Here is a 69,216-nt window from a genome sequence, read left to right on the forward strand (position 1 = left end):
AAAATGAAATGCTGAAGTTTAAACGAAATAATAGTGTATCATTTAAAAAACATGCCGTTTCTTAAAAAACATATACCTTATCCCGTTTGATAAGATCAAAGAATGAAGGATCGAGTTTTACTAACAATAAAGAAAAACGAAAAAGAAAAAGTAAGAAATGTATTTCATGAAAGTTATTGAAAAATATATTAGTGTTGGTATCATCGCTAAAGAAGAAAACGGCATGATATCAATCAGTGACTTCCAATAAAGCATTCTAAATTATATTTGATTTGTTCAGCCAATTATACTACTTTATTCCTATAGCTAAAGTGGCTATTCGTTTACCATTATTTTAAACTATATCTTAACCTTATATAACTTTAGCCCAGAGATAGGGAAAATAAGATATAGTTGAAATGTTCAATACATTTTCAAATAAAAATAATAATTAACATGAAAGTGGGGAATGCTTACCGTGGGTTGTGTCATGAAATGGGCCTTTAATTATGAGAATTATCGGCAACAAGCCAACTTACACGTTAATTAAAAGCAAGTGGGTGGTTGTGGTTACATATTTTACCTTTTCTTTTAGTCAAAGCCATCTTTCAATTAACAAATCTATTAAAACGAAAGTAAGTTACACATGCAAAACAAACTTCACTTTTTTTCCTCATTCTTATTACTGTAACATTCCTGATGAGTGACGAAGAGATTGTACTTAATTTGCTCGTGTTTCTCATTCATTGGCCATACTATATATTATATTGTAAAAAAAAAAAAAAAGAGTAAGGTAATTAAACCAACGTATCACTTGCGATATATATCCACATTTCTAAGTTAAAGTGACATAAAATTCCCAAGAATAAATGCTATTCTTCCAACCTTGCCGGTGAAGGGCAATAACTATCAAAATTAAGCACGAGAAAAACATTTGTTGAGGGAAGTTTTAGTGATGATCAAATATATTCATATGGTTCTTATATAATATAAATAACAATGTTCATGAGATTATGCCAGAACAAAATTAATCTTCATCCATTATGTCCTAACTCCCAAGTCCTCACTCTTCCTCAAAGATAACTAGCCAATACGGTGATACCTACAAAACTTTACATTATTATCATTTGATCATGTCTTCTTTGAAATCAGTTATGTCTCTTTACTCTAAGTCCAACTTTGATGAGCTTCAATGGGTCATCCAAATCCGTAGAACCCTTGAAGAAGAGGTTGATGAAGATGGTGAATTCCCTGTATCCATCTTCAGCGTTCCGAAGCTCCTCATGGTTTGTGATCAAGATTCTTATATTCCTCAGCATGTTGCACTTGGTCCTTACCATTATTGGCGTCCAGAACTGTATGAGATGCAGAGATACAAGCTTGCAGCAGCAAAAAGGTTCCAGAAACAGTTACAAAGCCTCAAGTTGGATAATCTTGTTGACCAGTTGACCATGTTGGAGCAAAGGGTTCGAGCATGCTACCACAAGTTCTTGGATTTCAACGGGGAAACATTGGTGTGGATGATGGCAATTGATGCCTCATTCTTGGTTGAGTTTCTCCAAGTTTTTGTGCCATGCAAGATGGAACAAAATTACCATGTATCTCATGATGCAATTTTGAGGGATGTTGTAATGCTTGAGAATCAAATCCCATTATTTGTGTTGAGAAAGATGCTTGAGTTCAAATTCTCATCACTAGAAGCTACTGATGAGATCCTGATCTTGAAGTTCATAAGCCTATTCAAAGAGATTTCTCCTTTCAAGATGGTGGAGGAGGAATATCCACACAATATTCAAGTCTCCAAGAGTGCACATCTTCTAGATTTCCTGTATCACATGATTGTACCTAATGTATTAGAACAAGAGCAAGGTACAATTGATCAAGTTGAGTTTCAACAAGAAAAGGAAGAAGGAAATGAAAAACCAAGTGGTGACTCAAGCCAAGTTAAACAACTCTATAGTGAACTATGGAAGCAGCTTTCAAAACTAAACAAAGGGCCTGTGAAAATAATGAAAAAGGTAATTGCATCTAAACCCATGAAAGTCTTTGTTAAGCTACCATGGAAAATCATAACCAAACTTCCAGGGGCTAAAATTCTTAAACAACCTCTTGAATACTTATTCTTCTCTCAAAATGAAGGAGAAAGTATGAGTTCAAGCTTGAATATGAACAAACCACCCTTGGTGGAAGAAATCACTATTCCTTCAGTTTCAGAACTCTTGAATTGTGGTGTTAATTTCTTACCAACCAAGGGAAGCATATCAAACATTAGCTTTGATGTGAAAACATGCACGTTGTACCTTCCCACAATTGGTTTGGACGATAACACTAAAGTTTTCCTGAAAAATTTGGTTGCATATGAAGCTTCAGTTGCATGGGGGCCATTGGTTATAACCCGTTACACTGAGTTGATGAACGGGATTATAGACTCGGAGGAAGATGCAAAGATTCTGAGGGGAAAAGGGATCATTGTGAACCACTTGAAGAGTGATGAAGAAGTGGCTAACATGTGGAATGGGATGAGCAAGTCGTTGAGATTGTCGAGGGAACCATTGTTGGATAAGGTGATTGAAGATGTTAACAAGTATTATAACGGAAGAATGAAGGTTAAAGTTATGAAGTTCATGAAGGCTTACGTGTTTGGTTCATGGCAGATTTTGACGTTCCTAGCTACCATATTGCTCTTGCTCTTGATGACCTTGCAAGCTTTCTGCTCTGTCTATACTTGTAAATATACTTTTAGTGACACTTCCGAGTGATTATTTTGATTTGCACCTTTTTTTTTTCTTAGAATAATAATAAGTATAAATACTTCATTGGATTTTTTTTTAAAAAAATTTATCGGATCATATTATTTATTATGTATTTCTCACTTCTCTATCTATTTCTCTATGTTTATAGATGATCATTAAGGATCCTAGGATATTTTTGTTCTTTTTATAATTTTATTTCATCATATGATCATATCAGTTAAATTTCTTGGGAAAAAAACTAGAAGTGGGCTTTATTTTTGAACTATAAAAATGAATTGGAGATAAAAATAAAAAATGATAAATATTTTTAAGAAAGTGAGTTAATAGAATCAAATTTAATTTTATAAAATTAATTTATAAAATGAAGATTATCCCCTACATATAAATTAATATGACTATCTTATTAATTTATATGAAATCTTTAATATATTTTTCTCACATCGAAGATCGACCATATCAAAATTTATAAGACTGGGCATTTTGAAGTCTAATTAGTTGTAATTACTTTACTTAATATAAATCAAAATAAATTTATCATAATTATTTTAGTTAATATAATTATGTATTTTTATGAATTACAAAAATAATAATAATAATAATAAATCAGTTGCATATTGAGAGGATATTAATTAACATATGTTGACTGTAGTTTTCGTAATTAATATAATTATGTATTTTTTTTTGTAAAAATAATATATAGGTTTAAATATATTTTATTTTTATCTTGATAATTTTTTTTTAAAAAATCCATGATATTATAGTTAATTACCATTGTTCATTTTAAAATGGTCGTTTTTTTTAAACTATTTTAAAAATTATTATACCTGAAAACTAAATAAAATAAGAAAAAAAAATTACAATCAAGATAAAATTATTTTGGAAAGCTAAAATTGCATTTTTAGTCTCACTGATCTGTAATTTTGGTGATTTTCTTTTCTAATTACAAAAATTTGGCCTTATGTCTGAATTGTTAGTTGGCATGGCTGCATTGATATAAACCTGGTGATTTCAAGATGGTTAGAACTCGTAACTTTCATCATCAAATTCGTTATAAATTAATAAACTAATTAATTCTATAATAATTAAAGATAACCAAAAACACACACAAAGTCCGTTAATATTTGGCAGATATAAATATAAAAAATAAAAAAAATAAAAAATAGTTGCTCTGGAGCAATATTATAGAAGAGAAAGATGAAGAGCTAGATGTGAAAATATATACATATAAGAGAGAGAGAGAGAGATGATGGAACAAATTGACTTAATCTTATAGAGTACCTTCCACGTTAACTTTGAGAAGACCCTCCATGGTGAGGCTTGGAGAAGAGGAAAGAAGAAAGAAGGTGAAAGTGCAATACCATGTAAAAGGAAAGGGTGAAGATATGAGAATATATATATATATATATATATATAGAGAGAGAGAAAATCAAATTTGAGTTATTTTAATATATGCTGTTTTACTAAGTCAAACCAATTTAAGTTGTAACTCAAATTCAAGTGGATTTTAGAAAATTAAAATACCCAATTGATATTTTTTTCATCAGCAAAGAGAGAAAATTTATAAAACTGGTAAAAGGTACCAAAAACTCGTATACATATCACAATTCGAGTAAAATGCACCAGTCATGTATCTAAATAGTTAGTATAATTGGTTACTTTACACTCCCATAGGTTATAAATAGAAGATAACTAACCAATCCACCCCCTACCTCCTATAGACTAGCACCAGAACTAATACACGCTTAATCGCTTATCTCCTCATTATTAAGGATGTTCAAATTGCTAAATTGAACTAAACTAGAAAAAAATTAAACTGAATTATAATAAATAGTTTATCAAACTAAATTGAATTAAAATAAATATTGATTAAACTAAACTAAATTATTATCTAGTTTAGTGCACTATAGTTCTAGGAGTTTAAACTAAACTATAATATCAATTAAATTAAACTATTATTAATTATAAACTAAATTGAATTACATTAAAAAAAACAAATTTAAAATCAACATTTTTAAATTGAGCTACCAAATCATTGATATTAATTATGAATTAAATTTAAAATAGTTTGAAATGTAAAACAAGTATAACATTGATAATAGTCTACATAATAGATCTTTCATTCATATTTTTTTGAAAATCAATCAAATCTTATTATAATAGTTTAGTTTTTAAACTAAACTTAAAATATAGTTTAGTTTAGTTTTTATAAAAATTAGTTTAATTTTTTATAGTCTAGTTTAGTTTAATTTTTACAATAGTTTAGTTTAATATAGTTTTCTGAACACCCCTACCCATCATGTTAGATAACTAATATTTGGAAAACACAAATCAAATACCAACTATAACAACTTAAGTGCCGAATTGGAACATATGTAGTCAGTCTGCAACATTCATGAGCATTGAAATTACTGTACTCATATTACAATTGGGCCTTTTATAATGAAAAGCAACTCAACTCCCTGTATAGTTCTCAGCCCATAAACAAGCGCCTGGAATGGAAATCCATTGATCAAAGTTATGTTGAAATTGGTCTTTCCTTAAATTGAGCCAAGACCAAGCAGTGAACATGATATCTTGTTTCAATTTCTGCCTATCAAGCTCAACATCATGCAATTGTACTTCTATGTCCTCAAATATTCCCTGTGACTGCATACCATATGACCTGCCACTTGTGCTTTTCTATCTTGGATTGGAATGTGTATGGTGCTTGGCTAAAATGTTGATTTGGACCTTCTGGTAAAACAGTTGCTACAGATATCCACTAGTAGCATTCCTTCCACATTAAGTCAGTTTCTTGGACGTGAAAAAAAAAATGTGGAACTATTTCTTCGTTTGTATGACATAATGGACAGATACATTCTTCCATCCTCAAAATTGCATATGATGAGATTATTAGTTGTATTGGCAGCCCATTATTGATTATCCTCCAAACCAGAATCCCAGCCTTGAGGGGTACTTTCAATTTCTCCAATTTCCACACTTTTGAGGCTATTTTATCTACACAACTTCCAAATTTTGCAATATGTACTGTTATATGCAGAATTTACTAAAAATATCCCCGAGCTCCCATCAAGCCACACCCAACTATCTTTCTTTCCTTTTTGCCTTTTGACATTCAACAGTAATTATTGCAAATTTTGCCAATGAATTGTTTCCCATTCAAAACCACCCTCTCCTCCACTTACAATTCCACACCCAGTCATCCCCTATCCAACTATCCATAGTTAAAATTAAGTCTTGATGTTGGCCTGAATTCAAAAATAGCCTTGGATGCTTATATGTCAAACATTCTTCCCCTTCCCTGTACAATTATCCAACCAAAATCTTATTTGTTCCCCTTATGTAATGACCTAATAGGTCTATACATTTTACAATTCAACATCTAAAAGTGGAAATTATAAATCTATTTTCTTACGATTTATCATGTAAACAGTCTCTAGGTATATATATAATAGTATATATATATATATATATATATATATATATATATATATATATATATATATATATATATATATATATATATATATATATATATATATATATAAATATATATATATATATGATCGAATATAAATATTTCTTAGTGGGATTACAATTGAAAACAATACATATATCAATATACAATAATCCTCACTAAAAACATTAACATAAGTTGTTGATCAAGCAATTACTACAAACTAGCTACACTAAAGCAATCCAAAACAACACTATCATCTCTAGCATAATCCTTAAAACCTACCCATCCTCCAGCCCATTCCAAGAAAATGCAAGGGTAAGATTAAAAACAACAAGGTAACATACAATATAAGAATGAACAACTAAATCGTCATCTCCTCATATCAACACCAACATATGTAACATAATCTCATCATAAAGATGGCCCAATGCCCAACTTGGCAATATATACCAATTTACCACATAAATTAACACAAATACAACTTTACAACACAAAATATGATCAAGACAACTTAAAACAATATTGCAACATAACAACACATCAACTTTCAATACAAATCAACTTAACAACATATCATCACAGCAACATGATGCATGTGTCCTCACATATTTTCAACTAAGAGGTTTCTTACAATATACGTGAGAAATCTAAATGACTTAACCCTACCAAACTAACTTAACAACATGATCTTTTTTGGGCTTGATAGATCAACGATAAATTTAGATATCAATCCACAATACAACATGGTTTCTTGGGTTTCGCCACCTAGACTAGGAAAGTCCAGTATTCTTGTCAGGGATAAAATAACTTGAGTAGAGCCTACTATGACCTTAATATGCATAATTAAGCCTATATAGAATTAGCTCGTCGGTTATCCTCCAAATATTACGTCCCTTCTAATGCTTAGTTACGGATTTTTGGCCTTTGACCTTATACCTTACTCGATTAGTCACTTCTAAACCAATATGGCTCAACCTTTCCCCCCATACAATATCAACTAAAGACCTAGAGGAGACTCAACCACTTCAAAAGACAACTATATTCAAGAAGAACTTTTAAACAATTAGAATCTCAAAGTGCCACAATATAATATCTTTACAATGGAATATTCATTTTTTAAAATAACATATCTCCTCTAATCCTAAGTTAATCAACATGGCACAACTACATGCATCAAACATTCACAATACAACTTCTATTCAATACCACACATCTTATCATTATATCACTTTACTACAATTCAACTTTCATTCATAATCAACTTACAACTTAAGCAACTTAAACATCATTATACATCATCCTAGATCAATGTATAATGAACTTGAATCATAAAATAACGTAAATCATGGGAGTAATGCGATATACTTGCATATGTTCAACAATTAGTAAAACAAATCACAAGTTTTCATTTAGTAATCCACACCGACACCATTCTCCTAGTGTCTAGTGTGGATAAGGCAGAAAACTCCTATGTCAATCATGCTTAGCGTAGCTAGGTTTGTGTTTGGCCTCATCCAAACAGAGAACTATTGACCTAATCACACCTGACACCACTTATCTTTGACATGGTGTCACCAAGTCAAAAGCTCCAAAGGTAATCATGCTTGACACCCCTCAAAGCTACACTGGGCATGATCAAGATAGAGAACCTCTAACTTTTGTTTGACGCTACCAATTTTGTACCTAACATCAATGAGGCAGAAAGCCTCTAATTTGCATCACGCCTGACATCTTGAAGTTGCACCCAACGCGATAATAATTTATGCACTTGGAAAAATCACGTTTTTTGCTCCAAACTGCTTAAAAACCAACATTAACCAACATTCAATGCATCAAATAACATTCAACCCAGAAGATCATCATTTTCATTCAATGAGTGCAAAACACCACAAACTCAAAACTCTTCTACAATCCATATTTCAATTTAACAATACAACTTTAAAATGGTGATCAGGTAGAAATCAACATCAATAACCCGACAATTATGAATCAATAAGTTTTCCTTACCTCTAAATCACCTAGAACAAAGGTAGAAAAGGAAGAATGAGCTCCTCCAAGGAACTCTACACGACAACACCAAGATCTTTGATTCTCTGTTCCATAAGTTTTGAATCTCAATTTAGCTACTCAACTACTCTGGGGAAGGATTCTAGAACACTCTAGTGGAATTAGAAAAGGAAGAAAACTTTATTTTTGGCTCTAGAGCTTCTCTCTCTAATTTCTTTTTAGGTTTTTTAAGAAATGAAATTATGAAATTCAAGTTTTAAAAAAAAATATTATATACTTTTTCTTAAACTTGGTCAACTTTGAAATGTTTTTACTTGATGGTGTAATTTTATTTCAAAATTCCTTAAATGGGTAATTTTTTTTAAAAAAGAATTGAGAATGGGTAAGTCATATTTTTTAAACACAAAAGGTAACATAAAGTTTAAAATCACGACTTCTCTATTTATAATTTTAAGATATTTCTTTAAAATTAAAAAAAATCGTGTTTAATAATACGAATTTTGTAAATAATCGTCTTACAAAGTACAACTTTCTTTATTTTTTATTTATTTTATTTGCAAAAAAAGTGAAGTCATGTTATTAAACATGACATTTTTTTAAAAAAAAAAATAGTAGTTGTCATTGAAAACACGACTCCTCCCTCCCCATTTTTTTTTTATTTCCAATTTATTTAAAGTGCACAATATTTTTAAAAATTAAAATAAATTTTGTAAAAAGTTATTTAATAAATTCTAAAAACATTTATAAATTTATATTAAATATCAAGAATATTAACTTTATTGTTATAAATTAAATTAAATATTATAAAATTAAATTTGCTATTATATATAAATATTTAGATTTTATTAATAGTAATTTTAGAAAATTTGTTTTAATTTCTAAAAAATTATACATTTAGGATTTAGAAAATTTATTAATAGTAAATAAATAACTTTTAAAAAATTTATTTTAATTTTTAAAAATATTATAAAAATAAAATAGAGAATAGAAAAAGGAGAAAGGGGGAATCGTGATTGTAAACATGACTCTCATTTTATTTTATTTTTTACTTTTAAAAATTATGTTATTAAATATGACTTTACTATTTTTTTAAAGAGATTAAAATTAAATAAATATAAAATAATGAAGTATTTATTTAATAACATGACTTTTTTTAAATAAAATAAAATGGGAGTGATATTTACAATCACGACTTTCCCTTTCCTTTTTTATTTTCTTTTTAATTTTCATAATACTTTTAAAAATTGAAATAAATTTTTTAAAAAAATTATTTGTTTTACTATTAATAAACTTTCTAAACCTTAAACATATAATTTTTTTAAAAAAACTCAAATAAATTTTCTAATATTAATATTAATAAAATTTAAATAGTATACATAATAATAAATTTAATTTTATAATATTTAATTAATTCAATTTAATTTAATGACACTAAAGCTAATATTTTTATTTTTAATATAATTTTATATATTTCTTTAAAATAAATTTTAAATACTACAAACATAAATTCAAACCCTCATGAAATAGGACTCTAAAGCAAACTATTTTTTTAATACAAAATTTACCTAAATTTTAAAAAATATTGTGCATTTTAAAAAAATAAAAACGAAACAAAAGATAGGAAAGGAGGAGTCCTGTTTTCAATCACGACTCTTTAAAAAAAAAAAAAAAAAAAAAAAAAAAAAAAGAAAGAAGTTGTGTTTAGTAACACAACTTCACTTTTCACAAAAATAAATAAATAATAAACAAAGTTGTGCTTCATAAGATGACTATTTACCAAATTCATGTTATTAAACACAACTTTTATTTTTAAAATTTTAAAAAATATATCTTAAAATTATAAATAAAAAAGTCATGATTTTAAATATGATTTTTACATTACATTTCGTGCTTAAAAAACACGATTTACCCATTTTTTATTTTTTATAAAAAATTTACCTAATATGAGAATTTTGAAATAAAATTACATCATCAATGCAAAAACATTTAACTTTAATCTCAACTCAAAACGATTCATAAATAACTAAAGTCATAAGGATTTTTTCATCGTAAGAATTTTACAACTAATAAACAACAAATTATATAATCATTTAAATTAATAAAATTTAACAAACATCAATAAATTTTCAGTGTTACACCTTCACGTACTTTCTATTCTACCATTTTATCAAACTATTTTATTTGGTTCAATCCCCCATATGCCTTTTTTAAATTTCTCCACCAAATTAATGTTGTGCCACTAACATTTTCTTCACATAAATTTTGCTATCCACCATATTTAGACTCAAGTTTTTCCCCCATTTGATGGAAATAGCAAAGGAATTTACTATCTGTTGGGCGTTCTGGTTTGGTTAATCATGATATGGGTGTAGTTGCTGGTTTGGATCTTTATTAGTTTGGTGTTGCATGATTTGACTGTGAAGTTGTTGGCTAATATATATGTTGGTTTGCTCCTTGGTTGAAATGATCGATGTTTTGTTGGCTTATCCATGATGGTTGGTGTACCGTCCGGGCCGAATTCCGACCCGCCTCCTTGGTCGGCGGAAGAACGAACAAACCCCATAAGGAGTAATTCTTTCCGGGTTCAATATAGGCCTAGTCGGTCGGTACTCGACTGGACCTGGGGAACTCGACCCCTCTATCGTTCACAAGGGCTGAGAGGGTCACCCGGTAGAGACCCGACCGGTCTTTGGACGTAGACCCAATCCATCAGAGCCCGACTGGGTCCTCGGCATGGACCCGATCAGTCGGGAACCGTGGGTAGTTGTTCCCTTTGTTCCCGCGCCCTCGAGATAATAACGGTTAGGAAAATCCCGCTATCATCGGGGCCCAAGAGGCCCACTAACGACATGCTATAAAACTCAAAACCCTAGAGTTGAGGCGGCAGATTACACTTTTGAATGCTCTAGCTTTGCGGTTTGACCTGGAGGAAACCCTAGTTCATCCCGTGGCTGGAACATTTTGGCGCCCATCGTGGGGCTACGGTAAAACTCTTCCTACGCCCCAAGTCCCAGAGAAGAATCGGCGATCTACCATGGCAAGAGGCGGCAACAACAACAATAGCGCACAACCTCCAACGATGGAGGAGATGATGGCCATGATCAATGGCTTAAGGGAAGAGAATGCGCGTTCTGGGGAGAGAGAGGAAGCCATTCAACGTGAGAATGAGGCGATCAGGAGGCGAGCGGATGAGATGGAGGCCAGGTTAGAAGCTAGCGCCAGGACGGTAGAGGAGGATGTCATGCTGGAAGTCCCCAGGGATTTTCGACCTTTTTCGGAAGCTATAGAGGCTGAGGCCATCCCTAGGGATCATCGCATACCTCAAGTGGAGCCCTTTGACGGAACTCAAGACCCTAATCAGCATTTGATGGACTTTCGTGCTCAAATGCTGATCTGTGGAGGAAGCATGGAGGCGCGATGCAAATTGTACATGGGCACACTCAAGAAGGCAGCGCTTGACTGGTTCAGCGGACTCCCGGACCGATCAATCACAGACTTTGACGTCTTTAGCCGGCTCTTCATGGCACAATTCGCCGCTAACAAGAAGAAACCGCCGATCACGTCAGACCTGTTCGACCTCAGGCAGCAATGCGATGAGTCGCTGAAAGACTTCCTGCAAAGGTTCAACGAGGTTGCGCTGAAGATAGCGTCATTGGACGAGAGGATGGCGGTCATTGCATTTCAGAAAGGTTTGAGATCGGGAGCTTTCGACATCGCACTCGAAAGAGCGAACTGTCAAACGATGTCGGAGGTGAGGGCTTTCGCCTTGAGCCACATCAAAACGGAGGAGAATCAGATTATTAAAAGGGCAGCGGAGGACCGAGAAGCAGGGGGCAGCAATAAGGAGGGAAACAAGCATCTTCGACCGCGCTCAGACTGGAGCAAACGGCGTGACCGATACAACATGAAGGAGGGCAATTACAGGCAGGCCGAACAAAGTGGTCGGGCAAGGGGCGAATGGACACGCAACAATGAGGAAGAGAGGCTCACCCCACTTATTTTTCCCAGGCGACAGATACTCCGCGATGTCAACAGCGCATCGTTGTTCGAATTTCCGGCGGCGACGGAGCGTCAGTTGGGGCCCTCGAAAACCGACTGGTGTGAGTTTCATAGGGCTCATGGACATTCTACGGAAAATTGCTTCATCCTAGGAAGACAGATCGAACGCCTGATCAAGGAGGGACGACTGAGGGAGTTTGTGGCGAGAAAGCAAGAAGGAAGCTCGTCCGATAGGCGGTCTAGGCGCACACATGATGACGCCAGGAGGGATAGGCGTAGAGAGAAAACTCCTCCCAGAGACTCGCCAACAAAGGTCTCGGAAACTCATCAGCAGCCCATCCATGGAGATTTCAACACCATAGCAGGAGGTTTTGCCGGCGGGGAACCTACTTCTGCGGCCCGAAAGAGGTACACTCGGTCGGTGTTGACGGTCTCGGAATTCAGGCGACCGTCTCAGCCTGAGATTTCATTCTCAGATTCGGATTACGAAGGAGTAGCGCCTCATGAGGATGACCCCATCGTCGTGTCGGCGATTGTCATGGGGTACAATGTGAAACGTGTGTTGATTGACCAAGGAATTTCCGCGGACATTTTATTCTGGGAAACCTTTGAGGGGATGAAAATTCCTAACGACCGACTAATTCCGTATGCAGGGGCTCTAGTGGGTTTTGCAGGGGATCAAGTCATTGCAAGGGGATATGCCGATTTGGAGACGACCTTTGGCCAAGGAGCCCAGATGAAGACGGTGGCTGTTCGGTATTTGGTGGTCGATGCTCAGTCGTCGTATAGCATACTGATCGGAAGGCCGACTTTGAACAAGCTAGGAGCAATCGTTTCCACTCCCCATCTGAAGGTAAAGTACCCGTTGCCAAGTGGTGCTGTGGGGGTTCTCAGGGTAGACCAGGAGGTTGCTCGAAAGTGCTACGGGGATAGTTTAAAGACGCGAAGACGACTGTACACTACGCAGGTAGAGAAGGAGATTCATTCTGTCGAACTGGATCCTAGGATGGGACAGTTTGACCACCGACCCGCCCCAGCAGAAGACGTCAAGGAAGTGGAGGTAATGGAAGGAAGAAACGTAAAGATAGGTACTTCGTTGACTCCAGAAGACGAGGAGAAATTGGTGAGGGTTCTAAAGGATAATGTGTTAGCATTCGCGTGGCATTCCAGCGACATGCCTGGGATCGATCCAAATTTCCTGTGTCACAAGTTGTCCATTGACCCTAGCGCAAAGGCAGTAATTCAGAAGAGAAGGAAATTTGGCGAGGAAAAGCGAAGGGCTATCGCAGAAGAGACGCAGAAACTACTGATGGCAGGACACGTTCGAGAAATCCAATACCCGACCTGGTTGGCAAACGTGGTCATGGTGCGCAAGAGCAACGGGAAATGGAGAATGTGTATGGACTTCACTAACCTTAATAAGGCTTGCCCAAAAGACTCGTACCCGTTGCCGAATATAGACTGCCTGGTGGATGGGGCATCGGGATACGAGTTACTAAGCTTCATGGATGCCTATTCGGGGTACAACCAGATCCGAATGCATCCTACAGATGAAGACAAGACCGCCTTCATAGCCGATCAGGCCAATTTATGCTACAGGGTTATGCCGTTCGGTTTGAAGAACGCAGGGGCGACCTACCAGCGACTGATGGACAAAATCCTTGTGAATCAGCTCGTTCGGAATGTGGAGGCTTATGTTGACGACATGGTGGTGAAATCGGAAAGCGTCAGTCGGCACTTTGACGACTTGCAGGAATTGTTCGACACCATCGGCAAATACCAGCTGAAACTGAATCCTGAGAAGTGCTCTTTCGGCGTCCAGGCGGGAAAGTTCCTCGGTTTCCTGCTGACTCACCGCGGCATTGAAGCGAACCCGGACAAGTGCTCGGCGATCATCGACATGAGGAGCCCCTCTACAGTAAAGGAGGTACAACAATTAACGGGAAGGATGGCCTCACTCTCCCGATTTATATCAAGAGCGGCGGACAAAGCCCTGCCTCTTTTTCAATGTTTAAGGAAGAACGACCGGTTCGCTTGGACGACTGAGTGTGAAGAGGCTTTCTCCGAGCTCAAGAAGTCGTTGGCATCTTCGCTGATCCTGACAAGACCACGACTAGACATGCCCTTGTTGGTATACATCTCGGCATCCGATCGTGCTGTCAGTTCAGTTCTGGTGCAAGAGCGTGAAGCTTCCCAAGTTCCTATTTACTTTGTAAGTAGGGTCTTGCAGGGAGCAGAGACAAGGTATCAGAGAATCGAGAAACTGGCCCTCGCGATACTGATCACTGCGAGGAAATTGAGGCACTACTTCCAGAGTTACGAGGTGATAATTCGTACTGATCATCCGATTCGGCAAGTCTTGCAAAAACCCGATCTGGCTGGTAGAATGATGAAATGGTCGGTCGAACTCTCAGAATTCTCCATTAAGTATGAGCCGAGAGGAGCGATCAAAGCCCAGGTATTGGCCGACTTCCTGACGGAGTTAACCCCTCCGGTCGAGGAGGACACGGTCGGTGAAACCCAATGGATTTTATCGGTTGACGGTGCGTCAAACATAGGAGGAAGTGGAGCTGGAATCGTCTTGGAAGGCCCGGGCGGAATCCTGCTAGAACAGTCACTACGATTTGAATTCAGGGCAAGCAACAACCAAGCCGAGTACGAGGCGTTATTGGCAGGGATGAGTTTGGCCAAGGAGATGGGGGCGACGATTTTGTCAGCCAGAAGTGATTCCCAATTAGTCACCGGACAAGTGGCGGGAACTTTCCAAACCAAGGATCCTCAATTGGCCAAGTACTTGGAAAGGGTCAAACTGTTATCGGAAAATTTCCGAACATTCACACTTAGCCACGTGCCGAGGGAGCAAAATTTGAGAGCAGATCTCCTCTCCAAGTTAGCCAGCACGAAGAAGCCAGGAGCCACTCGGTCGGTCATCCAAGAAACTTTAGCTCAGCCGAGTATAAATGAGCCACTGGGGAGTGTTCTTTTCATCCAAGAGGAACTCAACTCTTGGATGGGACCTTATATCGCGTACCTGACACGGGGGAAATTACCAGAGGATAAAAGGGAAGCATCATTGATACAAAGAGAGTCTGCCAGGTTTGTGGTCATTAGCGAGAGACTTTACCGAAGGGGCTACAACTCTCCTCTTCTAAGATGTCTGACCATGCCACAAGCAAAGAGAGTAATGGACGAGATTCACAGTGGAATGTGCAGAAGCCATATCGGAGGCCGAGCTCTAGTGTATAAAGTTGCCCGAGCAGGATATTTCTGGCCATCCCTAAAGAACGATTGCGTCAATTGGGTCCAGAAATGCGACGGATGCCAAAGACATGCCCCTTTGATCCATTCCCCGGCCGAACGACTGCATTCAATTCTGTCTCCATGGCCTTTCCACAAGTGGGGGATTGATATTCTCGGGCCGTTTCCGATTGCGGTAAGGCAACTGAAATTCTTGATAGTGGCGGTCGATTACTTCAGTAAATGGATCAAGGCGGAACCAGTTGCGACCATCTCAGCAGAAAAAGTAAGAAATTTTCTTTGGAAGAAAGTGGTGTGCAGGTACGGAGTCCCTCAAATGCTCGTTTCCGATAATGGGACCCAGTTTGCAAGTACAAGGGTTCGTGATTTCTGCAAAGAGGTTGGTATCCGAATGGTGTTCACGTCCGTCGAGCACCCACAGTCTAATGGCCAGGCAGAGTCGGCCAACAAAGTAATCCTCTCAGGTCTCAAGAAACGTGTACAAGAGTGAGGCGCGTCATGGGTGGAGGAACTTCCCCGAGTACTATGGTCGTACCACACGACTGTCCACTCGACGACTCAAGATACTCCCTTCAATCTGGTATACGGAACCGACGCCATGATCCCGATAGAAATCGTGGAACCATCAGTCCGCACTACGGCTTTTTTGGCGGAGGAGTCTGACCAAGGCAGACGAGTCGATTTAGATTTAATCCAAGAGACCAGAGAAAAAGCAAGAATAAATCAAATAGCGGCCCAGAGAAGAGCAGCCTTCAAGTACAACACAAAGGTGAATCCGAGAGACTTCATTGTAGGCGACCTATTTTTGAGGCGTGCTCAGCCAACGCAAATGAGGAACAAGCTATCAGCCAAGTGGGTGGGCCCTTACAAAGTGGACGATGTGGTCGGCAAAGGTGCGTACCGATTGAGGACCTTGGACGGAGGAATGATACCGAGGACATGGAACGCTGCGAATTTGCGTTTTTATTATAGCTAATCTTTTTGTATTAGGTGCACTCTTTTCCTAACTCAGTATTTTGTCCCCGTAAAAATAAGAAGGGTTTTTGCTGAGAAGGTTTTTAACGAGGCACCATTTTTTCAATTCTAATAATACATATTGTCTCATTCTTTCATACCATGGCTTGTTAACCTTTGTTGTTTTGAAGAACCAAGAACTCGTCACTGATCGGTAAAAGACCGACTGGCGCGAGTATAACTAACTCGAAGAACTCGTCACCGATCGGTAGAAAATCCGACTGGCGCGAGTATAACTAAATCGAAGAACTCGTCACTGATCGGTAGAAAATCCGACTGGCGCGAGTATAACTAAATCAAAGAACTCGTCACTGATCGGTAAAAGACCGACTGGCGCGAGTATAACTAACTCGAAGAACTCCTCACTGATCGGTAGAAAATCCGACTGGCGCGAGTATAACTAACTCGAAGAACTCATCACCGATCGGTAGAAAATCCGACTGGCGCGAGTATAACTAAATCAAAGAACTCGTCACTGATCGGTAAAAGGCCGATTGGCGTGAGTATAACTAAATCGAAGAACTCGTCACTGATCGGTAGAAAATCCGACTGGCGCGAGTATAACTAAATCAAAGAACTCGTCACTGATCGGTAAAAGGCCGACTGGCGCGAGTATAACTAAATCGAAGAACTCGTCATTGATCGGTAGAAAATCCGACTGGCGCGAGTATAACTAAATCAAAGAACTCGTCACTGATCGGTAAAAGACCGACTGGCGCGAGTATAACTAACTCGAAGAACTCGTCACTGATCGGTAGAAAATCCGACTGGCGCGAGTATAACTAAATCGAAGAACTCGTGATTGTCGGCGAAAGTCCGGCTGGGCGAATATAAATAACTCTTAAAACTCGTAATTGTCGGCGAAAGTCCGGCTGGGCGAGTATATCACTCCCAAGGTGAAAAGTTGGAGTTAAAGATGCTTCATTATATTCTAACCGAGATTCAGACGAACTGACGCTTCTAAACGTTAGATATTTTCTTAATGATTAAGCTAAAAATTTACTATCATCCCTATCGGCGATCAAATGACCAGTCGTACCAAGGTCAACTTTGTAACTTAGAAATTTTATTGCTCAAACTTTATTCGGAAATGAGCCGATCACGTGGTTCCTTATATTTTTACTTAGAAATTTTATTGCTCAATCTTCATTCGGAATAGAACCGATCACGTGGTTCCTTATATTTTTACTTAGAAATTTTATTGTTTAATCTTCAATCGGAATAGAGCCGATCACGTGGTTCCTTATATTTTAACTTAGAAATTTTATTGCTCAATCTTCATTCGGAATAGAGCCGATCACGTGGTTCCTTATGTTTCTACTTAGAAATTTTCTTGTTTAATCTTCATTCGGAATAGAGCCGATCACGTGGTTCCTTATATTTTTACTTTGAAATTTTCTTGTTTAATCTTCATTCGAAATTGGGCCGATCACGTGGTTCCTTATATTTTAACTTAGAAATTTTCTTGCTCATTCTTCATTCGGAATGGGGTCGATCACGTGGTTCCTTATATTTTTATTTTGCAATTTTATTGCTCATTCTTCATTCGGAATGGGGCCGATCACGTGGTTCCTTATATTTTTACTTAGAAATTTTCTTGCTCATTCTTTATTCGGAAATGAGCCGATCACGTGGTTCCTTATATTTTTATTTAGAAATTTTCTTGCTCATTCGTTATTCGGAATGGAGCCGATCACGTGGTTCCTTATATTTTAACTTAGAAATTTTATTGTTCATTCTTCATTCGCAATGAGGCCGATCACGTGGTTCCTTATATTTTAACTTAGAAATTTTATTGTTTAATCTTCAATCGGAATTGGGCCGATCTCGTGGTTCCTTATATTTTAACTTAGAAATTTTCTTGCTCATTCTTTATTCGGAATGGATCCGATCACGTGGTTCCTTATATTTTAACTTTGAAATTTTATTGCTCATTCTTCATTCGGAATGGGGCCGATCACGTGGTTCCTTATATTTTAACTTAGAAATTTTATTGTTTAATCTTCAATCGGAATTGGGCCGATCACGTGGTTCCTTATATTTTAACTTAGAAATTTTCTTGCTCATTCTTTATTCGGAATGGAGCCGATCACGTGGTTCCTTATATTTTTTAACTTAGAAATTTTATTGTTTAATCTTCATTCAGAAATGAGCCGATCACGTGGTTCCTTATATTTTTACTTAAAAATTTTCTTGTTCAATGATGTTCGTGTTCAGATTGCATTCGGAATTGGGACGATCATGTGATTCATTTATTTTTAACTTAGAAAATTTTCTTGTGCAAACAAGGTTCACTTCCATGATAAACAGAAAAGAGGCGCATTCCATAAAGTACTATAAAGTCGAAAGAGCAAAATAATAAAGGGACAAGCTCGCAACTTGCAAGCAACATCAATCTTCTTCGGGAGGGTCCACAAGTTTCCCGTTGACGATCTCCTTAAAATAACCCACCCCCTCGATATTAAAATCGGGGTGGAGAAACTTGACTTGTGTAGTCGCAGCATCAAAACCTTGAACGAACTTGCCAAGTGAGTCTATCCTGGCGGCTTCAAGATCTTTCTGGAGTTGCTCCACTTCATCCTTTGACAGGGACAGGTCGTTCTCGAAGACCTTAGCAGCGTCAGAGTACTTGTCCCGGGCCAGACGAGTCTCGACCAGCTCTTCCTCCATCGCCTTCTTCTCTACCAACCAAGCCTCTCGTTCTGCCTCAAAGGTGCGGCGACCCTCTAATAACTTATCACGCTCAGTGGATACCCACCTAAGGTCCGACTTGCTTTTGCCGAGGCTCTCCTCGAGAGACAAAATCCGCTTCCCCTGTAACTTTGTCTCCTTCACAAGTTCACGGATTTTGTCTTCATTTATAAGTGAGAGCGCCGAGAGGCGATTGGTCAGCGACTCGACCCCCTTAGCGATGGAGAAAGCACTCATCTTCTCCAAGTCAACACGGTCCCCCTCAAGCAGATCGGTCCCACGAATATGGGCGCTATGGTTGAATTTCTTGTCCCAAAACGAAGCTACCTCGCCGCGCCCAAGGCTGTGAGCCACCGGATCCCAGTTATCTCCAAGGCATGCGCTGATAGTCCTCTCGACCGACTGGACCTCCGTATCGCCCTTATCTCCTTCGGAAGCCACAACTGTGTCCAAGTTCACCACCGAGATTGGCTTGTCGGATTCGCGGCGACGTTTGTGCGAGGACTCGCCCACGTTTCTCACCAACCCCACAGGGTTCTCGGCCACCACGACCCTCCCGGCTGCCGATTCATCAACACCAACAGTTTGGGACGCCTTTTGTTGCTTCCAAAGCTTCATCATTTCACGAGTCCCCATACTTGCCATTCTCTCTACAAAAAATGTAACCAACAATTAGCGGTCAAAATTAGCGCAAATACAAGAAAAACGGCGTAAACAGTTAAAAACAAACGCAATACCTATATATATTTTCAACTCTTGAGGCCTATTCTCTAGATCTAGAAGTTTCGCGGTATTGAAAAGTGTTTTCAAGTCTTCAAGTTTTTTTACGTCCTTTCGGTCATCCTCCGGGAGTGACTCGGGACTAGGGATGGCAAATATACCCGTACCCGCGGGTAATACCCGAACCCGTCCCGACTTTGACGGGGAATACCCGGTTTGACCAGGTACGGGTACGGGTACGTGTAAAACCCGATATATTAAATCGGGTACGGGTACGGGTACGGGTATGTACTTACCCGCCCCGTACCCGTACCCGTACCCGTCCCCGTTTCCATTTTTAATTTAATACTCACTTTTAATTTAATTATATTAAAAAAAATTTAATATTTTTTATGTGTGATTATTTATTATAATATGAGATAGAAAAATAACTTAATTATAATTATAATATAATAAAAAAAATAATTTAAAAATATTATTTTTTTTACAAAAAATAAAAAATAAAAAATTGACGGGTACGGGTACGGGTACGGGTACGGGTATACCCGATACCCGACGGGGACGGGGATGGGAATGAAAACCACATACCCGGCGGGTACGGGGACGGGGACGGGGATGGATTTGACTTGTGGGGACGGGGACGGGTATCATAAAACCTGTACCCGCCCCGCCCCGTTGCCATCCCTACTCGGGACTCAGCCCACCAAAGGAGGTCGGTCGCTTGTTCCAAAACAGAGGGTATCCCTCAAGTAAATTCTCGTGCCCTGGTAGACACCGAATGCGAAAAAAGGACTTCTTAAAGTCCTTATAAGACGACTGAAACAAGGATAACAACCCACGACCGGACACGCTACCCACTGACACCCAACTGCTCCGTTTACTGATACGGGCCTCAAAGAAATAAAAGAATTTATTTGGGGTCGGGGTGAGGCCGAGAGCAGAACATAAAATTTCAAACCCCCTAACAAAGGCCCAACTATTTGGATGGAATTGGGTTGGGGCTACATTCAAGGCCCTTAACACCCCCTTCTCGCAATCACTAAGGGGCCACCTAACTCTCAATTTGGCTATTAGGGTAACATAACAGAAGGTGAAGCGTTCAGAGGCTGAGCTTACGCAAACAGGTTCTTTATCCACGCAAGGCTCACAAACTAAGATGTTTTCAGAAACCCCACTCACTACATGCTCACTGTTGAAACTCTCCATCGCCGCCCAAGAATTGATACAAGATTCACATTTTAATACATCTTCCTTAACCCAGATATAAACCTCCTTATAATTTACGAGCTCCATAGTTCAAGGCTTATATGGTGAAGGAACTACAACGACAGACAAAGAAACTACTAAACACAATAAATATTGGGGCATACCTACAAAGATCTCAAAATAAAACGCCTCAGAACCACCGCAAACCACCGTGAAGAAGCGGAGGAAAAGAGAAAGCGTTGGCCGGAGCAGGACAAAAAGAGAGAAAACGGAGGAGCAAAAGGGTAAAAATGAATAACGGGGGAGGAATATTTATAGAGAAGAAGGGTCGCGCGGGGGAAACGACGCACGCGAAACGATACGACCCCTGTCCCGTGGGACCCCCAACACTCACGCCCCTAGTGACACGTGGCGTCATAATAATGTCTTTTTTCGCGAAACGGCGCCATAATAAATGCACCCCTCTGCAAAGGTAAGGTGAAGGGACAGTCCCTCAAAACGTACCGCACCTGACATCTTCAAGCGTCACCTGTGAAGGGTCCCAACCCTATTCAAAACTCTTTCGCCTAATCGGCTCCGCGCCGATAGGGAAACCTAACCCCACAACAAAACCCTAATTGGATCCGAAAGAGCGTTTCATTCAGCCTTTTCCCCTAATTGGGCTCAAGGCTGGAAGGCAAGTGTACCGTCCGGGCGAGAATCCGACTAGACTTCCTATTCGGAAAATATCCGACTTGATTATCCTACCACAAGCCTCTTCGCCTTACAGGCTCAGGCTGGAAGGCAAGTGTACCGTCCGGGCGAGAATCCGACTAGACTTCCTATTCAGAAAATATCCGACTTGAGTATCCTACCACAAGCCTCTTCGCCTTACAGGCTCAAGGCTGGAAGGCAAGTGTACCGTCCGGGCGAGAATCTGACTAGACTTCCTATTCAGAAAATATCCGATTTGAGTATCCGACCACAAGCCTCTTCGCCTTACAGGCTCAAGGCTGGGAGGCAAGTGTACCGTCCGGGCCGAATTCCAACCCGCCTCCCTGGTCGGCGGAAGAACGAACAAACCCCATAAGGAGTAATTCTTCCCGGGCTCAATATAGGCCTAGTCGGTCGGTACCCGACTGGACCTGGGGAACTCGACCCCTCTATCGTTCACAAGGGCTGAGAGGGTCACCCGGTAGAGACCCGACCGGTCTTTGGACGTAGACCCAATCCATCAGAGCCCGACTGGGTCCTCGGCATGGACCCGATCAGTCGGGAACCGTGGGTAGTTGTTCCCTTTGTTCCCGCGCCCTCGAGATAATAACGGTTAGGAAAATCCCGCTATCATCGGGGCCCAAGAGGCCCACTAACGACATGCTATAAAACTCAAAACCCTAGAGTTGAGGCGGCAGATTACACTTTTGAATGCTCTAGCTTTGCAGTTTGACCTGGAGGAAACCCTAGTTCATCCCGTGGCTGGAACAGTTGGAGATATTGGATGGACACTTATTGAAACTTGATTTTGATTCGGATTCTTGTTTATAATTTTGGTTCAATTGTGCTTGGTGCTTTCTGAGTTGTTTTGGGCAGTGATATATGGTTGGTTACTATGGTAGGCAGGTCTGGTTCTAGTCTTGGTGTTGACTTGATTTGCTGGTTGGTTTTGGATAATGCAATAAATCTCGATGACTTCTAATTAGTAATTAGGACTTGCTTTATCTTTGCTCTTTGTTCAAGTATTTTTTATTTTGCAACTAGACATTTTGTACCTTTGTACGTTTTCTTTTACTTTTAATTTTCTGTACTTCTTTTGTGGGTTAGATCTGGTCCCCTCACTGCTTAATAAATGGCATGTTGTCTTTCCAAAAAAAAAAATAGCCAAAAAAGAATCATTAAAACATTGTATATCTTTGATTCCCAATTTCCCATTATTTTTGGGCAACAATTTTTTTTTTTCATTTCATCTATGATATTTTCTTTCTCCCTTCTTCCAACCCCCACAAGAATCTTCTTTAAATGGTCTCTATCTTCCTTACCTAACTCTAGGCATTTTAAAAAATGATAGAAAGAACAATGGTGTAGCACAAATAACAGAGTTGATCAAACATATTCTACCAGTCATAAAGGTTATTTCATACTTCCTAGATGATAACTTCTTATTGAATTTGGCAATAAATGACCTCCATGTTTATTCCTTTCTTAGGTTGGCTCCAACTAGGATTCCCAAATATGTGAATGGTAGGGACATTAATTTGCTGTTTAGCAAAGCAGCATACCTTTCTAAGACAATTTTTTCCACCCTAATTACCCCAAAATGACTCTTGAAAAAATTCACTGTCTATCCCGAACACAATTCAAAGCATCACAAAATACACTTAATACACTTAATAGTGGTAACATTACTTAGTGTTGCCTCACCCATAAACACTATAGCATTAGCATATTGCAATAAACTAACCTCGACCTGTTCTATTCCAACTACATAACCAATATATAAGCCCTTATCCACCGCTGCTTTCATCATACCACTAAGTCCTTCTAAAACAAAATTATATTGAAGAGAAAAAGGGTTAGGGGATCCCTTTGTCTCAACCTCTTTTATAGTTTGAATTCTTTTGTCAGGTTAATTACCATTAACCAATACTAATACATAACCTATAACTAAACACTCATAAATCCAAAAAGGTATACGAAGGACAGTTTGGAAAGCTCTGACATGAAGATTATTGGCCTACTTACATTGGTCCAACTTTGTGGCCAAATCCAGAACTCAAGCGAATTTTCAAGGGTCGGCCAAAGTCCAGCAGGATTAAAACAGAAATGAACATTAAAGAACAACATAATCAGTTTCTGCCACCATTGATCTTTATTGTTGTATTGAATTTTAATAAATTTATTTAAATATATTTATAATGTTAATATTCAATAAATTTAGTTATTTGATGTTAGTTTCGAAGTTTTGGTATTTGATAAGTGAAAATCGAAAAAAAAATTATTTGTAGGTCAGAACGGCCGTTCTGGTTCTACTTTTTATGTGCTAATTTTGATTTTGGAACGGCCCGTTCTGATTTGTTTTTCATGTGTTATTTTTTAATTCGGAATGGCCCTTTCTAATTTCAGAATGGCCCGTTTCGAAACGTGAACAGTAAATGGTGCTAGTTGGATAAATAAATTTGCACAGTTACTATTTGGGTAAAAAAATTTAAAAGTATTATTTGAGTAAAAAAAACTCGAAAAATGAGACAAGGATGACGTTATTCGACTCTACAGTAATACATCATAACTTCGCTAACTTAGGTCAGTTTCTAAAACATTTTACCAAAATAAAGTTGTTTTAAAACAACTTCTCACTGTAAGATAGTTAACACAATCTCATCCGTATTATGTATTTTTTCATAAAAGTGAATTGTTTCATTCCATGGTTTATAGCATCAAACACTTGATGTCAGATCTTGTTGCATCTCTTACATGGAAGTTGTCAGATCTTGTTGCATCTCTTACATGGAAGTTGCATATAGGGGTGGGTAAACGGACAAGTCCGACCCGTTTAAGGTCTGGTCCGTAAAACTCGCATTTTATACGGGCCAGATAAGTTCGGTCCGTAAAATAAATGGACTTATTTTTTAAGTTCGTATCTAGCCCGCCAAAATTCGCAGATAACAAACCGGTCCACCGGCCTAAATAATGGTTCAAAAAAATAAAATTTTAAAAAATAAAAATACATAAAATTAGAAGAAAAAAATATTTTTTTTATTTATATAAGCTAAATTTTATCATACTAAAATTTATCAATAGTTAAAATGGTTTAAAATACTAAATATTAAAATATTAAAATAAAAATAATTATAAATATTTAAATATTAGTACCAAACTTTCAATAATAAAAGCATTAAAATGTCATAAAAATAATTCAAATGACAAATACATACCAACTAAACATAATTTTAATGTCATAATAATTTAAAAAATTAAATACACAACTTAATATTAAAATCACAATATTTAAAAATATTAATTAGTGAAGTCCGCAGACTAGCCCGCGAACCCGCAGATTAAATCCATCAAGTCCGCAGACTTCACGGGCCGGGCTAAAAAATTAAACATAGTCATACGAATTTGAAAGAAACAGGTCCGTTATCCACGAAATTCGCGGGCTTACAACTGGTCCGCGGACCCGAGTCCATCTACCCACCCCTAGTTGCATACAACACCACAACTTCAAAAAAAAGAAAATATATATATATATATATATATATATATATATATATATATATATATAAGTTATGAACCACAAATAATGATGTCAATTGAATGAGGATGTATATATGAGTATAGTAGTCCTGCTACCCACCCCACTAGATAAATATTTGCTCTATATATACCCATAGACAGAAAATAGGAGCAAACAAAAAAATGGAATGAAAGTATATTGCTTTCTTATTCTTATTATTTATAGATGCAATTCTAACTGATTTCACTCCTAAATGTGTGGTCTAATTATGATAGAGATATGTTATATATAATATTTGATTCTATCATACTGGGATTGCCTCATTTACGAGATTGTTGCCACATTTACAAATATATTGCACCATTTATGGTTCTAAATCAATTAAGGATTCCTTATCCTTTAACTCCCCTTCCTCTTAAACTTAGGGGTGTTGCAATCACTCTATTTTTGTCTCAAAGTCGATTAAATTGAGTATGAGTGAGAAGCTTAGTAAGACAATCAACAATTTGATTTGTTGATGGAACATAGACAGCTATAATCTGGTTCTTCAGTACCTTATCTCGAATAAAGTGTACATCCACCTCAATATGTGTTGATCTTGCATGTGCATTATTGGGTTGGAAGCAAGTGCTTTGGCACTTAAGTTGTCACATCACAATGTTGAGTTCTTGGTATGGACAATTTAATCTCTTGCAATAATGATTTTATCCAAGAGATTTCTACTACTAAGTCATCCAGTGCCAGTACTCTGATTTGGTGCTAGACCTTGACACTATACCTTTTGCTTTCTAGATGACCAAGAGATTAGTGTTTCCCCCAAGTAGACACAAAAATTGGCTATTAATTTTCTATCATCAAGACTGGTTGCCCAATCAACATTTGAGAATCCAGTGAGGTCAAGATCAATAGTTGGTTTGATGTGCAAGCAAAAGTTTTGAGTGCCTTACAAGTATCTAAGTACTTTTTTTACACCTTGCCAATGTAATATTGTGGGAGAGCTCAATTAGTAGTTCAAATTTTATGAGTTAAGTTAAATTAATTGAAAACTGAAATTTTAGTTATAAATTGTCAATTGAAAGTTAAAGTCATTAATTTAGTTTATTGGGTTCCAAGTGTTAAGTTACATTAAATTAATTAATTGTTAATTTAAAAAAAATGAAATGCACATATGAATTATATTTTAATATCTTTTAAAATTATTATTTACTAATTTGAATATAATTATTATATATAAGTATAATCTTAAATCAATTAAAATGTTTTTCATAGATCGTTATTGGTTATATGTTGTAAATAAATTTTACCTTTAATTTCCAACAAACAAATAATTTTCTTTTAACGTGTAATGATCCTCCCTCACAAATTTTAAAGCAATGGTACGATAATTAGATTAGAAACCATATATGGTAACCAAAACTGTGTCCGTGGATTGGACTTGTCGTTTACTAAACTTAAGACATTATCAGATTTTCAATTTTAGATACTAATTATATCTAAATATAGTTGAGTCGTTTAAAAAAAAAAGAAAAGAAAAAAAAGGGGGTGTTTCTCATGTTTTCTTCTTCAGTTTTCCTCAACACAATATTCCTTCTTCCCGTTGGGAAACATCTTTAACCTCATATGCATTAGACATCAATTTGAATAGGCCCTCTGAAGTATTGTCATTTCACGACACACTTAACATTCATATGCATATTAAGCATCCCAATCACAATTGCACCACCAATATTGTGATTGGGAAGCTACCATCATCATCACGTTTGGCCATAATTTTGAAATTGACATAATGATCCGTCTCAACGTTAAACTCCTTTCATCTCTTCTTTTAACTTTTGTTGTTGTTTCATGGACCTTGTTTTCTCCCTGCCATGCAAATAATTACGCGTTTATGGAAGGTTTGATTTTATTAAGAGAGAAATTACGTACTTTCTAATTTTATATTTTGTTCTTTAAAAGGGATTTTGATTCATTATTATTTGAGAGATTGAATCTTAATTACTTTCTCTTTCCTCTTATGTAACATTCTAGGTGTTTTCTAAATGATGACTATGGTTAATTAATATGAGAAATGTTTTGTTTATTATAGGATTCACAAAGAGATCACCAAGCAATGCAAATATTTCAATATTAACATTAGCAGCAGAAAGAACGCGCAGGATGGACCCTAGTAATGATTTCAAGTACTATGATGGTGGATGGGATATAACCAATTCGCATTATATTCTGGTATGAACCTCTTGTTTTTAAAACCACATGTATTTTGATTTCCCCATACATTGATGTTTTTGACAAGCATAGAACATGTACATTTCTGCATAATATATATATTAAGAATCTTCATATATATAACAAAAGTACTTTTAAGACTTTAGATAAATAATCAATAAATAAATAGGCAAACGTACATATATAGATTAGATTTCTCACACGTTGTAAAACTTTTATATATGTTATTACATTTAGTCTTCCCATAATTTTTTTCTCCTTGATGAAGTTATAAATCTTATAATTCACTTCTTACAAAATTGGTTGGGGTGTAGTCTGTTGCTTTTTCTGGTGCTCCTTTCGTGGCCATTGGTGTCCTATGGTTTGTGATTGTGGCATTATGCTTCACCATCATAATTTGTGTGTGTTGCTGTTGTTGCCGCAAGAGAAAGTCTAGGACAGATTACTCTCGAAAGACTTACACAATATCATTCATATTCCTCTCACTCTTCTTGATCATGACAATGTAAGTCATCTTTTCCTTCCCATTATAAGTGTGAATCCATGCATGATAGTGTTGACTTCTACAATGCAGGATTGGAGGGACTTTTCTTTACAATGGACTGGAGAAATTCCAGGTTACTGCAAGGGATGTATCAGATATTCTGGTCTCAAGAGCAAATACAGTAGTTGATGTTATTCATAAGGTATTGGTCGATCTTGCAGCGGCTAAGAACATACAAGTGTCTAGTTTTGCTCTTCCATACGAGATCAAGCAAGGCATTGAAACGGCCGAACAATTTACCAATCAAACTGATTTTATTAAAAGTCAAGCAGAGGAAACGGCTAGAATCTCAATTGAACTCTTGGATGCTGTGTGAGTGAATCCTACTTTTTGTTGAGAAATGTTAGTAATATATATACACTTATGGAAGTCGATCAAGTGCCTCAAAGATATATTTTTGTTAGGGTCAAAATAATGTTTATTAGCAAAAATTATATTCTACAAATATAAATTAATCATTAATTGTTAACTTAAAAACACTATATGAATTATGTCTGTGGACCAAAAAAATAATACCCTATTTGACATATTCTTATGAACAAATCTTCTATTATTAGTTGAAATTAGAAGTTACACATATTTGAGGATTCCTTTTCTTATTTAATGAGTTTCCATTTCGGTGTTTGCGAAAATTTTTAGAAAAAGTGTTTTAAAGATGTGTCGCTAGCATTTGTTTATTGTGAAGCTTGGGTTAAGGAATTGGATTCATCTCACTAAACTAATGTTTTGTCAACTCCAGAAGTTACAGTCTTATCATTGTTGGCACTATGATGCTTTTCTTGACAACAATTGGCTTTAGTAAGTATAAAAAGTCCTACATGATTATTTCCTCCGGTAAAAGAATGCATTTGACTCACAACGTACTGTCTCAATTGCAGTAATCTCAATATTTGGCTGGAGAGTGATCGTTTATATGTAGGTGACTTGGTTCCATCTATTCTTAATTTTGTTCTTGAATTAATTGTCTGATTTTTTAAATTCTCAATTTCCCCCTAGTTTTCTCCTTTGCTTTTGTGATTTTTTTTTTAATTCTTTTCCAAATAATTTCTGCAGGTTGCTTTTCATTGGGTGGATCCTTGTTACATGCACTTATATATTGAGCGGCGTAACTTTGATTGTTCACAAGTAAGTTCCATCGATTAATATCATTGCACAAAAGCATGCTTTATCTTAATTTGTATGCTTCCAAGTGTAGGGCTACAAGGTAACATTACTTTTCAAAATCACTTGATGTTCTTGAAAATTTTTATGCAGCTATATATTGACAAACACTTTGATTAAAGCCGTTAACCATATTATGACATGATGTTGTTTATTGTCGATTTAAATTGTATACTTACCAAAATGTTAAATGAGCATTAGTAGATAAGTTAGTTTTAGATGTTCGAACTTTAAATCAATTTGGATTAGTATAAATGACGACAAATTCATATTACTTAATTAATTCACTAGGGTTCAAGTCCTTGTTTTTTAGAACGTAAAAATATCAAGTAGGAAAAGGATGTTCACCTATATGATATGTGTAAAACTCTTGAGTTCCCGGATAATGAAAAAAAAATGATGAAACTTAACTAAATTTCTATAAAACTTGAAGAAGTGTAGTTGATTGGTTTCATTTTACCTTCCAGTGGAGTAGCTGACACATGTGTTGCAATGGAAGAATGGGTTGAACACCCACTAAATCATACAGCTCTAGGCAAACTTCTCCCATGCATGGATGAGAACGCAGCACAAAAAACCTTGGACATAACCAAAAACACCTCATCTCAAGTGGTCACTTTGGTTAATGCATTTCTAACTAATGTGGCCAACAAAGATATGCGTCCTCAACAAGATAGGGATATATACTACAATCAATCGGGTCCATCTATACCCCTCCTGTGCAATCCATTTTACCCTAACATGACTGAACGGCCATGTGCTGCATTAGAAGTAGACTTAAAGGGTGCACAAACAGTAAGTTTATACTTCATTATTAACCTTTACATGTTTTTTGTTTTAGTATCATGCAAGAGGATTTGACTCCTTTTTTATTTTAAAAAATAAAATATAATTATAATTATTAATTAAAAAATTAAAAAATTAACGATAGATACTATAATTAATTTTAAATTTTATTATACATAAATTTGATTTTATTATAATATATTTCATCATCGATTTTTCAATTAACAATATTATTATCACACTTCATCATCTAAAATTCACATTTTATTTGAGGGGTCAAATCTCATGTAAGATTTAGAAAATATATAAAGTATTACTTTATATATACTTATTAAAACTTTCGGTGCATTGTTGATTCATCTCACATATCAAATTTTTGCACAAACTGTTTTTTGGATTGTTACAAAAAGAGTAAATATAGCACAAGTTGTGTCTCGTAAAGAATTTTCACATCATCCTCCAATCACAATATGTTATATACAATAAGTTTGTTAGTGTACTTTTATAATATATATATAGGGAGCGTATCAAGTGAGAAGTTTTTATTGTGAGAAGGTGAGAAGGTAGAAATATAACCCTTAGATTAATTTTCTCTCACTTGATTAAATCTCAAATTTTCTCTCACTTGATTAATCTAAGGGTTATATTTCCACCTTCTTACCTTCTCACAATAAAAACTTCTCACTTGATACGCTCCTTATATATATATATATATATATTTAATGTCAATGATAGTTTTTAATAAATTGATTGACAAATGATATAACATATAAATTAGAATATATTATATTAATATCTTATCAAATTACATGAAATTGTATTGACACTCTTGATTTTCAACGGTTATAGTAACTTTCTTTATAATGAGTCACAATGCAATAGCTATTGTTAGAGCAAAAAAGTAGGAATCTTTATCCATTCTCAAGAAACTTCATCAGCGTAATTTACTCTAGAAATTATATTCAACAAATTCCTCCCTTCTCTTCATCTGCTAAACAATATTTATGTTTAATTCGAGTATGATATAGGTAACTATGATGGTTTTTAATTAATTGGCAGGCCTATGAAAATTTTATATGTGATACATCTCCAACTGGTGTTTGCATGAGCATGGGGAGATTGACTCCTTCCCTCTACTCAAAGGTTATGGTGGCTACCAACTTAAGTGACACACTACGTCTAAATGGTCCACTCTTGGCTCGTTTAGTGGATTGTTCCTTTGTTGTGGACACATTTGATGAAATAAGTAAGACAGATTGTCCACCATTTAGGCGATACAGCAATCAAGTCTTCATTTGCTTGGTGTTGGTTTCAGTTGCAGTTATGTTTTCTGTGATTTTGTGGGTAATTTTTGTCAGAGAAAGAAGACTTCAAATATCTTCAAAGAGTTTGAAGAGAACACACGTTCATGGGATGTAGTTTTTCCAATATGCAATTCTAGGTTTTTTTTCCTCATAAACATAATTTACATAATATTTTAAAACTAATAATTAAGAATTATCCTGCAACATGGCATGACTTTAACGAGTAAAGTGTATGAATCTTTTTAAGTATTGGGAAGAATATAAGTGATAAATTTACTATGATTACAAATCATTCCAATTATGATGTGATGACTCCTCCAAAGGCATTTTATACTTTCTTTATAAAGTGTACTAATTAATTTTAACAGTTATAATTGATATGTATTACAATTACAAATCATTTAAAAAGAAAGGCAACCGGGAAGTTGAAAAAAAATAATAAAAAAATTCCCACTTCCAGTTGCATGTTCTCTTTCTCTCCTTTGTGATTTGCTACATACATACATCCATCTTAATTTGTTGCACGCTTCAATATCTTCTTCAGAAACAACACAAGTAATCATTGAAGTTAACATTCTCATGTAAATTCAGAAATTTCAAATCAAATAGAAACACACTAAAAAAGCAATGGCTTGACACAATTTAACTCATAATTATATTCTTACAATATAGTAAAAAAGATGATTAAGGTTCTTTACGGTATTTTCAAACTCTAAAGATTCCTTGCAACTAAATTTTATTCTACTTAATTAGCACGTATTGAAAACAAATATGGTGTAAAAAAGGTTTGGAATGTTAGCACTACAAGAAATGTTACATATAGTGACATACAAAAAGTGTCACTATAGGTATAATATATATAAGTATATGTCTATTTAACATATAGTTACACACATTTTTAGTGTTGATTTTGAATGGGATTTACTATGTTTTGTGTGTCACTATAGCCTACACCCACACTTTTTAATAATATACCAACATATATTATAGTTATTATGTGGGTAAAAGTAAATTTTAGTAATATGTATATAGTGTCACTATAGGATGTGTGTCACTATATGACAATTTTCTTGTAGTGTGATTCTTTTTTATACGATACTAAATTAGGATACTTAATTAAAATTGATTTTGCATAAAATATAAAAATATATTTGTGTAAAAGATTTAAAATGTAAGATATGTACTACTCTAAGTGCAATCCACCTCTTATTGCCCAGTTCAAAAACAAGGAATATATTATAATTATTGGATAAACAGTAAAGTTAAAAAAAAAAAAAAAAAAGACAAGAAAAAGAAAAAAAAAACTATTTATAACAGGGAAAATATTATTGCATATATGTGTAAACACCTTGAGAAAAATCAGAAGAAAATAAAGATAAGTTATTGATAGAATTAATGACAATTTTTGGACAACCAAATAAATAAAACGCTGCATTGATATTTTTTTATTTTTTCTTTCATTTTTTCTATTTATTACACTCATCATCAATTGTATAAGTATTGTTCAAACATCTTTTTTCTCGTCAATATGATTATTGATGATGTGATATAATAATGAAAAATAATAAAATGAGAAATAAGAAATATTATTTAAAAATATTTGTAAATTATAAATAGACTTAAATATATTTTTAGTCCCTCAAATTTAAGACAAATTTATTTTTGGTCCCTCAAATTTAAAATTATTATTTTTAGTCCATGTAATTTTTAAAAATCTTATTTTAGCCTCTTAGGTCACCAATAACATATTTGAAAGTGACTAATTAAGATAGTTATACAATATCAACCGGATTAAATGTGATATTTTTATTAATAGAGACATTAATATAGATTTTATACAATAATATTTAATAAATTTCTTAACAAAATTTGAATATAAAAATTAAAATAAAATTTTTTAAAATTATAAGGATTAAAAATAATAATTTTAAATTTAAAAAACAAATTTAAGAGATTAAAAATATATTTATACGTGAGTAAATATTATGATCACTTTAGTAAACAATATAAAATAAGTGTTTGGTGTTGGCGAATGACAGTGTCTCTTACTGGAATCGTTTAGTCAATTAGTCCTCTTCTGCTGGTGTTCTGGCTTATTCCTTCCTGAGTACTAATAATTTGGTGTCAAAATCTGGTACAGTTGCAGACAACATATTCATTAATTATTCGGTTTCTAGTTAATGATTTCACTACTAACATTTGTTTTTCAACCCGTAATGGTATGGCCGTCTCTCGGTGTAGTTCATAGGTGCGACCATATCATGTTTAAGGAGAGAGGCCTAAATTTTTTTTTTTAATTATATAATTGTTGGATAATCTTTTGTTATTTTTTAAAAAAATTAGACTTAATATCTTAATATATTTTTAGTTTTGATAAAATGAATATGTTTTAATTTTCATTTTATGAAAAATTTCTTTATTTTTATTATTTTAACATTTATAAATATTATTTTTGACTCTATAAAATGAACAAACTTTTATTTTGGATCTTATAAAATATTTTTTTTCAATTTTCATCCTTTTAAAATATAAATTTATTATTTTTTTTATGATCTTTTTAAAATAGATAAATAACATTTATTTCAAAAATTTATAAAAAAAAGTTGAAGTTATAACGCGTTGATATGATATATAAATAGTTATAGTATTATCTAAAATGATCAATTATAAGTAGTTCAAAATGATTATATAATAGTGAAAACTAAAAACATAATTTTAAATTTTTAGGAATGAAAAATAAATAATTTTTTTATAGAGACCAAAATCAAAACTCTTTCATTATATCGAGATTAAAAATGTATTTAAGGCACAAAATTATTATTTATATATTTATTTTTTATATGTAAATATGAAATTTTTATATGATTATAAATTCTTTTTATTTTTATTATTATATTTTTAATGTATTATATTTATAAAAGAGTAGAATATATTTTTGGTCTCAATAGAAAATTTCAAGTTTAGTTTTATTTTTAAAATTTCTTTTTTTTTATTTTGATCTTTTTAATTTGGTGATGCACCATTTTTTTTTATGTTTGAAGTAATTTATATAGCATCTTATAATAAACAATAATATATAAGTAAATTGAATGAAAAAAAAAATGTTTTTTAGATTTGTTAACTTATGTTATTCGTTTAATTTAACAAAATATGTCATTTTCTTAGCATAGGTCATTTAACTAGAAAATAAAATTTTTATATCTCAAAAGAAATATGCAAGTCATATTTTGAAGAAATTCAAAATGGAGAATTCAAAGCCAATTTTTATGTCAATTGAAGAAAAGTTAAAAGTGACAAAAGAAAATGAAGGTAGAAAGGTGGATACAACCCAATATAAAAAGTTTGATTAGAATTATGAGATATTTGACTACAAGGTAGAAAAGGAAATTCTTCGTTATATCAAAGCTGATAAGATTTTTTATGCTAGTAATAATTGTGTGAAACTTGCTGGAAGCACATATAGTAATTGAGCAAGAGATATGAAAACAAGAAAAAAGCACATTAAGGTTTGCATTTCATCTAGGTAGTGGTGCAATATCATGATCTTCAAAGAAATAACCAATTATTACACTTTCTATAGTTGAAGTCGAACACATTACAACAACTAGTTGTGTTACACAAACAATACGGTTGAGAAGAATTTTAAAAGTGATGCACCAAAAGAAAAATACTCCTATAGAAATATTTAGTGACAACAATTCTATAATTGCATTAAGCAAAACTCTTTTCACAAACAATCTAAACACATTGATGTTCATTTTCACAAAATACAAAAATTGACAAATGATAAAGAAGTAGAGATTAAGTATTATCTAATTGAAAAAACAAGTAGCATATATTTTTAGAAATCCATTAGCATAACACTCATGTTCTCGAGTTCTAGTTCAGGTGTGTGTTGAGGTTCTGTGTGGGCAAGTGGGTTCAACCTTAAAAAGAGTTATTTTTCTAAGATTTCTTGAGGGGTGTGAATAATCAATTTTATCCGGACTCACAAAAGTGATGAAATAGACATCTACTATGAAGGGAAGGAGCTCCCGAAACATGCCGACAAGAAGACAGGACTTTAAGGGCCCAAAAGCACAAATTAAGTATTTTTTTTTTTTTTTGGGCCCGGAACGGGCCGTTCCAGAATCGGAACGGGCCGTTCCAAGGTCCAGAACGGGCCGTTCTAAGGCTCCAAAAAGGCCAAAAACCCTAATTTGGAACGGGCTGTTCCGAAATTGGAACGGGTCGTTCCAATATTGGAACGGCCATTCTGAAAACGGAACGTGCCGTTCCTAAATCTGGAACGGGTCGTTCCAAGGCTGTTCCGGTCTAAAAATTGGGTTTTATTCTCAATACTGGAACGGGCCGTTCTGATTTCAGAACGGGCCGTTCCAGTATACGAATTTTTCACACAACGGCCATGTCCAGAACGGCCGTTCCGATTTTGGAACGGGCCATTCTGGACCCCTTCCCGAAGTCTATAAATAGACCGCTGGGGTTCATTTCTGAGGAGGACCCGAAAAATTTCGTCCAGTACTCTTCAGAGCTCGAAATTTTTTCTCTCTCTCTTCCCCCTCTCTTTTGTATTTCTTAAGATCTGTGAGACACCTCTGTAGTGTGAAAGGTAGCCAAAAAGCACCTTCTTGATCATCATATTCGAAGATTCAATTCATTTGGTATCGTTTTTTTCTTAACTTCTTTTTTTCTTTTATTTATTTATTTATTATTATTATTATTTTATTTTTGTTTGTTTGTTTATTTATTTTTGCTTATTGTTTGTATATAGTGAATACGATTTGTTGCCTTTAAGATTATTATTTAAAAAAAAAAATATTTAATATACGACCAATAATAATGTTAATTGAATAACATTTTTATCTTTAACATTATTAGGTCCTGAGGTTTAATGACTAGTCATTTGCTAGCTTAAACTCTCATATATGAAATTTCTTTCTAAAGAGTAAAGATCTGTTGCAACCAATAACGTTAATTAAATAGCATTTCTATTTTTATCGTTATTGAAGGGATTTATTGATTAGCCATTTGCTAACTTGGATCCTTGTGCAAAATTTATTTCTTTAAATAAAAATATAAACATAATTTTTCTTATGTACATTTATTTTTATGGTTAATGATATTAATTGAGTAGAACTTCTACCCTTTAATATCATGTAAATCATAAAAGTTAATATAATACTTATTCATTGTCCTACACTTTAAGCATAATTTAGTATCAACAAATAAAAGTCAATAACATGGATTGAATAACAATTCTATCTTTCATGTTATTGGAAGGGTTTATTAATTAGCCATTTGCTAACCTAAATCCCTATAATTTTCTAATAAAAATAAAAAAGGAGGCATCTCAGATTAAAGAAAATATATCTCACATACGTTTTTTTGAGGAATAAATTAAATATTTATAAATTTATATAATGTTGCGCAATTAATTAAAGGTACTGTTTTACAGGCGTTGTAGGGTGCTAATACCTTCCCTACACGTAATCGACTCCCGAACCCAACTTTAATTTTAAAGATTATCCTTTAAAGGGTTTTCCAATGTTTTTCCCTTAAATTAAAATATTGGTGGCGGCTCCATTAAAAAAATAAATGTTAGCGTCATCCCGTCGTGATCCCGGTTACGACAGATGGCGACTCCGCTGGGGACTAGTTATGAGAGTCAGGCCTTGTTAAATTAATTGCGCAAAATTATGACTTTATAAATATTATTTTTTTTCCTTTCTTTTTATTTTATTTATTTATTTATTTATTTGTTGTATTTATTTGTTTTATTATTTCTGTTTGCTACGCATGCTTTGTTTGGATTTAAGTTTAAATTAGAGTTTTGTTTATTTTATTTGCATGTTTGTTTGTTATCTTACACATCCATTAACACTTGTACCTCACACACTTTGGGCTCTATACCCGAGCCTGTGCGAGCCTAAGAAGAGAAGGTGGCTTGATGACTGTTATTGAGGGGCTTGATGCTCACTTGACCGTTGTTGAGTTACCGCTCAGGTTGTTACTAGTAGTATGGGTTAATCATATTGAGAGGGTATGTTCCCTACTTGTGATTAATTCATGCGCTAGGTCCTTATTTATATGATAAGGGCAACCTGGGGACCAATAAACCTTGGGGAGTTTTTAGATTCACCCACAAAACCATGCACTAATAGGTGGACTTAATGACCTTCCAAAGTAGGGTGTTAACCTTAGAAATTTCCTACCCTAGGCTTACCTCGCACTACTCTCTATCCCTCTTTTGATATATGTTCATACTAACAAAAAGAATGTTATACATTCATGCATCATAAATTTATATCCAATATCAATTTTTTAGGGTGTTTTTCTTGCCTAAAATAAATTTTTTAATAAATAAAGGATAGATGATAAAAAGTCATGCATACATGCATATTAGGGGCATAGTAAGTCACATTTTAATTAAGTCTTCATCTCATTTTTTTTCTTCTTATTTTCTTTTAAACCTTAAAATAATTGATAGTATTCAATATGGAGGAGATTCAAAATCATACTAGCAATGCATCAGGGTTAAGTAAGAGTATCAGGATAAATGTGCTAAAAAATGATCTCCAAAGGGTAGGTAAGATCTGCCAGAAAATGAGTAAGGAGGTTCGTGCGAACTTTCAAAAGAAATATGGACAGATTCTGGATTTGCTATTGGTCTCAATAGAAACTAATATGCTAAGTGCATTAGCCCAATATTGGAATTCAGATTTTAGGTGCTTTGAGTTGCCTCATATGGATTTGGTTCCCACAATTGAAGAATATGAGATAATACTAAGGTTACCTCTCAAAGAAGAAGCTGATGTTTATCTATATAAAGGGAACTATGTATCAAGAGGGAAAATTGCTGGTTTAATTGGCTTGTCATCACAACAAACAGAATTGGTGAGCAAAGGCGCGACTCAAGGATGGAATAAAGATCTTCTAGAGGATCATATGATATCTCTAGCCGAGAAAGGTGATTGGGAACATTTCAACAAGACTCTAGCTCTACTTATTTATGGGTTAGTTTTGTTCCCATTCACAATGGGCTTAATCGATCAAGCAGCTATGGATGTGTTCTTCGCTTACGAAACACAAAAAAAGAATCCTGTTCCAGCCATTCTTGCCGATAGTCTCCTCTCTCTGGAAGTATGCCATCAAAAGAAAAGAGGAATGCTACGATGTTGTAATCATTTATTATATGTTTGGATCATGACCCATTTATATGCTTCCAATCATATGGGATATATGCCAGATCCTCTAAGAAGCTTCCATCGTATTCCAGTGAAGAAATTAGAAGCATCAGAGTGGAAAGGAGATCTTTCGACATTAAAAGAAGAGCATTTTACATGGGTATGTCCTTGGTACCATCCTAGAAATACAATTTTTAGTTGTGGAGATTTCTTGAATGTTCCATTAATGGGGTCGAGAGGATGTGTAGCATACACCCCAACAATTGCTCTTAGACAACTCAAATGGACTCAATTTGTGCCTCAGAGCAAAGAGTTAGGAGGTTTGAGCTTTCAATATGCTCCAGATAATATGAGACAACAGGCAGAAGTTAGAGCTGCTTGGGGGAAGATCAAAAAGAAAGGGGAAGCAGAGCTTGGAAAACCTCGTGTGACAGCCTCTTCAGAATATAAAGAATGGAGGAAGGCCAGAAGAATTTCCATCCCGATTCTCAAAGAAGTCCAACATAAAGAGAGTCAATCTCATGAAACTAACCAAGCATTGGCTTCTTTAACCTCTCAGTTAGAAGTCATGAAAGCTCAAATGAGGTTGATGGAAGAAAAAGAAGAACGTGCTCAAACTGAAATAGAGATTCTTAAGAGGCAATGTCAGAAGAAGGACATGGAAATTGAACACCTAAAAAATGAATGTGCTGATGCTTATGAAAATTCAACCCATGTGAAAAAAGTAAAGAGAATGGCAGAAAAAGAGTCAGAAACCCTTTTGAAAAATATGGAAAGAGAGATTGAAAAAGTAAAAAATGAGATGGCAAAAATCCAAAAAGAAAAAGAGCGTTCAGAAATAGGTGATCGTGAGAAAGAACAAAAAATAGAACGCATGCAAGAGGAGCTAACAGATGCACACCAAGAGGTAGAGAAATGGTGGAATGTGGCTATAGAATACTCTGAGTCACTCAAGATGGCTAGTCAAAATGAAGAACAATTGTTGAGAAGAATTGACGATTTAACATTAGAGCAGGACCAGCTAAAATCTGATGTCAATGGGTTACATTTAATTGCAAAACACCATCGTGAGAAGGTGAAAGAGTGGATAAAGACGTGTGGAGACATGACTGAAGCTGTCCAAAAACAAGTAGAAAGCTTGAAGATTCATGTGCACGAAGTAAATGAAGAGATCAACTCAAGTCCTGGAATAAAGCTTCCTTGGAAGATCTTCAAGCTCGTGAAATTTTGTCAAAATTTAGCTAGGAGTCTCATGTAAAATGAGATAATACAATTATTGTAACCCATTTTGATTTGGAGTATAATAATAGCACATTTGACTTGATATATTATTTTGTTTTAGACATCATTTATTGAGGAAAGAATTCTCCCTTGAATGATTGTTGATCACATTTTTATCTTGAGATGATTGATCCTTGTTTAGAAATGTGTGGTTCGTACTCTTGCATTGCTAGTAAGATGACCTTATCCATTGAGGAGTGAATGCTCCCTTGAAATAAGTGTCAACCGTTGTATAACCTAAGAGATTTTGCCTCTAGCGTTAAGATATGGGGAATCACTCTTTAATTTGAATACAAAACCAATATTTTCAAAAAATTTAATTAAATAAATAATAATAATAATAATTTGTGTCTTCTTTTTTCTTTTATACTCATAAAAATTTACTTTGTATTTTGAAAGCAATAAAGCAAAAAAACAAAGTGTTTCCTCGGCATCGTTATAGAACTCGCTCTCAAGCCAAGATCATGGATGAGATGGAGGAACGCAACGAAGAAATGAGAAATGATATCAATCAACTGAAGGAACAAATGGCTCAAATTATAGAGATGTTGCAATCGATACAAGTGAAAAACATGGAAGGGACCCCTCCAGTAGCTAGAGGAGAATCATCAACCGCTCATGCGTATCCACCTGGCTTTACCCCAGCCCCAGCACAACCATTAACTCTACATCTTAATCCCGACCAACATGTTGACCCTCCAGAGGTCCAATGGCCACAATATGGCCTTCCGCCCAACTACACACCTCCAATAATCATGAATCCTCCGGATAAGCACCAACCATTAGTGAACCAGCCGCCTAAACAAATGTCATCAACCCAACCTGAGGTTCCACCTATGAATGCCACCTCTTACAAACATCAAATTCCCTACCAAGCCCAAAATCCTACTTTCACCAACCAAGGGAATCCTCACCAAACTTCTGGGGGATATCAACCAACCTTAGGAATTGAACATGTTCAGTCTAGCGAAAAGTTACAAATGCTAGAAGAGAGGCTAAAGGTTGTGGAAGGAGGTAGCTATGATATCGGTGAAGCTATCGATCTTTGTTTGGTTCCAGACATAGAGTTCCCCCCAAAGTTCAAAGTTCCTGAATTTGATAAATATAAAGGAACAAGTTGTCCAAAGAATCACATGACCATGTACTGCAGAAAGATGGCAGCGTATGCTCGCAATGATAAGTTGCTTATTCATTGTTTTCAGGATTCTTTAACTGGGGCAGCTTTGAATTGGTATATGCATCTTGAACGGGCCTATATCCGCTCCTGGAAGGATCTAGCTGATGCTTTCCTTAAACAATACAAATACAATATTGACATGGTTCCAGATAGATTTGAACTACACAGCATGTCTAAAAAGGATGGTGAGACATTTAAGGAATATGCTCAGAGATGGAGAGAAGTGGCAGCACAAGTGGAACCTCCTTTGTCCGATAGAGAAACGGTAGCCCTGTTCATTGATACTTTACGAGCACCGTTCTATGATAAGATGATTGGGAATATTTCATCAAATTTCTCTGATATAGTTATCATTGGGGAAAGGATTGAGAATGGCATGAGGAGTGGGAAGATTGTGGTTGACCCAGTTGGAATAGATGGTTCAAGGAAATTTTCAAGTGGTGCAGGAAAGAAAAAGGAAGGAGATACAAACGCAGTGACATTCAACTCTCCTGGGATACCTAAAAACAAGTCTCCTCATTTCTATACCCCTCACATGGCCTACCCAAATATTACCACCATCTCACAATATCCTCAACAACCGGTCCATCAAGCTCTGCAAGCTTCACCCGCAACATCCACCATACGACCATCTCAATCTACCCAACCATGGAACCAAAATCCTAGTCATACAAGGTCACAAAACACCCAAGACCGAAAACCAATTGAGTTTGACCCTATCCCTATGTCCTATACTGAGTTGTTCCCTCTCCTACTACAAAATTCCTTAGTAGTACCTTGCCCGATGAAGCCCGTGGAACCACCATATCCTAGGGGGTACGATGCTAATTCTAAATGTGATTATCATGCAGGAGCTATTGGTCACTCCCTCGAGAATTGTAGAGCTTTAAAATTTAAGGTACAAAGCTTGATTAAGGCCGGATGGTTAAACTTCAAAGAGGATAATCCTAATATCGGGAACAATCCTCTACCAGGGCATGGAGGGCCTACAGTTAATTTTATTGAGGAGAATAAAGATCAGCTTATGATAAGGAGAGTGAAGGATGTCAAAACTCCCTTAAACCTCATTTTTGAAGAGATGTGTAAGTTTGGAATGTTGGAAGGAAGTTATGGTAAACAGGAGGGGTGTGGATTGCATCCTGGTAAGAGTCACAAGATTGATGAATGTGACGAGTTTAAACAAATTCTACAAGATTTAATGGATAAGCAACTTATACAGGTCGGCTGTTTTGAAAGTCATGTGTGGGCTGTGGATTCAAATGTAGGTTGCCCAAAACCCCTGGTTGTCCATTATACCAGGGGTACGAACATTTTGAATGTTGACAGACCAAAGCCTATCACAATACAAATACCAAAAGCTTTTCCCTACAGAGATAACAAAGCAGTGCCATGGAGATATGGTGCAAAGGTTTGCATTGGTGTCTCTAAAGAGGGATTAGAAACCACCGACATTACAAATGTTGCTAGGGTTGGTGGAATGACTCGAAGTGGTCGAATTTACACTCCTGAAGAGTTGAAAATCAAACAAGCTAAAGAAGTAGAGAAGAGTCACGAGAAAGGGAAGGAAGTAGTGGATGAAAGGATAATCAAAGAGCGAGAAGAGGAGAAAAAGGAAGTCTCCGATGAAGAGGCACATGAGTTTCTAAAACTCATACGACAAAGTGAGTACACGGTGATTGATCAGTTGAACCGAATCCCTGCCAGAATATCACTTTTGTCATTGATGATGAATTCTGAATCCCATAGAAGAATATTGCTGAAGATATTGAATGAAGCGCATGTCGTTCATGACATTTCTGAGGAGAAATTCGAAGGTATTGTTGGAAACATCACTGCCAATAACTACCTTACCTTTACTGATGATGAGATACCAAAGGAAGGAGCAGGGCACAATAAAGCTTTGCATATATCAGTAAAATGCACGGATCATATCTTGGCAAGAGTTTTGGTTGACAACGGTTCTTCGTTGAATGTGATGCCAAAAGCAACATTGGCAAAACTTCCTTTCGATGGATCATACATTAGGCCAAGCACTATGATAGTGAGAGCTTTTGATGGGTCTCGTAGAGAAGTGATCGGTGAGATAAGCTTACCTATCCAAATTGGTCCCGTTACTTTTGAGGTAGTATTTCATGTGATGGACATTGCACCAGCTTACAGTTGCCTTTTGGGAAGACCGTGGATTCATTGTGCAAGGGCTGTACCCTCCACACTTCACCAAAAGCTGAAATTTATTGTGGATGACAAGTTAATCATTATATTGGCTGAAGAGGACCTATTGGTTAGTAAACCTTCATCCACTCCTTATATTGAAGTTGCTGAAGAAGCTTTGGAGACTTCATTTCAAGGGCTTGAAATTGCAAATGTAAGTTATGGAAAGAACATCGTGAAGCCACAACCATCTGGTGCCTCCATGATGGTAGCTAAAACCATGTTAGGGAGTGGATATCAACATGGTTGCGGACTAGGAAGAGATGCACAAGGACCAAGCCAATTCCTTGAATTGATAGATAATAAAGATCGATTTGGTTTGGGCTACAAACCCTCAAAAGCTGACAAATGGCGGGTTGTGTATGAGAAAAGAGAAAGGAGGCTAGCCAGGCTAGAAAATAGGGAGGCAAGAATTAATGGGGTCCCTATCTGTGATCTACGAGAAAGCTTTTGGAGTGCCGGGTTCGAGTTTCCAAACTTAATAGCTGTTGTTGAGCAAGACTTTCATGAGGACGAACAGGCTAGTCTGGTTCGCGCTTGTCCACCGAACATGGAGCTTAATAATTGGGAGATTGTCAAGCTGCCTGTTGTTTTTAATTCAAATTTAAAGTAATTTTCTTGTAATGCTAATCTTATTGCTCTGCCCAAGGCTTTAAGATTTATTTCATTGAATAAGGGCTCATGTATTTCCTTTTAATATTAAATAAAATGCATTCATTCTTCTTTCATGTCTTGCCTCTTCCTTTCTCCTTAATCTCTTTATCAATCTTATCCTAACTTCAAATAATGCAGATTTGAGAAAAATGCGCTTGAAAGTGACAATGCTAGTGTTGCATCAAATAATTTTGATTGTCCCGTTAATCAAACTTGTGAGGAAATAGAGGATGATTTGGAGCCTTCCCCTGAGTTATTAAGATTAGTGGAACAAGAGGTCAAAGAGATTCAACCACATGAAGAGCTAACTGAGACAATTAATTTGGGCGACGAAGAGGAAAAGAAAGAAGTCAAGATTGGCACGCTCATGAAAGAAGCTGAACGTAATAAGTTGATAAGGCTTTTACATGATTACAAGGATGTCTTCGCTTGGTCGTATCAGGATATGCCAGGGCTTGATACTAGCATAGTGGAACACAAGCTACCGTTGAAGCCAGAATATCCTCCCGTCAAACAAAAGTTGAGACGAATGAAACCAGAATTATCATTGAAGATTAAAGATGAGGTCAAAAAGCAATTTGACGCAGGATTTCTAGCTGTTGCCAAATATCCACAATGGGTTGCCAATATAGTACCCGTTCCTAAGAAAGATGGGAAAGTTCGTATGTGTGTGGATTATCGAGATTTAAATAGAGCCAGTCCGAAGGATGATTTTTCACTACCTCACATTGATGTGTTAGTAGATAACACAGCTCAACATTCATTCTTTTCTTTCATGGATGGATACTCAGGATATAACCAAATCAAGATGGCTGAGGAGGACAGGGAGAAAACGACATTTATCACACCATGGGGCACATTTTGCTACAAGGTTATGCCATTTGGGCTAAAAAATGCTGGGGCAACATATCAGAGGGCAATGGTGACTTTGTTTCATGACATGATACATAATGAGATTGAGGTCTATGTGGATGACATGATCGCAAAATCAAGAAAAGAAGAAGACCATGTGATCCATATGAAGAAATTGTTTGAGCGGCTAAGAAAGTTTAAGTTGAGGCTAAATCCATCGAAGTGTACTTTTGGCGTGAAATCTGGTAAATTGTTGGGATTTATAGTCAGTCAAAAAGGGATAGAAGTGGATCCCGACAAGGTTCGAGCAATTCTTGAGATGCCACCGCCTAGCACAGAAAGAGAAGTTCGAGGTTTCTTGGGAAGATTGAATTACATTGCCTGATTCATATCTCAATTAACAGCTACTTGTGAACCCATTTTCAAATTGTTACGTAAAAATCAACCAATGAAGTGGAATGATGATTGCCAAGCAGCCTTTGACAGAATAAAACAATATCTACAGAGGCTGCCAATTTTAGTGCCACCAGTCCCTGGAAGGCCTCTCATTATGTATCTAACAGTGCTTGATGGGTCTATGGGTTGTGTCTTAGGCCAACATGATGATTCTGGAAGAAGAGAGCAAGCTGTCTATTATTTGAGTAAGAAATTCACCGATTATGAGATCCGATATTCATTGTTGGAGCGAACCTGTTGTGCCTTGGCATGGGCAGCTCATCGTCTAAGACAATATATGCTTAGTCATACAACATGGTTGGTGTCTAAAATGGACCCAATCAAGTATATCTTTGAAAAACCCGCTCTCACAGGAAGGATTGCTCGATGGCAAGTTCTCTTATCGGAATATGACATCACTTACATGACCCAGAAGGCAATTAAAGGAAGTGCTTTGGCAGATTATCTAGCACATCAGCCTATAGACGACTATCAATCAATGCAGTATGAATTCCCAGATGAGAACATAATGGCACTATCTAATGAAGAAAGGTCACCACAAGAAGATAAATGGATCATGTTGTTCGACGGTGCTTCCAACATGTTGGGGCATGGAATTGGAGCTATACTCATTTCCCCAAAAAAAAAATATACTCCTATCACGGCTAGGTTGTGTTTTTATTGCACCAATAATATAGCAGAATATGAAGCATGTACTCTGGGGATACAAGCAGCTATAGAAGCAAAAGCCAAAATACTTGAGGTATACGGTGATTCAGCCTTGGTTATTCATCAGTTAAAAGAGGAGTGGGAAACTCGAGACGCAAAATTAATTCCTTACCAAGCTTACATTAAGGAATTGATAAGGAAATTTGAGAAAATCACTTTTAATCACATCCCTCGAGAGGATAACTAATTGGCAGATGCACTAGCCACCTTGTCATCTATGTTCACGTTGAGTAATGATGAAGATATGCCACTTATAAAGATTCAATGTCGTGACCAACCTGTATATTGTCAGTCAGTGGAAGAAGAGCCAGATGGAAATCCTTGGTACTATGATATTAAGGAGTATATCAAAAGTAGACAATATCCACCAAATGCTTCAGAGAATGACAAGAGAACTTTGAGAAGACTAGCCATGAGTTTCTTTCTAAATGGAGAGGTGTTGTATAAGAGAAATCATGATATGGTTTTGCTTAAATGTGTAGATGCATTTGAAGCTCAACAAATTATCAAAGAAGTTCATGAAGGCTCTTTTGGCACTCATACCAATGGGCATGCCATGGCAAGGAAAATCTTAAGGGCTGGTTATTATTGGTTAACCATGGAGAATGATTGCTCTAAATACTAGATGTATGCTGATAACATCAATGCTTTGCCAACTTTTCTTAATGTTTTCTCACCACCTTGGCCATTTTCAATGTGGGGAATGGATTTTATTGGCCCTATTGAGCTGAAAGTGTCAAATGGACATCGCTTCATTCTGGTTGCTATTGACTATTTCACCAAATGGGTTGAAGCCGCTTCATATGCCCATGTGACACAAAATGTGGTTGCAAACTTATCAAAAAGAAATTAATTTGTCGTTATGGTGTGCCAAACAAAATCATTACTGACAATGGAACCAACTTGAACAACAAGATGATGACAGATTTATGTGTTGACTTCAAAATTCAGCATCATAACTATTCCCCATATCGCCCAAAGATGAACGGGGCAGTTGAAATAGCAAACAAGAACATCAAGAGGATCATCCAGAAAATGGTGGTGACATACAAAGATTGGGATGAGATGCTTCCATTTGCTTTACATGAGCAGCAAACAAGAATATCAAGAGGATCATTAATTGGGGCAACCCCATTTTCCTTAGTTTATGGAATGGAAGCAGTCCTTCCAATCGAGGTTGAAATTCCATCTTTAAGAGTATTGACGGAAGCCAAATTAGAAGAAGCAGAATGGGTCCAAACCCGTTTGGATCAAATTAAATCTCATTGAGGAGAAAAGGTTAAATGCAAATTTTCATTTATACAAAAAAAAGGCTCGCTAGATTAAAAACTCGAAAGGGCAATCTAGGCAAAAGTTAGAGCGACCCGCTAGATTGAAAACTTGAAAGAGCAATCTAGGCAAAAATTAGGGTCAACAACAAAAAAAAGGAGGCTCTCTAGATTGAAAACCCAAAAGGGCGATCTAGGCAAAAGTTAGAGCAACTCACTAGATTGAAAACTCAAAAGAGCAATCTAGGCAAAAATTAGGCTAAAAAAAACACAAGAAAAACGCTCGCTAGATTGAAAACCCGAAAAGGCGATCTAGGCAAAAGTTAGAGCGACCCACTAGGTTGAAAACTCGAAAGAGCAATTTAGGCAAAAATTAGGGTCAACAAAAAAAAAACTGGTTAGATTGAAAACCTGAAAAGGCGATCTAAGCAAAATTTAGAGCGACATGCTAGGTATCAATTGGGGCCAGACACGGCAGAGAAAAACAAACTGGGGCAATTACATTGAATTATCCTCTCAAGTTTATTGGCGAGCAATCAAAGTTATTGAAGTGTAGTACTAGCATTGTTCATCTAGAAAGTATCATTCACATAACAATTACCTCCTATTGCTACCCTTGTACATATTTGTCATTCTTGTCATACAATGACTTCCTTTGTAAACACATTCTTACTCTCTTAAATAAGATTATCCTACCTCTTTGTTGCCAATTCTTTTTGCATTTTATGATAATATACTGAAAGGAAATGCATGTTACATCTAAAAAAGGAAAATTCAAGGCATTACAAATTATTTTTATGGGTTTTAAAAACCACAGTATGCTTGATAATTTCTTGATAAATGTTACCAAGCGCAACCAACAGGATAACGTTGTTTCAACTCATAAGTACTTACAACAGCTTGAGGGTAACCCACAGGAAATAGCCAACTATCATTCAAGACAAAAGTATCCAAAGGACTCACTCATCCATGATCCTTGGCTATGTGTCACGATGAGGAATTTCTGAAAAATAAAGCAAAAGCAAAAATAAAAACGAAAATAAACAAAAGTTTAAGTCTTGAAAGATGTGTCTCATAACATGCTTTTTGCATCACATCACATTTCATTTGCATCTCTTGCTTCCTAGAACTTATGACGTAGAGTTTTTAGGCTAAGCACTTACTTCATATATGACTTTCTTTTTAAGCCCAGTATCTGCCTGACACCAATTACATTTTTCTTTTAAAGCCCAGCATCTACCTGGCACAAGTTGCATTTTTCTTTTTAAAGCCCAGTATCTGTCTGGCACCAATTACATTTTTCTTTTTAAAGCCCAGTATCTGCCTGGCACCAGTTACATTTTTCTTTTTAAAGCCCAGTATCTGCCTGACACCAGTTATATTTTTCTTTTTAAGCCCAGTATCTGCCTGGCACCAGTTATATTTTTCTTTTAAAGCCCAGTATCTACCTGGCACGAGTTACATTTTTCTTTTGTATAAAGTCCAGTACTTACCTGGCACAAGTTACAATTTCTTTTTATAAGCCCAGTATTTACCTGGCGCGACCCATCGACTAATCCAGCACAAGCATTTGGTCGATCCAATATCAACATTCGATCAACCCAGCACCAGCATTTGATTGAATTGGCACCAACAATCGGTCGATACAGCACAAGCATTCGACCACTCCAGCAGTAGCATTCAGTCTATCAACATTCGATCAACCCAGCACCAGCATTTGATTGAATTGGCACCAACAATCGGTCGATACAGCACAAGCATTCGACCACTCCAGCAGTAGCATTCAGTCTATCAACATTCGATCAACCCAGCACCAGCATTTGATTGAATTGGCACCAACAATCGGTCGATACAGCACAAGCATTCGACCACTCCAGCAGTAGCATTCAGTCTATCAACATTCAATCAATCCAGCACCAGCATTTGATTGAATTGGCACCAACAATCGGTCGATACAGCACAAACATTCGACCACTCCAGCAATAGCATTCAGTCTATCAACATTCAATCAATTCAGCACCAGCATTTGATTGAATTGGCACCAACAATCAGTCGATGCAGCACAAGCAGTTGACCACTTCATCAAGCACAAGCATTCAACTACTTCAGCATAAACATTCAGTCGATCCAGCACAAGCATTCGACCACTCCATCAAACATTGGCATTCGGTTGATGAAGCACAAGCATTCAACATTAACATTCGGATGATCCAGCACTAGCACTTGATGATTCCAACACAACATTCTAGCATTTGACTAGCTTCAAGCAAAAGCATTGAATCTTTCAAGAACTTACTTCATCAACAATAGCTGGATAAAATTAATTCACATCTTTATTTCTTTCTTATCATAAATGATCTAAATTACCTTATTTAGATTATTTAATAAGAAATAAATAAAGAGGGGCAACTGTGAATAATCAATTTTATCCGGACTCACAAAAGTGATGAAATAGACATCTACTATGAAGGGAAGGAGCTCCCGAAACATGCCGACAAGAAGACAGGACTTTAAGGGCCCAAAAGCACAAATTAAGTATTTTTTTTTTGGGCCCGGAACGGGCTGTTTCAGAATCGGAACGGGCCGTTCCAAGGTCCAGAACGGGCCGTTCTAAGGCTCCAAAAAGGCCAAAAACCCTAATTTGGAACGGGCTGTTCCGAAATTGGAACGGGTCGTTCCAATATTGGAACGGCCGTTCTGAAAACGGAACGGGCCGTTCCTAAATCTGGAACGGGTCGTTCCAAGGCTGTTCCGGTCTAAAAATTGGGTTTTATTCTCAATACTGGAACGGGCCGTTCTGATTTCAGAACGGGCCGTTCCAGTATACGAATTTTTCACACAACGGCCATGTCCAGAACGGCCGTTCCGATTTTGGAACGGGCCGTTCTGGACCCCTTCCCGAAGTCTATAAATAGACCGCTGGGGTTCATTTCTGAGGAGGACCCGAAAAATTTCGTCCAGTACTCTTCAGAGCTCGAAATTTTTTCTCTCTCTCTTCCCCCTCTCTTTTGTATTTCTTAAGATCTGTGAGACACCTCTGTAGTGTGAAAGGTAGCCAAAAAGCACCTTCTTGATCATCATATTCGAAGATTCAATTCATTTGGTATCGTTCTTTTCTTAACTTCTTTTTTTTCTTTTATTTATTTATTTATTATTATTATTATTTTATTTTTGTTTGTTTGTTTATTTATTTTTGCTTATTGTTTGTATATAGTGAATACGATTTGTTGCCTTTAAGATTATTATTTAAAAAAAAATATTTAATATACGACCAATAATAATGTTAATTGAATAACATTTTTATCTTTAACATTATTAGGTCCTGGGGTACGAACCACACATTTCTAAACAAGGATCAATCATCTCAAGATAAAAATGTGATCAACAATCATTCAAGGGAGAATTCTTTCCTCAATAAATGATGTCTAAAACAAAATAATATATCAAGTCAAATGTGCTATTATTATACTCCAAATCAAAATGGGTTACAATAATTGTATTATCTCATTTTACATGAGACTCCTAGCTAAATTTTGACAAAATTTCACGAGCTTGAAGATCTTCCAAGGAAGCTTTATTCCAGGACTTGAGTTGATCTCTTCATTTACTTCGTGCACATGAATCTTCAAGCTTTCTACTTGTTTTTGGACAGCTTCAGTCATGTCTCCACACGTCTTTATCCACTCTTTCACCTTCTCACGATGGTGTTTTGCAATTAAATGTAACCCATTGACATCAGATTTTAGCTGGTCCTGCTCTAATGTTAAATCGTCAATTCTTCTCAACAATTGTTCTTCATTTTGACTAGCCATCTTGAGTGACTCAGAGTATTCTATAGCCACATTCCACCATTTCTCTACCTCTTGGTGTGCATCTGTTAGCTCCTCTTGCATGCGTTCTATTTTTTGTTCTTTCTCACGATCACCTATTTCTGAACGCTCTTTTTCTTTTTGGATTTTTGCCATCTCATTTTTTACTTTTTCAATCTCTCTTTCCATATTTTTCAAAAGGGTTTCTGACTCTTTTTCTGCCATTCTCTTTACTTTTTTCACATGGGTTGAATTTTCATAAGCATCAGCACATTCATTTTTTAGGTGTTCAATTTCCATGTCCTTCTTCTGACATTGCCTCTTAAGAATCTCTATTTCAGTTTGAGCACGTTCTTCTTTTTCTTCCATCAACCTCATTTGAGCTTTCATGACTTCTAACTGAGAGGTTAAAGAAGCCAATGCTTGGTTAGTTTCATGAGATTGACTCTCTTTATGTTGGACTTCTTTGAGAATCGGGATGGAAATTCTTCTGGCCTTCCTCCATTCTTTATATTCTGAAGAGGCTGTCACACGAGGTTTTCCAAGCTCTGCTTCCCCTTTCTTTTTGATCTTCCCCCAAGCAGCTCTAACTTCTGCCTGTTGTCTCATATTATCTGGAGCATATTGAAAGCTCAAACCTCCTAACTCTTTGCTCTGAGGCACAAATTGAGTCCATTTGAGTTGTCTAAGAGCAATTGTTGGGGTGTATGCTACACATCCTCTCGACCCCATTAATGGAACATTCAAGAAATCTCCACAACTAAAAATTGTATTTCTAGGATGGTACCAAGGACATACCCATGTAAAATGCTCTTCTTTTAATGTCGAAAGATCTCCTTTCCACTCTGATGCTTCTAATTTCTTCACTGGAATACGATGGAAGCTTCTTAGAGGATCTGGCATATATCCCATATGATTGGAAGCATATAAATGGGTCATGATCCAAACATATAATAAATGATTACAACATCGTAGCATTCCTCTTTTCTTTTGATGGCATACTTCCAGAGAGAGGAGACTATCGGCAAGAATGGCTGGAACAGGATTCTTTTTTTGTGTTTCGTAAGCGAAGAACACATCCATAGCTGCTTGATCGATTAAGCCCATTGTGAATGGGAACAAAACTAACCCATAAATAAGTAGAGCTAGAGTCTTGTTGAAATGTTCCCAATCACCTTTCTCGGCTAGAGATATCATATGATCCTCTAGAAGATCTTTATTCCATCCTTGAGTCGCGCCTTTGCTCACCAATTCTGTTTGTTGTGATGACAAGCCAATTAAACCAGCAATTTTCCCTCTTGATACATAGTTCCCTTTATATAGATAAACATCAGCTTCTTCTTTGAGAGGTAACCTTAGTATTATCTCATATTCTTCAATTGTGGGAACCAAATCCATATGAGGCAACTCAAAGCACCTAAAATCTGAATTCCAATATTGGGCTAATGCACTTAGCATATTAGTTTCTATTGAGACCAATAGCAAATCCAGAATCTGTCCATATTTCTTTTGAAAGTTCGCACGAACCTCCTTACTCATTTTCTGGCAGATCTTACCTACCCTTTGGAGATCATTTTTTAGCACATTTATCCTGATACTCTTACTTAACCCTGATGCATTGCTAGTATGATTTTGAATCTCCTCCATATTGAATACTATCAATTATTTTAAGGTTTAAAAGAAAATAAGAAGGAAAAAAATGAGATGAAGACTTAATTAAAATGTGACTTACTATGCCCCTAATATGCATGTATGCATGACTTTTTATCATCTATCCTTTATTTATTAAAAAATTTATTTTAGGCAAGAAAAACACCCTAAAAAATTGATATTGGATATAAATTTATGATGCATGAATGTATAACATTTTTTTTGTTAGTATGAACATATATCAAAAGAGGGATAGAGAGTAGTGCGAGGTAAGCCTAGGGTAGGAAATTTCTAAGGTTAACACCCTACTTTGGAAGGTCATTAAGTCCACCTATTAGTGCATGGTTTTGTGGGTGAATCTAAAAACTCCCCAAGGTTTATTGGTCCCCAGGTTGCCCTTATCATATAAATAAGGACCTAGCGCATGAATTAATCACAAGTAGGGAACATACCCTCTCAATATGATTAACCCATACTACTAGTAACAACCTGAGCGGTAACTCAACAACGGTCAAGTGAGCATCAAGCCCCTCAATAACAGTCATCAAGCCACCTTCTCTTCTTAGGCTCGCACAGGCTCGGGTATAGAGCCCAAAGTGTGTGAGGTACAAGTGTTAATGGATGTGTAAGATAACAAACAAACATGCAAATAAAATAAACAAAACTCTAATTTAAACTTAAATCCAAACAAAGCATGCGTAGCAAACAGAAATAATAAAACAAATAAATACAACAAATAAATAAATAAATAAATAAAATAAAAAGAAAGGAAAAAAAATAATATTTATAAAGTCATAATTTTGCGCAATTAATTTAACAAGGCCTGACTCTCATAACTAGTCCCCAGTGGAGTCGCCATCTGTCGTAACCGGGATCACGACGGGATGACGCTAACATTTTATTTTTTTAATGGATCCGCCACCAATATTTTAATTTAAGGGAAAAACATTGGAAAACCCTTTAAAGGATAATCTTTAAAATTAAAGTTGGGTTCGGGAGTCGATTACGTGTAGGGAAGGTATTAGCACCCTACAACGCCTGTAAAACAGTACCTTTAATTAATTGCGCAACATTATATAAATTTATAAATATTTAATTTATTCCTCAAAAAAACGTATGTGAGATATATTTTCTTTAATCTGAGATGCCTCCTTTTTTATTTTTATTAGAAAATTATAGGGATTTGGGTTAGCAAATGGCTAATTAATAAACCCTTCCAATAACATGAAAGATAGAATTGTTATTCAATCCATGTTATTGACTTTTATTTGTTGATACTAAATTATGCTTAAAGTGTAGGACAATGAATAAGTATTATATTAACTTTTATGATTTACATGATATTAAAGGGTAGAAGTTCTACTCAATTAATATCATTAACCATAAAAATAAATGTACATAAGAAAAATTATGTTTATATTTTTATTTAAAGAAATAAATTTTGCACAAGGATCCAAGTTAGCAAATGGCTAATCAATAAATCTCTTCAATAACGATAAAAATAGAAATGCTATTTAATTAACGTTATTGGTTGCAACAGATCTTTACTCTTTAGAAAGAAATTTTATATATGAGAGTTTAAGCTAGCAAATGACTAGTCATTAAACCCCAGGACCTAATAATGTTAAAGATAAAAATGTTATTCAATTAACATTATTATTGGTCGTATATTAAATATTTTTTTTAAATAATAATCTTAAAGGCAACAAATCGTATTCACTATATACAAACAATAAGCAAAAATAAATAAACAAACAAACAAAAATAAAATAATAATAATAATAAATAAATAAATAAAAGAAAAAAAAGAAGTTAAGAAAAGAACGATACCAAATGAATTGAATCTTCGAATATGATGATCAAGAAGGTGCTTTTTGGCTACCTTTCACACTACAGAGGTGTCTCACAGATCTTAAGAAATACAAAAGAGAGGGGGAAGAGAGAGAGAAAAAATTTCGAGCTCTGAAGAGTACTGGACGAAATTTTTCGGGTCCTCCTCAGAAATGAACCCCAGCGGTCTATTTATAGACTTCGGGAAGGGGTCCAGAACGGCCCGTTCCAAAATCAGAACGGCCGTTCTGGACATGGCCGTTGTGTGAAAAATTCGTATACTGGAACGGCCCGTTCTGAAATCAGAACGGCCCGTTCCAGTATTGAGAATAAAACCCAATTTTTAGACCGGAACAGCCTTGGAACGACCCGTTCCAGATTTAGGAACGGCCCGTTCCGTTTTCAGAACGGACGTTCCAATATTGGAACGACCCGTTCCAATTTCGGAACAGCCCGTTCCAAATTAGGGTTTTTGGCCTTTTTGGAGCCTTAGAACGGCCCGTTCTGGACCTTGGAACGGCCCGTTCCGATTCTGGAACGGCCCGTTCCGGGCCCAAAAAAAAAATACTTAATTTGTGCTTTTGGGCCCTTAAAGTCCTGTCTTCTTGTCGGCATGTTTCGGGAGCTCCTTCCCTTCATAGTAGATGTCTATTTCATCACTTTTGTGAGTCCAGATAAAATTGATTATTCACAAGGGGAAACTTATATCTTGTGAAAAGAAGTCAGATTCTTCTTTCTCTCTCCTCTTGAAATTTCTCTTTCTCGCCTTTTAGCAGTTGATCCATCTTGCAAAACTTGTGATTCAAAGTTCGAAGCCAATAATCCCAAGTGGGAAGTGGTGTGGAGTCAATTAGAGTTGTCGTCTTCTCCTCTCCTCTTTTCGTGCGGATAATCAAGAGGTAAGGGAAGTTTTGTGATTGTCTTGATTGAAATGCATGTTGTTCTTAATGGTGAAATTGCATGTGTTGTTGGTACGCTTGATTTTTCTTGGGGAAGGTGTTGTGTTCTTGGTGAATGAGAGGTTTGATGATGAAAAATTGATGTATTGTTGATGCATGTCTTAGTTTCTTCAATTTATGAGCTTCATGTGACTATAATTGTAAGATTTGGATTTACATGCATGTTTTGGGTTTGGGTTGAGAGGATTTGAAGTTGTTCTTGATATTGTTGGTTTTTCTCAAAGTCGTGCATGTTTTCTAGGTTTTGGTCACTTAGAGTGCCATGGGGTCACTCCAAGCGAACTTGGGTGGTTGTTCAAATATGTTCTTTCACTTGGGTTGCTTAAAATGAATTTTGGTCACTCCGAACGAGTTTTTGAGTGCTTTGAGCGAATTTTGGTTGCTCATAATGAGTTATTGGTCGCTTCAAGTAAGCTAACCTCGCTAAAGTAAGTAGATGACTGAATTTGCTTTTGTGGCTTTGGAATCATCTAGAAAGGAGATTTAGAACTCCATTTATGACTTTTTTAATGACCAACGGTCAAACTGTCAGCATTTAGACAAATTGTTATGATTTTTGTGATTTTCAGTATTGTTGATGATGGAGTTAGAACTTGAAGTCTTCATAAGATTTGTAGATAACCTTTTTTTAGCTTTCATATGAGATAAAGATGAGTTTGATTAGATTAGTGTTGTGTGAAGGTTGTCATTGTATGATAATTGATTTTGGTAAGTTGTATGTTGATATATGTTGTATAATATTTTAAGTTGTCTTATATATAGTTGAAGGAGGATATATGAACTGTATTATGGGTGATATATGATGATGATTATGTTGTTAATTCGAATGGAGGTTTATGGATATGTTGCATATGCTAAATAATGTGTTTATTATTGTTGTTATGTTGAAAGTTAGAATGCATGTTGATAAATGATTGAGTTGTAAAGATGTAAGCTAGTATGATATTATGTTGTTGGGTGGTGAAGATGTAAGTTGAATGATATTTAAGCTGCAACGATGTATTATGATAAGTTATTAAACAGTTTAATTGCTAAGCATGTAGTTGTGATATATGTTTATGTTAAGATACGTAGAAACTAGAAGAAAGTTAAAGATGTTTTTAAATTTTAATATCTTATTGTGCAAATATACGTTGTGTTATTCTTAGTTGTCTCCGTTAGATTCTATGTGATATTCGTACGTAGGTAAGATCGATACACATGTGTATAAAAGTGATCATAAAATAGGAACAAGGTCGATTTATACTAAATACTAATTATCAATTGAGTAAATTACGAAGTTGAAGACTTAGTTCCTAACTAGGTATTAAAGGGTTGTGATATTTAGAAAATAGTCAATGAATTAATCATATAAAAAAATTTAGTATGATAAACTAATGTCATAATAGATTCATATACAAATTACTCTACCTTAATATAATATCATATTTCCTAGTTTAAATAGTGACCTGAGAAAATAATTTAATTTATATTAATCATTGTTTTTGAATCTTTGACTATAATGTCAACTATTATTTCTAACTTTAATGTCAATTTTTGTTTTTCGGTATTATATCAATCACTGTAATTTGATAAGACTTAAACTAGTTTTATATTTTTTGTTTTGGATTACATGCAAAAAAATAATAATAATAAAGGAAAAAAACACAAAAGAATCAAAAGAAACAAAAGAAAAAGTGAGTCCAGCAACATAAGAAAAACTAGCCCCCCATATGAAACAAAGTTCCCGTCATTCACAAGGACATCCATAAAATAACTCCCTATAATTGCTTAGTAGTTAAGTATCTATAACAAGATGCAGTCCAATAAATAATTACTTCTTTTTTTTTCTCACTGAATGCGGTCCAATAGTTACTAGATGCTTAGTAGTTAAGTATTTATAATCTATGAAATTAATTAATAAAAGAGATTGTGTTATTTAGTGTATATTTTTGAATAATTTTATTTTTATAATTTTTTTATGTAAAATTTATTTTATAATTATTTATATTTTTTATTTTAAAAATAATTCAAGAATGTGCGAAATATCCTTTTATTCTAGTAATATATAAAAATCATTCATCATTTTATGTAAATAATTTTTGAGATTTTTTAATTTTTTTATTTAAATATTTTATTTCTTTTGTTAAAAAGGTAAGTGAAAATCTAATTTAATTTCATAAAATTAATAAAAATTATTTTTCACTTATATTTATTATTATTATTATTATTATAAAAAAATATCCAACAGACCCTTCCCACTTTGACGATCGAGCGTGAAGATTGTATAGAGTTGATACTAGATGATTATTTTATTTAGCCTATATAAGGCACCGTGCTGTACAAGAGAATCATCGATTTGAGTAGCAATTAAAGTAAGTTAGAGAAGTAATAATCAAATTCTCTTCTTCTCTCTCACTTTCGTTTCCGCTGCTTGAGATTGGTATCCCACTGAAAACAGGCAAGGATAAGCCCTCTTTCTTATAAATATAAATATGTATATGAATCTGTGTTTTTAGCGTGAAAATTAGGTTATAAAGTGAGATTGATTTCACAATTAATTTTGGATTTGGAAGAGAATTAGGCCCAACAAACCACCCTTCGGAGGAGATCGTCGCCGGACCAACGATTCCTCTCTCCGCCACCACGGTACCGTCTCTCCTTCGTGTCTTTCGTTTATTCGATTCGCTTCCGTCAATTTATATATCGCTATTTCATTATCATATTCTCGCTGATTTTCATTGAATGCCTCGCTCTGTGTGTGTGAATGGTGATGCTGGAATTGGAATTTCACGATTGTTGAATTGTCTAATGTTAACTCAGATCAGATTGTATAGAGTGCAAAAGGATAGAAACATATCTAAGAGCACTTCTTATTCACAAATGAAAAACAGCCAAGTTTATAGACTTAGCTCTACAACTGAATTCCTAGAAAATAGCCAAATAACCCACGTCTAACAGCATATTCCTAGTTGTGGGAAAACAGATTAACTGAAACACATAAAAAACAGAAATATAAAATTTCAAAATAGATTTCTTAAACTAAAAATCTTCTGACTCAGTCAACAATTCCTCCCTTAAACTGCATGCTCCTTGCAGCAGTTTATTTCAGAATCTTCAAGCATGCCTAGAGCACTTCGTAGGCGCTGGAAATCTTCAACCTTCAGAGGCTTCGTCATAATATCTGCTAACTGATTTTTGGTACTACAGAAATTCAGCTCAATAACACCATCATTGCATAAATTTCTCAAGAAGTGAAATCTAACATCAATATGTTTACTTCTTCCATGCAAAACTGGGTTTTTGGATAATTTAATTGTAGAAACATTATCACAAAACATCACAGTAGCTCCAACCTGATAGTGATCAAGATGCTCCAAAATTCTTCTCAGCCAAACACATTGACAAGCACATAATGCAGCTGCTATAAATTCTGCTTCTGTTGTGGATAGGCTAACCACCGGTTGTTTCTTTGAAACCCATGAAATCACACCACCAGCCAAAAGGAAAGCATAACCAGATGTGCTTTTCCTATCTTCAAGATCTCCTGCATAATCACTATCAGTGTAAGCAAATAATTCTTCATTTATTCCAGCCTTGTAGAAAATTCCCAGATTTTGAGTGCCTTGTAAATATCTCAAAATCCGCTTTGCTGCTATGAAGTGACTCTCCTTTGGATGCTCCATCAAACGACTAATCAAACTAACAGAATGTGCAATATCCGGCCTTGTAGCTGTAAGATACATAAGGCTTCCTACAAGTTGTTTATATATAGTACTGTCAACCTCTGTTCCTTTATCTTCTTTCAGCAACCTAGTACCTGGAGCAATAGGATTCTTCACTGAATTGCAATCAGACATATCAAATCTGTTCAACATATCCTTAATGTATTTTTTCTGCCCAATGTAAATTCCAGTACAGCTCTGCAAAACTTCAATGCCTAGAAAATATCTCATCTTGCCTAAATCAGTCATTGCAAATTCATTCATCATTATAGTCTTAAACTCTTGAAACATCAACTCATCACTACCAGTATATATAAGATCATCTACATAAAAACACACAATTAAAATTTCACTTCCCTCCTTCTTCAAAAATAAAGTGTGCTCATAAGGACATTTTAGAAAACCGTTAGTTACAAGATGAGACTCCAACTTACTGTACCAGGCTCTCGGAGCCTGCTTAAGTCCATACAAAGCCTTTTTGAGCTTGTATACTTGATGTTCACGTCCTTGACATACATACCCCGGTGGTTGCTCTAAATAGACATCTTCATTGATTTCTCCATGCAGGAAGGCTGATTTAATATCAAGCTGATAAATACTCCATCTTTTTGTTGCTGCAATTGCAATAACAGTCCTGACAGTTTCAAGACGAGCTACCGGTGCAAAAATCTCCCCGTAATCTATGCCTTCCTCTTGAGTGTAGCCTTTTGCTACAAGTCTAGCCTTGAATTTGTCAATCTCCCCTGTTTCCTTCAATTTAGTCTTGAAAATCCACTTGACACCTATGACTTTGCAATTTGATGGTGGATCAACCAGCTGCCAAGTATCATTTCTTTGAATAGCTTGAATTTCAGCATCCATTGCATTCCTCCAATGCTGACTTTTTGATGCTTGATTGTATGTTACTGGATCCGCACCAGCAAACATGGCAAAATTCATGGCATCTTCCTCAGTTAGAGCATCACCTGTGACATAATCTCTCATCCATGTTGGTGGTCTTCTAGTCCTCCCTTGATCATGAGATTCTGAAGCTGCTGGAACAGAATAATCAGGCACATTTGAGGATGAGTTTGTTGTTGTTGCACTGGAAGTCGCAGCTGTATCATTAGATTTGTCTTGAGTTTTCTCCTCAGCTACTTGTGAAGACTCTTCCAAAGGATTCAACTCACCCGTATCAAGTATACTACTGTTTTTAGCTTCACTCCAATCCCAAGCAGCATCTTCCTGAAATTTAACATCTCTACTAATCAAAATTTTCTTCTTGACGGGATCATAAAGCTTGTAGGCCTTAGATTCCTCGCTTACACCCAACAACACACATTTGGTACTTTTGTCATCAAGTTTACTCCTTTGCTGGTTATGTACGTAAACATATCCAATGCAGCCAAAGATCCTGAAGTAAGAAACAGACGGCTTGATTCCGCTCCATGCCTCCTCGGGTGTGATGTCTTTTACAGCAAGAGTGGGGCTTCTGTTCAGAACATGGACTGCCCACATTACAGCTTCTGGCCAAAATGCTTTTGGAACTCCTTTTTCTCCCAAAACACTCCGAACCATATTGATAATAGTTTGATTTTTCCTTTCCGCCACACCGTTCTGTTGTGGTGTATATGAAGCTGTGAGTTGTCTTTGAATTCCCTGTTCATTGCAAAATTCAACAAACTCCTTGGAGAGGTACTCTCCCCCTCTGTCAGTTCTCAACATTTGAATAGGAACACCAGCTTGTTTTTCAACTAGTGCTTTAAACTTCTTAAATACACCAAATGTTTCACTTTTCTCAAAAAGGAAATATACCCAAACTTTTCTGCTTAAATCATCGGTAAAAGTGAGTATGTACCTTTTATTTCCATTAGAGGTAGGACTAATGGGACCACAAATGTCAGAGTGAATTAGTTGCAGCAATTGAGAAGCACGCCAATTACTCTGTCGTGGAAAAGGGTCTCTTTGATGTTTTCCTTTGAGACAATGTTCACAGAGATGAGTTGGTGGCGTTAAGGAGGGCAGTCCTTTTACCATATTAAACTCCAATAAAGTTTTCAGCCCGCTGTAACTCAAGTGCCCATACCGAGAGTGCCAAACTTCTGCAGGTGGCACTGAACTAACCTGAAAGCAAGGTTGAGAAACTCCAGATTTAACATAGACAGCAAACATACGATTGGTAGTCATAGAGGTTTCAAAAATAATCCTCTTTTCTTGAAACACTCTACACTTATTTTGCTTCATCTCAACAGTCAATCCTTTCTCTTGAAGTTGCCCCACACTGAATAAATTATTTTTCAGTTCAGGCACATAAAATACATCTCTAACCAAATGCACAACTCCATTAATTAAAAGTTTTACAGTACCCTTCCCAGCCACTTTTAGAGAATAATTATTCCCTAATTTCACTTCATCAGAAAAAGAAAAATCAAAGGAGGAGAACCAATCTTTTCTACCTGTCATGTGGTTACTACAACCTGAGTCAATAAACCACATGTCTTGTGGATTTGATTTTCCATCTGATGAGAGTTGTGCCATCAGTAACACCGCTTCCTCATCGACCTCAACATAATTTGCTTTGCTGTCTTGTGGTTTCTTTGGGCATTCATATTGAAAATGCCCAAAATCATGGCAGTGATAGCATTCTATCATCGTCTTGTCCACGTATCTGCCTCCTCTGCCTCTACCTCTTCCTTGAACATTTCCACCTCGAAAAACTCTTCTTCCACGTCCACGTCTAGCACCTGTCTCATCTTGCGCAACCTTTAACACTTGCTCGTCTTGCGCATTGTGGCCATTTATCTGTTGCTCGTGAACTAACAAGCTACTTTGGAGTTCATCTACAGTCATGGTGTCCAAATCATGAGATTCTTCAATGGAACACACTACATAATCGTACCTTGAGATCATTGAGCGGAGAATCTTCTCAATGACATTAAGATCAGACACCCGTTCACCATACATCCTCATCTTATTTGCAATTGTGAGAGTTCGAGCAAAATAGTCATTAACTGATTCTCCGTTCTTCATCTGCAAAATCTCCCATTCACGTCGGAGGGCTTGAAGTTGTGCTCGCTTTACTCTAGCAGTGCCCTGGTATTTTTGTTTTAAAGAATCCCAAATCTCCTTCGATGTCTCCTTCTTCAAGATCGTTTCAAGCACAGCTCGATCAATTGCTTGAAATAAATAATTTTTTACTTTTAAATCTTTTAACTTGAGCTCCTCCACAGTCTTCTTCTCGTTCTCTGTTAATTCAGCTTCTGCTGCATGTTTGGGAATCCCTGGATCTATAAGATTCCAATATTCTTTTGACCTTAAGAAGTTCTCCATGAGCATTGCCCAATGATCATAATGCTCATTCAATTTTGGAATTGCAGGTTGCACAAAATTGCCATCCGTAGCCATGATTTGAAGTCTACTGCTTCTTGCTATAGTGAACCTGGCTCTGATACCAGATGTTAACTCAGATCAGATTGTATAGAGTGCAAAAGGATAGAAACATATCTAAGAGCACTTCTTATTCACAAATGAAAAACAGCCAAGTTTATAGACTTAGCTCTACAACTGAATTCCTAGAAAATAGCCAAATAACCCACGTCTAACAGCATATTCCTAGTTGTGGGAAAACAGATTAACTGAAACACATAAAAAACAGAAATATAAAATTTCAAAATAGATTTCTTAAACTAAAAATCTTCTGACTCAGTCAACAATTAATCCTGTGCTTTTGAAAATAAACGGAGAATCTGCATGGAAATCATGTGTTGAGTGTAATAGAATGTGAGGAGGAAGCCAAGGTTTGAGGAATTGACTAAGGAAAAAAAATATAAAGAAAGAAAATCGAAGTAGAGGAGAACGGATACAAACAAAGCCTTTTGTTCTTTGTTCTAGACTTTAGTTACTTAAGATGAAAACGACTTTAGGGAATTATAACATGAAGAACGGACGGACAAACACTGACACAGTTAGTTTATAAGTGAGTTGTCAATTTGATTGATTTATTTTATTTTGTTTTTATAAAAGTCAACATTTGCGATGAGAAATGAGATAACCATCGTGCTATTCTTCGTTTTGGAATTATCTTTGTGTCAATTTTAAACTCTAAATTTCTGCATAATGTGTAAGTTGTAACTGAGGTTGCAATTTGGTTTCTTTGTTGAAATAATCCGATAACTAAATTTTCAGCACAATGTGTAATTTTTAAATAATGACGCAGTTGTATCTATGTTGAACTCGAATCATTCAACAACTTTAATCAGTCAAGATTTATTAAAATTTTAATGTTCTGTGTGTTTTAGATAATTTATAAATATACCTGTTGCAAAAGGTCCTATGAGTTTCAGTTTCTTTGGCACTTGTTAGACACTTCCCATATGTCTATCCTCCCATATGGATAAGGTTTCGTCACTTATTTATTCCGATATTGTATTTGGTTAAGCTTTTCTTTCATAGTCTTCAAATGAAGCATCTTGCTTCCTAAGCTTCCTTGGAAAATTCAGATCTCCTTGAATGGTGAAGTCTTTTGTTTGCACAGTGATTCTTAGTAAAATTAGCACACATACAGCTTCATAGACCAGCAGAGAGTTGTCTGTTTTATGTGGTTCTAGTTCAGAAAGAGCCACTTATTTTTATATCAGTGATGCCAGTTTAGTTAGGAGTTATGGGGAAATATTGAATTTGGCCACATTTGGACAAACAATTTTATTTAACATTTATTGAATATGTTTATTTTTATATACTTGATTTGATAAGTTTTACAGTGAAACTTATTGAAATAAGCTAAAAGAATTTATAAGTCACTTTTGTACACTTAACCAAACACCTGTAAAATGTTTGATGATTAAATAAGTCCAAATAAACTCATGGAAACTCTTCCAAATGTGCCTTATTTCTTCTGGGTCTATAGTTCATGTTGATTAACCTCAGAGATTTTGGAAATTGAAAGAAGCGAGAATGTTACTAGCAAGCCATAGCAACAGTGGAGATATATAATTTCTCTTGTATATATATGTCCCCCCTTTACATGTTTTCCTTTTAAAATCTGATTTGATTAGAACATTCTTGTATAGGTGCTCCAGGGAGGGAGTTTGAATTTGATGGATTCCAGTAATTGGAGAACTAATCAAGGAACTAACCCCACTATGGATACAAGTGATTGGAGAGCTCAATTACCACCTGAAGCACGCCAAAGAATTGTCAACAAAATGTAAGCTTCAATTTCAATACTGTATCACTGAGGTTATTTGGATACAAGTGTTTTTTTTACTGGTTGTTGCATGTCAAAATAAATTTAATAAGTGAATACTTTATCTTAAAATTGACAACATTTCCAAAATGGTTTGCTTTTTTAGCCAAAGGGTTATAAATAGTGCATTATACTGCCACAGGGTTATCATTTAAGAGGATTTATACCGTTTTTGGGGCCAGCTGCTACGTGCTGCTATCTAGGATTTAAAATATTGGTTTGCCATGTAGAGAAGCAATTTTATCCAAGAAAATAGAAATACAAAGTGGTGGAAGAACTAAAACAAACGTGAGACAAACAACACCTTTCTGTGTAATTTTCTTATTCTTTTGAAGTACACAACTTTGCTCCAAATTGTATTTGATATCTGAACAACAATAGTCAAATATATTCATTATCTTTTGCCAAATGAATGTTGTTAATTTGAATCACTACTATATTGAATTTTAATGTTGTATTCAAGTTCCATGCACAAGTTTTAGTATGATTGTAATTGGATTAGTGTTGTTAAATAGCCGTTATGGCGGCGCCATAACGGTATGGCGGCGGCGGCCGCGATCCGTTATGGCCGTTTAGGCTGTGTATGGCGGGGATCTGCCATTTTGAAGATGGCGGCCGTTACGGCCGTTAAGGCGGGTTAGGCATGGCGGTCCATGGCGTGAATGGCGGACATGGCGCCATTTTGGACCATTTTTTTTTTATTTTTTTTGTTTGGGCCATTTTTTTTTCTTTTTTGGTTTGGGCTTGAGTTTCTTTCCCCGGTTGGGCACCTAACACATAAAATAGGGTTGCAGAAACCCTAATACATAATAGCCTCTCTTCCGTGCAACCCGCGGCTGCTCCGACAAGACCCCCTGCCACCGTCGCCTCCGCCTGCCACCATCGTCTCCGACGCAGCTGCCACCGTCGCCTCCGACGCGGCCGCCACCGTCACTTACGACGTGACTTTCTTCTCCCCCTCCGCGTGCACCATTGTCGTGCCACGCTAACCTCCCTGCGAGCCACCATCACCTCCGAGCGCGCCACCGTCACCTCTGAGCGCGCCACCGCTACCTCCAATGAGACTTTCTTCCTCCTGGTACTTCCTCCGCGCGTGATAGATTCTCCCTCCGCACACCTCCTCCTTTGAGTTCTGCCATCGCCGTTGCCATTTAATCTTTTTGTTGGTTAGGAATTTATGTTTCTTTATGATGACTATTACTAGATTATGAATGCCATGAATTTTAGATTGTTATATTGTTGGTTTTAATATGTGTTTGTTATTTTTCTGTTTTTGCATCATATTATATATATATATATATATTTATTTATTTTTTTGTCCGCCATGATGTCCGCCATAGACCGCCATGGCATCCGCCATGACAATATGGCACTTAAAGGTCCTTGTCGCCATCCGCCGTATAACCTTATTGATAACCTTGAATGGATGTTAATTTTATTATTATTGTTTACAATTTACTATACTAATTGTTTGGTGTTGCATTGCACAACTTCTTGGAATAAACATTCTTCGAATGGTGAGCAGTTGGTTTGTCCTCCTTAGCACTTCTCTTTCATTTATTTTGGATATTTGGAAAGAGAAGGGAGAACAATGTTTTGCGAGTTTGATGTATTTGTAAGACTTTGGAGCTTTTGGTTAGAGTCTTAGAGAGTAGTGCCATTATAATTAAACAAAAAATCTGTCTTTGAGTGTACCACTTTAGGATTTTGCATTTGGTTCCTCCAATTTTGGTCACAGATGGATATTTAGAAACATTGGGTGGAAGGTGATTGTTGCTAAATACCTTATATCCTGAGAAGATGTTATTAAGATCATCATGGTAACCCATTAATCCTACTATTGCTCTTGTGAGTTTGGTGGGTCCCGGGTAGGGTGTTTCTCTGATTATTTCATCAACTTTTTACAGCTAATCATGTTCTGTCTTTTAAGGATTGGCTGATATTCTTAACATATCCATCGCTTGCATTTCTAAGTATGAAACTATTTTTGTTTTGTTTTGTAGAATGGACACATTAAAAAAACATCTTCCTGTTTCTGGTCCTGATGGATTGCATGAACTTCGGAAGATTGCTCAAAGGTTTGAAGACAAGATTTTTACTGCTGCTATAAGCCAGGTACATTCATTTTGAGAATTGAGGAGCCTCCATTTCATTTATGGTTACCTATGGAAATGTATACAGTTAAAAAGATTGATGGCTTGAGACAGCATTGGTGTTCCCTCTTTGCAGCCTGATTATCTTCGGAAAATATCTTTAAAGATGCTCACAATGGAAAATAAATCCCAAAATACCTTGGGTAGCAATATGCCACCAAATCACGTTGGCCCTAGCAATGAACCTCCTGATCAAGGTTAGCATTTAATACCATTGATTTGGTGATTATATTATGATATGGTACCAAAGTGTCAAACCCTAATTATTTCTGTATAAATATTGGAAACAGTGTATTCAACTCTCCTGAACTTTGGGGCATTTGAAAACTACTACCACGATCTTTAAAGTTGTCTCAATTATTCCCTAAAATTTTGTCATTAATCTTATAGATCTTTCCATTTAACCTTTTATTAAATCCTTACCAGAGGTGCCATGTAGCAGATTTGAAGTCCTCCATTTCTATGTAATTGGTGCCTTTATTAATGTATTTAAATTCTACTTTTCTAACTTACAAAATGCAACGCTTGATAGCAGGAAATTTGTGACCAATATGCAAAGTTTAGCTTTCAAAAAATTAAAATCAATTTGTTTGACTTGCTGGAGGATCTCATTGTCAATGCTTCTGTACTTCACAGAGAGTAAAATCCTCTTTTTGTTTCTATAACCTTACACCACGAAGCACAGTGCTCCAACTCAAGCAAACCGGAGAGTGACTGCAGCATGTTGCAGCAAATGCCACCTTGTGTCACTGAAGAATGTACCAACAAACACTGTTATCAAATAATCGTTATGACCTTGCCATAAAGGTATAATGTGGTGATTTTGATTTTGAATCCCTCTACGAATCACTATCCATTATTTCCCGTTATATGGCAGTGTCTGCCATATCCACCATAGCCATGGCTTTGTTGTGCTTATGGCGGAACTTCGCATCCTTTTTTTCCTTTTCTTGTCTTCTCTCTTGTGAAGCTCCTAAGTTGTGACCAAACAACTCCATTAAGCCTTCTTAGGCCACCACCCTTGCTTGCAACCTAAACCATGGCGGCTTGAGCTTCGGAAATTTTTCCGGAAAACAAATTCGGCACAACCCATATGAGTTCCTTTTGTTTTTCTTTTCTTCTTCCTTCCATTTCTTTCTTTTTGTTGTTTGTTTTTCATCTTTTCATCATTTCTTCAGATGTTCCTCATCTCTTTCTCTCTCTTTTTTGTTTTGTCTCTTATTCTCTGTGTGACTGTTCTTGTTCTTCATTTGTTCAATGTTTTTGTGCTCTGGCTTTTCAAAATTTTGGAATTTAGTTCTCCATTTTTTAGAATTTCATTATCATGTTCTCTGTTATGTTATTTTTTTTATTAAACCTATAATGTTGTTCCCAATTCTATTTTACTTATAGCACAATGTTAAGCAGTACGCACCCAACATTAAAGTCATGCATCCAAAAACTTTTTTTATTTTTTTATTTTTATTTTATATATAATACTTTTGTCTGCCAAAAGCTGCCACACCATCCACCATATGTTTATAGTAGATTGTTGGTTCAATGTCTTAAGCCATTATCCGTTATTGATAACCTTGCCAACAAATACAAATGATCACACAAGAAGCTAAAAAGCATGTAATTATAACAAAATTTTGCTGCTATATGATGTTTAAGTCGTAAGTAGTTACAATTGTTGGGATTCAAAGGATGTGGAAGATAAAACTTAATCAGTTTTTGATGATGAGAAAGTGAGCATTGACTTTGATATGATGATTTTCATTGATCAGTGCGGAAGAAAACCATTCTCTTTGTAGTTGTTTATTTATTTCCGAATTTTGTATTATTTTTAGTAATGGAAATTACTGAAATTAGATAAAATTGAACTTAAATAATAAATTACTGAATGGATGGTTGATATTTTTCCACATGGCTTTCTGTTAAATATTTAGTCAAGCATAAAAGTAGTTATCTACTGGAGTAGTAGTTAAAAATTAGGGACTGGTTGGGATGACTTTAAAGTTCATCATGTCACTTTACATTTTACAAATGCCCCAAAATTTAAGGGAGCCAAATACACTTTACCGTTGTATATTTGATTAAATTTTGTCATCCAGTTGTTTTAGTAATTATTCTGATTTTTTGAACTGTTCATGTTTGTAAGCTGATGATATTAATACTATACAATATCCTTTGGCTTGAAATTTAATAAATGAATAAAGTTTTTACTTATTGGCCATTATATTATCCTTGTCTTTTGTATAATTTTATTTCTTTCTTCTGAATTTTTATGTTCATATTCTCCTTGTTTTATTAAAATTGTATCATACTCATGTTATATTGTGATCAATATTTTTTTTCTTCTCACCCAGGCCAACAATTTTTTTTCATAGGACTTGTTTTGCAGCCTCAAGTTCAAAATCATGGGCAACAACATTCTATTCCTTTGCCTAATCAGCTCCAGCCACATCAGAAGCTTCTATCTCAAAACATTCAAACTAATGTTGCGTCTCAACCTAACCTTGCACCTGTATCTAGTCTATCCCTGACTCCCAGCCAAAATATTGTCCAGAATTCCAACATACAGAATATACCTGGGCCAAATTCAGTTGGGAGCACTATTAGCCAAAATTCCAACTTACAGAATATGTTTGCTGGTTCTCAGAGACAAATGCCAGGAAGGCAGCAGATTGCTCCCCCACAGCAACAGCTGCAAGCACAAAATCAACAACAATATCTTTACCAACAGCAGCTTTTGAAGCAGAAACTCCACTTGCAATCTCTGATGCTGCTGCAGCAGCA

The 69,216-nt window shown here is 35.8% G+C and overlaps 6 protein-coding genes and 1 pseudogene across 9 annotated transcripts in view; all 7 read left to right on the forward strand.

The window, feature by feature from the left end:
- Positions 1 to 896: 896 nt before the first annotated feature.
- LOC109792271 (putative UPF0481 protein At3g02645) lies at positions 897 to 2,950 on the forward strand. The gene has a single exon (XM_020351668.3). It carries the CDS (start codon positions 1,113 to 1,115, stop codon positions 2,736 to 2,738), a length of 1,626 nt encoding a protein of 541 aa, XP_020207257.2. The 5' UTR covers positions 897 to 1,112; the 3' UTR covers positions 2,739 to 2,950.
- Positions 2,951 to 11,233: 8,283 nt separating this feature from the next.
- LOC109793700 (uncharacterized) lies at positions 11,234 to 15,946 on the forward strand. The gene has a single exon (XM_020353158.2). The coding sequence runs from the start codon at positions 11,234 to 11,236 to the stop codon at positions 15,944 to 15,946; it is 4,713 nt and encodes a 1,570-aa protein (XP_020208747.2).
- Positions 15,947 to 26,824: 10,878 nt separating this feature from the next.
- Positions 26,825 to 31,683, forward strand: LOC109792272 (uncharacterized). Its single transcript, XM_020351669.3, has 9 exons — positions 26,825 to 27,192; positions 27,384 to 27,523; positions 27,838 to 28,028; positions 28,098 to 28,379; positions 28,807 to 28,865; positions 28,946 to 28,982; positions 29,121 to 29,192; positions 29,696 to 30,023; positions 31,074 to 31,683. Exons 1-9 carry the CDS (start codon positions 27,084 to 27,086, stop codon positions 31,431 to 31,433), a joined length of 1,578 nt encoding a protein of 525 aa, XP_020207258.2. The 5' UTR covers positions 26,825 to 27,083; the 3' UTR covers positions 31,434 to 31,683.
- An 8,564-nt stretch (positions 31,684 to 40,247) lies between these two features.
- On the forward strand, positions 40,248 to 45,100 carry LOC145957689 (uncharacterized). The gene is made up of 2 exons (XM_083074105.1): positions 40,248 to 43,780; positions 43,964 to 45,100. The coding sequence occupies exons 1-2, from the start codon at positions 40,248 to 40,250 to the stop codon at positions 45,060 to 45,062; spliced, it is 4,632 nt and encodes a 1,543-aa protein (XP_082930231.1). The 3' UTR covers positions 45,063 to 45,100.
- On the forward strand, positions 45,075 to 46,996 carry LOC145957690 (uncharacterized; annotated as a pseudogene).
- On the forward strand, positions 46,467 to 47,110 carry LOC145957691 (uncharacterized). The gene is made up of 2 exons (XM_083074106.1): positions 46,467 to 46,652; positions 46,793 to 47,110. Exons 1-2 carry the CDS (start codon positions 46,467 to 46,469, stop codon positions 47,108 to 47,110), a joined length of 504 nt encoding a protein of 167 aa, XP_082930232.1.
- Positions 47,111 to 57,637: 10,527 nt separating this feature from the next.
- LOC109791551 (uncharacterized) overlaps positions 57,638 to 69,216 on the forward strand; it is a 15,527-nt gene continuing 3,948 nt past the window's right edge. The window contains exons 1-6 of one of the 4 annotated variants that reach the window (XM_083074703.1): positions 57,638 to 57,797; positions 57,913 to 57,985; positions 64,110 to 64,246; positions 66,289 to 66,400; positions 66,515 to 66,635; positions 68,787 to 69,216. The exon at positions 68,787 to 69,216 is cut by the window's right edge and continues 452 nt beyond it. In XM_083074703.1, coding sequence (XP_082930829.1) covers positions 64,137 to 64,246; positions 66,289 to 66,400; positions 66,515 to 66,635; positions 68,787 to 69,216 — 773 coding nt within the window. In that variant the 5' untranslated portion in view covers positions 57,638 to 57,797; positions 57,913 to 57,985; positions 64,110 to 64,136. Of the gene's footprint in view, positions 57,798 to 57,912; positions 57,986 to 64,108; positions 64,247 to 64,427; positions 64,574 to 66,288; positions 66,401 to 66,514; positions 66,636 to 68,786 lie in introns of those variants that run through there. The other 3 variants (XM_083074705.1, XM_083074704.1, XM_083074706.1) reach the window with 3 other exon arrangements.

The sequence above is a fragment of the Cajanus cajan genome, chromosome 5 (genome assembly GCF_000230855.2).
Source record: "Cajanus cajan strain Asha chromosome 5, NIPB_CcT2T_4, whole genome shotgun sequence".
NCBI lineage: Eukaryota > Viridiplantae > Streptophyta > Magnoliopsida > Fabales > Fabaceae > Cajanus > Cajanus cajan.

Excerpts from the sequence above, each read along its gene's own strand:
- LOC109793700 (XM_020353158.2), top strand. The coding sequence starts at position 11,234 with ATGGCAAGAGGCGGCAACAACAACAATAGCGCACAACCTCCAACGATG.
- LOC145957691 (XM_083074106.1), top strand. The coding sequence starts at position 46,467 with ATGTATGCTGATAACATCAATGCTTTGCCAACTTTTCTTAATGTTTTC. Across the intron at positions 46,653-46,792 it reads AAGCCGCTTCATATGCCCAT|CATCATAACTATTCCCCATA; the intron begins GTGACACAAAAT and ends TTCAAAATTCAG.
- LOC109792271 (XM_020351668.3), top strand. The coding sequence starts at position 1,113 with ATGTCTTCTTTGAAATCAGTTATGTCTCTTTACTCTAAGTCCAACTTT.
- LOC145957689 (XM_083074105.1), top strand. The coding sequence starts at position 40,248 with ATGGATGAGATGGAGGAACGCAACGAAGAAATGAGAAATGATATCAAT. Across the intron at positions 43,781-43,963 it reads GTTTTTAATTCAAATTTAAA|ATTTGAGAAAAATGCGCTTG; the intron begins GTAATTTTCTTG and ends CAAATAATGCAG.
- LOC109792272 (XM_020351669.3), top strand. The coding sequence starts at position 27,084 with ATGATCCGTCTCAACGTTAAACTCCTTTCATCTCTTCTTTTAACTTTT. Across the intron at positions 28,029-28,097 it reads CTCTTCTTGATCATGACAAT|GATTGGAGGGACTTTTCTTT; the intron begins GTAAGTCATCTT and ends TCTACAATGCAG. Across the intron at positions 29,193-29,695 it reads GTAACTTTGATTGTTCACAA|TGGAGTAGCTGACACATGTG; the intron begins GTAAGTTCCATC and ends TTTACCTTCCAG.